At 39.3% G+C, this 72,089-nt stretch overlaps 1 protein-coding gene across 1 annotated transcript; it reads right to left on the bottom strand.

Moving 5' to 3' along the window:
• Positions 1 to 30,199: 30,199 nt before the first annotated feature.
• On the bottom strand, positions 30,200 to 49,237 carry LOC119739872. Its single transcript, XM_038214986.1, has 5 exons — positions 49,215 to 49,237; positions 44,846 to 45,488; positions 44,292 to 44,407; positions 31,382 to 31,479; positions 30,200 to 30,546 (listed from the first exon to the last, which is right to left on the bottom strand). Exons 2-5 carry the CDS (start codon positions 45,483 to 45,485, stop codon positions 30,525 to 30,527), a joined length of 876 nt encoding a protein of 291 aa, XP_038070914.1. The 5' UTR covers positions 45,486 to 45,488; positions 49,215 to 49,237; the 3' UTR covers positions 30,200 to 30,524.
• Positions 49,238 to 72,089: the final 22,852 nt, after the last annotated feature.

The raw sequence follows: 72,089 nt of genomic DNA on the forward strand, positions 1-72,089 counted from the left end.
CATTCTACCTTTTAAAGCATGATCAAACCAGTACATTGGAGCAACGCTATTTACTGCAACTTTTTTATTGCCACTTTTTTCATTCTAATGAGCTTCGTGTTGGTATGCGTGATTGGATTTCTATCATTTTCTCACAAGATGGGCAGAAGAGTGTCCTCTGTCATTTGCATTTGGGATATTGTTGAAATCGTGCATTTCTATTTCATTAATTAAGAATAATGTTGGGGGGAACTTAGGACTTGTGATACCTGTATTAACTAATGCACCCTTGTCACGGCTATTTCTTCTTTAGGGGGAGACTGTTCGCATGTACATCACAATCCTTCTTTTTGCTAATGCATTTTTTTTTACTGAATTTATTTTTTGGGGGCTAGACCAAAAAAAAAATGGGGGGGGGGGGGGCTACAGCCCCCCCCCCCAGCCCACCCGTAGAACCGCGCCTGCGTTGAAGGAATACGGCGTGCCCCGGTACTACTGACACTGCAGCCAAAGCAGTGGGACCGTACGCCAGTGCCCTAGATCCTGCAGATATTTAGGTTTGTTTGTGATCCGACTTAAATATAATGATTAGGAAAAACGATATATTCATAGTCTGTTGGGGAAAAGTGCTGTGGAATAAGTGTTTAATTGTTTTTATATCTGCTGAAATATACTCCCTCCCGGATCTGTAAAGTGTAATTCATGTTATGTAGGGACTAGCGGGACCGGTAGATCTGCGCGATCGGTCGATCGCGTCCAGTCCACAGTAGTAAGATGAGAAAGAAAATTGTTGTATTCGGCTTGAGCCAGTGGGTTCGACTGATACATCATGATCAATCGACAGCCGGTGATGGATCCACTGATAATATCGCGTCTATCGACTGATCGCGCAGAACCGCAGACTCGCGCAATGGGAAAGACTGCTGCAACCTGCAGTGACGCTACTTCAGCAGTTATTATGTACAAAGTGTTTGGAGAGTCAAGAATTTGTTTTAATTATTTCCTAACAAAATTGGAAGTATTTCTCAGTCCCAGACTCATGTCATATCATATTTTTTTTTGCAATGAGTGACCTTCATTGAGATGATATATGAATAAAAGAAAGCAGCGTCAGGTTGCAACATTATTTCCTTTTGTTCAAGGCGTGGCTGGGGGGGGGGGGGGTAAACAAACTCCACATCTCTGTCCATTTCTAGCCCCACTTGTGTGGCCTCGGTATTGCTGCGATGTACGTTAGGCCACACGTCTGGTTTCCCAGCCTACTGAGGAGTTTAGTCCAAACTGGCGCATATGGACTCCAGAAAGATGCCCATATTTCCAGAAAAATTGGCACAAAGATTACCTAATCTACCCGGAGGGCAAAAGCTGAGAAATCATAGTATACAACTATATAGCCTAAAGTGGTATGCAAAAAAAAAAAAAAAAGGGTTCGCCAGTGTTTGGACTAAACTCCTCAGTACTGTTGGAAAACCAGACGTTTGGCCTAAACGTACAGCTCAGCAATACGGAGGCCACACAAGTGGGGCTATATGTCCATTTCCAAAGAAATGCCTGAAAAAAAATAAATCTTAAAATTAATGTGGCCTGACGTTGCGAACTTAGCAAGTTCTTCTTCAGAGGCTAAAACAGAAATGACAGAGGTACATACATTAACATGGGGGTGCACACAAACATGCAGGGCTGAAAGAAGAAACACAAAAGGAGGATTAGGTGTGAAAGGTGTGGAAAGATGCAGGGGAGGGTGGATGAGAGACCAAAGAAACAAAGGGAGATGGCAAACCACAAGGGGTCTAGTGTAAACAGGGGAGGGACCAGAAAGGGGAAGGATCAAAGGTCACAGGGAGTGGGAACGGACAAAAGAGTGTGAGAGTGAAGGGATGATGTGGGGGGGGGGGGAGGGAACAGTATTGAGATGGAAAGGGATGAAAGATGGGGGAAGATGGGTAAACACAAACAAGGAAGACCAGATGGATTATCTGTAACAGAAGACAATGGAGGAAAAAAAAATAACGCTAACTCCGCCCCCCCCCTACTCTGACACCCAAAAACAATTATTAATACGCCTGTGCCCACAGACAGAGCCTGCTTTAGAAGAGTTAGAGGTTGGAATGATCATGAAAGCAGCTGTAACCACTTGCAAAATGTGTAACTCAGGTGCGGGGGGGGGGGGGGAATTCAAAATTCTAAGGCTCTCGTAATTGAAAAGGGGGGTGGGGGCATCAACAAAAAGGGACACTTTTTTTTGGGGGGGGGGGCTACATTTTCTGCTGATGTTGGCACTTTTTTTCACCGAACACCTGGCCTCCGTAAAATCAAATAGTGGGGGGGGGGGGGGGGGGAGGCTGGTACCATCTTTCAAAATAGGGGCACTATTCAAACCAGCCACTATGCAAACTATTTATGTACCTGCCCCTGTGTACAATCACTTTCCATTAGAATACTGCAACATTTAGCTCAGCATGCTATTTTCTGTAAAGCAACAATTACAGTAATATTTTTTGAAAGCTTCAGTATTATTTTGTCTACTTTCATTAGTTTTGTTGAAGTAAGATGAGCCGAGCTGAAACAGTTGCTTGTTACATTTTTCTTCAGGCGACGCCAAAAGAAACCAATGCGCCGCCCCCCCAAAAAATGCGCAGCCAAAAATAAAATGCGCCGCCAAAAAAAAAATGCGCCGCCAAAAAAAAAATGCGCCGCCAAAAAAAAAATGCGCCGCCAAAAAAAAAAATGCGACCAAAAAAAAAAAATGCGACCAAAAAAAAAAAATGCGACCCAAAAAAAAAAATGCGACCAAAAAAAAAAAATGCGACCAAAAAAAAAAAGGGACCCCAAAAAAAAAATGCGACCAAAAAAAAATTGCAACCAAAAAAAAAACATGCGACCAAAAAAAAAACATGCGACCAAAAAAAAAACATGCGAGGCCGTTGGCACATATGGAACACCATAGATTGCATTATGCGACGCTCAAAATTTTGTCCACATGGTCCGCAATGAAACAGAAATCACATCCGGTAAGGAATATGAGCAGTTCTATGAGAATTTTCGGATAGCATTTTCGCACATTGTCTAACTGCGGTCTTGAACAGCTGCAGCCAGATGCTTTATACATAGGTCATAGGCCACTTCCTTCACAAGATTCTGTGAAGCTCATCAGAGTATCCCAGCGTCCTGTTTGCGAGCGAACGACGGTGCCGCATCGACCGTGGAGGCTCATTAAAGAATTTTGTTATTAAATAAAACAATCAATTATGCATTTTTTCTGACTTTCTCTATATTAAATATTTGTGTCTTTTGAATGATTTTGATAGAAAAAAGATCCTTTGAATGAATTTGATAGAAAGGAAGCAATCAATTGGTTTGTTGTTTTGGGTTTTTTTTTGGGGGGGGGGGGCGGTCACTTCAAAGGAGATTGTGGCTATATCATTTTTTTTGGGAGGTCACTACCAAGGGGCATCGACGCTGCCGCATCGACCGTGGAGGCCTACGTACGTAAACATATACGGAATGTCAGACAAGTCGACCGTTGAGACAACTCGACTCGGGACAAGTCGACCGTTGAGACAGGTCGACCGTTGAGACAACTCGACCGTTGAGACTGCTCGACTTAATGGAAATGAATACACGTGGAGCAGAAATAGTTGCACAAATCTGTGGCAAGACCGATCACGGGTGCGGCGCGGGCATACTAGATGTACAGAGGGCGTCGCGTCGGGCCGGTGCGCCCCGCCCGCCCGCGAGGACCGGGCCGGGCCCGGCACGCGGGCACGCCGACCGGCGCGGCAAATGGGCGCACAGGGCTGGCAAAAACGATGTCACCGTGCACGGTACGGACAAGTTGACCGGCAAATGGGCGCACAGGCCCGGCAAAAACGATGCCACCGTGCACGGTACGGCCACGTTGACCGGGGATGCGCGCACGTGGCCTTGAAAAAAAACGAACGATGTGCACGGACAATCACGCTGCGCTATATCGGCTGTTATATGCAAAAATAAAAACTCATGTGTCATCACTCCCAAACAGCGATCAGCCGCCGTCAAAATCCCCGGTACTATCCCCGAAACTAGGCCCAAAACATGCGAGGCGACTTGTCTCAACGGTCGACTTGTCTTTCCATTTATCGCACATACGGTCGAGTTGTCTCAAAAATATTTGCCTTTACTACAAACGGTTCGAACACACAAATCAAGACATTTTCGTGACACACTTTCATATACGCAGATTTTTTTTTCTTCTTTCTTTTGAAACTGTTGTGACAAACCACCGTCACGGTTAACAAATGAACAGTGCAACCCTGATAATAGCCGGAAGTGGCTTACAGCCAATTTTTGACAAGTTCGTAAAAATAAAAAAAAATTTTGTTGCTATCTACGTTATTTTGCAAGTAAACTCAATACCTAGTTCTGGCTGCACGTTAACATTACTGTGTTTAATTGGTTGCACTTTATTACACTGTGTTGAGAAAGGTTTTAAGGTTGTTATCTTTCTCAAATCAAATGCGTTTCATTGGGGTTATATACCTTGCCAACGTCATTAACGAACGCCATAAAAATGTCACTGTCTTTGTGCTGATACCCTAAAGAAACTCGGCCAGGTAGCTTGAGCAGTGGTGTTTACGCCGTCCGTGTGTTGGTAGGTGTGACTTCATTTGTCGCCAATGTCCTTCTATTTTGTTGGTGTGGCTGCCGTCTTCGTTCACAAACTCCTTAGAGTGATTCACAGTCTCATGTGTGTAGCCGTACTTTGGCAAGTTGGTATATGCTTTCCAGCAGTCTGAAATAATGGTTGTTCCCTGGAGCAATCCATTCCTGGATGAGAGGAAGCAATGTTGCTTTGTCTCTATGTTCGACAGTGACGATGAAACACTCCCTGGAATCTTCTTCGATGCCGCCAAACACCCACTGTCCCTCAACGTGATGTCCCCGGTAGTATTTTCGCTTCCCGATTTTGCTTTTGTCAATCTGTACTCGTTTTCTCTCTCCTCCGATCTTCTTCTTCTCAGACTGCATCATCACCACTTCGCATGTCTCTCGGCAGTACATGTCCCAGTCTACTGCTGTGTGTTTGCCCAGTTGTAGTTGTTGTCGAATTTGCTCTTGCTTAAGATTACAACACCACCAGTAGGTAAACTTAAGAGTTTCTTCCAGTGATAGATTGCTTTGAGCAAACCAACTTCCGCTTCTAATTGATTTCTTGCAGCGATGTCTCTTGCGGCTGACTTGCCTCCGGCATTCCCACTTCAGATGGTCTGCTCTATCACTTGTCTCTACAATGGCCATACATTCTCCGCACGAAGGACAAGGCATCTCCTTGGCAATGAGTCCAATGTTCTGACGCCATGAGATGATGGCATCTTGGCCCCACATGACTTCTCGGCAAAGTCTATCATATGTCATGAAGGGATTACTATTCCAATCACTTTTTCTTTGATATGAGGAGGATGCCTTCTCAACTTGGGTGCTTTGGGATTTATAGATCGGAGAACACCCGTGCTGCACTCCAACATTACACTTTCTTACGAACTTACTCATTATATATTAGCTTTGCAACTGAAGTACCTCACACTCTGCGTATTCTCTCTGATAACTAACGTTCATTTCTGAAACAAGCTCACATCCATCAGCATGACTATACACCTTGCTTTCACACCCATTACTTAGCAACGTAACCTTCACCCTAACTCACATCCTACTCAAACAATTCATTTCCCCAAGCGTTGGTACACGCTTTCAATTTATCTCACCTATTATCTCAATGTCTTAGAAACATTACAGAAGCAAGCAATCATCAATGACCGCCCATAAACAAGACGAGGCGTGTTCTTTCTGTTCAATTTCAATACCTCTCGCTTAATCAGCACCCAGACTCTAAGTGGTCTTAAACAGAGTGATAAAAACCTCCGGAGCACACATTTATTCCCTTATTAAATAATCCGTAATAACGAATTAATAATCCGTAATAACGAATTAGTAATCCGCAATAACGAATTAATTATCCGTAATAACGAATTAATAATCCGTAATAACGAATTAATAATCCGTATTAATAAATACCTTGGAGAGTTGATGGTTTCTGAGTGGTCGAGACTCGATCACGTGGCCGGGCATTAACGGTGATAATGGACCGGCTTCAAAGATCAAGCGAATAAATGGCCCCTGAACCAGCATTGATCCAGCCCCGTTCAGCCCCATGCAAGCCAATGATTGGTCAAAATATAGTAACAGTCCTGCGGTAGCTTTTAACAATTGAGCACTGCACATGCGCTCAACCCCCATCGCGTGAGACTGACGCGCGCATACGCAACACAGTTGCTAGGCATGCGTGCGTGCGCGCGCGTAAGGAAGTTTTGAAACGACATCGTACAGCAGTGCAGTACATACTGAGGATGTTTACGACGAAAGCGTAGATCTACGATTTATTTTTTTTGAACACTTCACCCACCGACATATTTACCTTTCCTAAACCAAGCATCTTTGTAATTCCGGACACAAGGAATGTGTAAACGAGATTTCAGCTTCCTCCATCAGGTAAAGATATGAAAACATTGTTGTAATTTGTTTCGCTACGGCAGCAGTTTCTGTTGAGTTTACGTCGTTATAGCTGTTAAGCTAAAATATGGCCCATGAACATGAACACAAAAAAGTCTGGAAATATCGCCGAAAGAAAGTCACAAAATTGGAGCATTTTAACTGTTTATTTCGTTATAAAGGTATTTATTAATGGGAATAACAGTGTGAGGAGCCGGTCTTCACTGCGTGATAATGACCGGGTGTGGGGGTGACCGCTGCTAATGGACCTCGACTTCGTCTCGGTCCATTAACAGCGGTCACCGGCCCCACACCCGGCCATTATCACGCAGTGAAGACCGGCTCCTCACACTGTTATTCCCTTATTATACAACACCTGAATAAATCCCCGTCATCTGATTGGTGAATTGTAGATCACGTGACATATTATTATTCGGTATAATGCACGGTGCGACCATGCGTTATACCCATGCGTTATACCGTTTCACTTTAGGCTTGTTCCATGACGCGGTATTTGCGTGCAAAATGCATGCTGGTGTGCGCGTTCAGCGTAGTGCGTATTGTTCCAAAGAGCCAGCGCTACAGCGTTGGGTTCAAACATTTTCGTGAAGGGGTAGTTCAACATCTTTAAAATCGAAATAAATTGTAGTTTATAATTTACCAATCAAATGACGAGAATTTATTCAGGTGTTGTATAAAACAAATAACGAATGTTTTACGTTCGTGCGATGGAAAGAATAATTTCATTCGGTGACAGATTGAATGTTCTATTCCACTCGGCTTCGCCTCGTGGAATAGAACATTCAATCTGTCACCTCATGAAATTATTCTTACCATCGCACTCACAAACATTCGTTATCTCTACTTTAATTCCGGGAATCTCTGTCTGTCTGTGTGTCTGTCTGTCCGTTCTGACCAGACCACCCTTGTGGGGTGATGTTCCTTTCAGAACACATCACCCCACTTTTTACACAATGGAAAAACATCACCCCAGAAGGGAATCTTTAGAAAAAGGGATAATGGGAACACAATGCTATCACCCCACAAGTCCGTCTGGCTAGAACGTCTGTCTGTCTGTCCGTCGATTATCTCCGGAACCGGGCACCGTATAAAGTTGAAAATCGGCGGGTGTATTGCTCGGGACAACAAAATGTGCAGTGTCAAGTTTGAAGTTGTTTGGACGAGCGGTTCTCGAAAAAGCTGCAAAAAAAGCAGTATTATTTTAGCCTAGCGCGCCAGAATATAGCCTAGAACACGCGCAGTCCTTTTCAATTGTTTACGTCACGTTCGAGCTAAAGCACGCGTGCTTAATATGACGCAACAATGGAAAAAAGGACGGGGACATCATGGGGTTCTTTTCAATTGTTTACGTCATGTTCGAGCTAAAGTGCGCGTGCTCAATATGACGCAAACAGTGCAAAAAGGACGGGCACATTGTAGGGCGATAGCACTGCACACCATGTCTTCGTACGTACATATACGTGAGTGGCATGCACGGGCACATGCATTTTGTAGTCAACTGAGCAACCATCACTAGACTGCACTGTATGTAGGCGGTCGACTGAGCAACTCTAATACAATATGGTGTCGCCCTACAACTACGCCCTACAGTTGTAGGGCGATACCATATTGTCCAGTAGGGGTAAATATCAGTGCCAGGGGGGTGACAACATTTTGTACGTTTAACTTCACTTGCGAGTGTGCGTTCAATTCACACCATTGAATAATGTGCGTTGTTTGCACGAGCTGCAGTTCTCAACTGCCCCTTCCGAACACGCACATTTTCGACTGGCCCTGCACTAGTCCTTATTATAACACCTCACCCACAGATTCTGTGTCTTGATTGGCCGAGAGCGAGTCACATGTTACTTTCTAATTTTGCTATCTTTCTGTGCACGGCCAAAAGTACTATACCCGTAGCAACCAAAGTACTATACCATCAGCAACCAAAGTACTTTTTGCACGGCGCGGTATTTGTGTGCAAATGCATGCTGGTGTGCGCGTTGCGCGTTGCGCGTAGCACGTAAGTGTTCCAAAGAGAGCGCGCCGCAGACTTGGGTTCAAACATTTCGTGAAGGGGTAGTTTGGAAGAGAGAAATACATTTTTCACAAATTTTGTATTGAAATTGAAGTTTATTTCAACTGTGTTCAGATTTAAATGATTTAAAATATTAAAATCAAGCAGAATCTGTGGGTGAAGTGTTATAAAACAAATATTGAATGCTTTATCTCGTGGTGAAGTAAAACTAGCCTCCCTCGGTGATCCATGGACCATTCTATATTCCCTCGGCTTCGCCTCGGGAAAATAAAATGTCCATGGATCACCTCGGGAGGCTAGTTTTACTACACCACTCAAAGCATTCAATATCTATACTACAATTCAAGGAATCTCTGTCTGTCTGTCTGTCTGTCCGTCTGTCTGTCTGTCTGTCCGCCGATTATCTCCAGAACCGGGCACCGTATGGAGTTGAAAATCGGCGGGTGTATTGCTCCGGATAGCAGAATGTGCAGTGCCGAGTTTGAGGTGGTTTGGACCAGCGGTTCTCGAAAAAGCTGCAAAAAAGCAGTATTTTCTGAGGCCTAGCGCGCCAGAATATAGCCTAGAACCCGGCGCGCACTGATGTATTTTTCAATTGTTTACGTCATGTTTGAACAAGAGCGCGCGTGCTTAATATGACGCAACAATGCAAAAAGGAGACGCGGGCACGCGCCATAACTCTATGGCACGCGCACGGGCATTGTAGGGCGATACTATTGTCCAGTACGGGTGAATATATAGCATTGCGTACCATGTTACCGTATGTACACCTACGTGGTGGCTGCACGGGCACATTATTTTTGCAGTCGACTGAGCGACCTTACTGCAGGACAATACCATTGTTCATTAGGGGTGAGTAATATCTGCGCTCTTTTTGCAGCCTTTTTTTTTGAGAAACACTCGCCCAAACAATTTCAAACTTGGCACAAACTTTGACGCGAGTGTGCGTTCAACCTGTGAAAACAACACCATTGAATCGCCGTGCGTTGTTTGCACGAGCAGTTCTCAAAAACTCTGCAAGCATGCAACCAATACCTGCGGCAAAGCAATTTGCGCTTCCCAAACAAGCACATTTTAGACGCCACAGCACGGTTGTACGCGTACGAGGACGTGAGAGGCTGCACGGGTATACGCATTTTGTCGTCGACTGAGCAACAATTACTGTAGGCGACTGACTGAGCAAGCTTTACTGTAGGACGATACCATAGTCCAGTATGGGTAAATATCAGTGCAAGGGGATGGCGACGTGTACAAGTGCACGTTTAACCTATAATGTGCGTTCAGCCTGTGAAAGCTAGCAACATGTCGGGTGCGTTGTTTGAATGAGCAGTTCTCTGCCCCCTCCAAAACAGACACATTTTCGACTGGCCCTGCACTAGTTTGTATACTATAATTCCAGGAATCTCTGTCTGTCTGTCTGTCTGTCTGTCCGCCTATTATCTCCAGAACTGGGCACCGTATGAAGTTGAAAATCGGCGGGTGTATTGCTTGGCACCACCGAATGTGCAGTGTCAAGTTTGAAGTGGTTTGGATGAGCGGTTCTCGAAAAAGCTGTTAAAAAGCAGCATTTTTGAGCCTCAGCGTGGCAGATTATTAACTTAGAACACGCACAGTCCTTTTCGATTGTTTACGTCATGTTTGAGCTAAAGCGCGCGTCCTCGCATAGAATAATAAGCCGCGTGTAGAACAATATGCCGCCTCAATCATAGATATAGTTCTATATCTATGGCGTCAATATGCCGCGTCTGCGCATAGAATAGAGGGTAAATAAACAATGATATTCTTTTCTTCCTCATAATCTTGTGCGTTGTTTGCACGAAAAGTTCTCAAAAACGCAGCGGTCAAGCAATTTGCCCCTCCCGCACAGGCACATTTTCAACTGGCCCTGCACTAGTTTGTATAATAACGAATTAATAATAAGGGAATAACAGTGTGAGGAGCCGGTGTAGCATGAATTTAGGTTTTATGAAATACGGACTCATTGGTGGTATTGCGCATGCTCATGCATAGATAATTAGGAGAGGGACCGGTCACGTGAGAGGGTTTAACCAATAAAAGGGGAAAAGAGTCCGATTTTCATACGAGTCTGATTTTCATATGACACCGGTCTTCACTGCGTGATAATGACCGGGTGTGGGGGTGACCGCTGTTAATGGACCGAGACGATAATGACCGGGTGTGGGGGTGACCGCTGTTAATGGACCGAGACGAAGTCGAGGTCCATTAACAGCGGTCACCCCCACACCCGGTCATTATCACGCAGTGAAGACCGGATCGTCACACTGTTATTCCCATTAATAAATACCTTGTTAACGAAACAAACAGTTAAAATGCTCCAATTTTGTGACTTTCTTTCGGCGATATTTCCAGACTTTTTTGTGTTCATGTTCATGGGCCATATTTTAGCTTAACACTACAGCTAAAACGACGTAAACTCAACAGAAACTGCTGCCGTAGCGAAACAAATTACAACAATGTTTTCATATCTTTACCTGATGGAGGAAGCTGAAATCTCGTTTACACATTCCTTGTGTCCGGAATTACAAAGATGCTTGGTTTAGGAAAGGTAAATATGTCGGTGGGTGAAGTGTTCAAAGAAAATAAATCGTAGATCTACGCTATCGTCGTAAACATCCTCAGTATATACTGCACTGCTGTACGATGTCGTTTCAAAACTTCCTTACACGCGCGCACGCACGCATCCCTAGCAACTGTGTTGCGTACGCGCGCGTCAGTCTCACGCGATGGGGGTTGAGCGCATGTGCAGTGCTCAATTGGTACAAGCAAACCGCAGGACTGTTACTATATTTTGACCAATCATTGGCTTGCATGGGGCTGAACGGGGCTGGATCAATGCTGGTTCAGGGGCCATTTGTTCGCTTGATCTTTGAAGCCGGTCCATTATCACCGTTAATGACCGGCCACGTGATCGAGTCTCGACCAATCAGAAACCATAAACTCTCCAAGGTATTTATTAATCCGTAATAACGAATTCATAAAAACCTCAGACAGTTTAGCTATTCCTATTGGTCGAGAGCCCGTCACGTGGCCGGTCTTAAACGGATGATGAAGACATGGCTAGCTGGTCTTAAACACTTTTCCAGTGTCACATACAATGTGGACTCCTAAAAATCCAGTGCCTCTTACCGTTTCATTGGTTGAACGTAAACAATCCTCACGTAGGCATGCGCAACACTATCAGCGAGTCAGAATTTTATAGTTCTAAATTCAAAACGCAACGCCCCAGGTGCGTTGTGCGCGACATCGCGCAGAACATGCTACGCGCGCGTCAATCTCCTTAAAAGGGTTGTTTACATCTTACTCGCCAGCTGAACACTCCATTATTTTGCTAAAGGGATGTTTCAAAAAGCATGAAGTGAACTTGTTGAACAAAATCGGGATTTTTTGAACAAATTATTTGATTTTTTTTCACCGAAAAGGTATTTATGAATGGGAATAAATATGCGCTCGGTCACCACTTAGAGTCTGGGTGCTAATAATTACCCTTGTCTCCGGCTCGGGTAATTACCAGCACCAAGACTCTAAGTGGTCTTAAACAGAGTGATAAAAACCTCCGGAGCACACATTTATTCCCTTATTAAATAATCCGTAATAACGAATTAATAATCCGTAATAACGAATTAGTAATCCGTAATAACGAATTAATAATCCGTAGTAACGAATTAATAATCCATTATAACGAATTAATAATCCGTAATAACGAATTAAATAATCCGTAATAACTAATTAATAATCCGTAATAACGAATTAATAATCCGTAATAACGAATTAAATAATCCGTTATGACGAATTAGTAATCCGTAATAACAAATTAAATAATCCGTAATAACGAATTGATAATCCGTAATAACGATTTAATAATCCGTAATAACGAATTAATAATCCGTAATAACGAATTAATAATCCGTAATAACGAATTAATAATCCGTAATAACGAATTAATATTCCGTAATAACGAATTAAATAATCCGCAACATATATACTTGCAGTGGCGCTAATGGGCTTTCGTAATATTGCACCCCAGATATCGAATGTACATGTACATGTATGTATTGTGTTCTGTTTATTTGCTGCTGAACGGTCCGATACACTATGCACCTCACCACGTGCAATGTACGCATCCGACGTCAAGTTTGCTTGAAGATAAATGCGTTATGGCTCGTGGAACACGGAATAATGTAGTGCGTCGGGTGGCATATGGGTCACAGCAGCATTGCATTGTTTCATATTCCAATATTCCAATATTCCAAGCGCGTTCGTGGGATAACTAATTATCAGTGGCACCGGGGTGGGGGGGGGGGGGGGGGCTCGAGGGGCTTGAACCACCCCCTCCAAAGTTGTCAATTTGTTTGTTTGATTTTTTTTCAATCTCCTACAGAAATTTGACAACAAAAAGCAGCCCCCCAGCCAAATCCTGGGTGCGCCACTGCTGATAATTGAGTGGTCGGGCACAACCCGACCACTCTTTGGATCTGTTACAATTAATTGAGTGGTCGGGCACAACCCGACCACTCTTTGGATCTGTTACGATTAATCTTTCTTTCTTTCTTTCTTTCTTTCTTTCTTTTTTTTTCCGGACAATACTTCTCCGCGGGTTTTCTCTTAAACGGTATATGGTATGAACTTGTAACTTTCAATATATATCGACCCTCATCCGAAGTGGTGCATATTACTCTGACGTCATGATTACGTCATCAGGTGTCAAATCACAAGTGATTTTATCTGAAAAAGTGACCAATTACTTTCACCTATAACTCTTGAACTAAACATTCAATGATGTTTGTATTCTGTAATCAGATAGACCATCAAACGCTTAAAAGTTTATGTCGTGTACGTGAACTCGCTTGACCTTTACTTCCGGGTCTACCGGAAGGTCAAAGTTAGGTGATTTCAAAATGAAGACGTCAGCCTGACATCAAAACAAAGCAACATTTTTTCCGAACGGTTCACGGTATGATCACAAAACCTTGTGTGAACTTGTACCATGTTACGAAGATGCTATAAATATTGTTACGTCATCATGACGTCATCGGGTATCAAATTACAAGTGATTTAAGGGCAAATTTGGACAAAATAGTTTGCGTTATATCTTTTGAACTAAATAGAGTATCGTGTTCGTTTTTCCGTGAGGCTGTAGACTATGCCGTGAGAAACATTTCATGTTACTGGATGCAAAACCGCTTGACCTTTACTTCCGGTGTTACCGGAAGTGCAATAAAAACTGAATATAACTCAAAAGTGGAAGCATTTTACTACAGACACATATATTATGTAAGTGTTTAGTGAGGAATGCAAGACGCAAAAAAACAGTGTGATGACGTCAACATCCGAAAGGGCGCCCCCTATCGGCACATATAATAGAGTTTCCCTTCTTTAATTTTAAAACCATCCGTCCAAATTTTACCAAATCACCCCTTGATATTCTCTGATTAACCACAGATAACTTGGCAAGGTTTCAAATTCATGACATCATCAAACCGGAAGTTACTTTAAGGAGAATTTGAAAAGGATCATAGTTTTAATTTAATTCTATCATTTGATCCCGAAGTCCAAATAATGATATCCATTACAATGTTCACCTTTGGATCTCTAATGCTGCGACGTCATCAAACCGGAAGTTATGTGTTATTAATACGTCATCAAACCGGAAGTTAGGTATTATTTATACAAACAATTATATTTCCCATATTTTCATACGTTATTTTAACTTTACAATGAAAAATGATCCTCTCCGAACTTTATCAGTATTCACTAACCGTTTTTGACTGATGACGTAATCAAACCAGAAATAACTTTTTTTTTGTGCACATAGAATGTTTACTGAATTTATCACACCGTTAAAGATATCTTTTTGAAACATTGATTGTACTTGAAGGGATTTAATTTCGTGATCCTTCTTTCGTGATCCTTTTTTAACTGGGCAGTGTATAATGAAAAGGCTGTCCGCCCGACCACTCTGCGTTTGTAACTCAACAAACGCGAAACTCTAGTTGAGTGGTCGGGCACAACCCGACCACTCTTTGGATCTGTTACGATTAATCTTTCTTTCTTTCTTTCTTTCTTTCTTTCTTTCTTTTTTTTTTTCCGGACAATACTTCTCCGCGGGTTTTCTCTTAAACGGTATATGGTATGAACTTGTAACTTTCAATATATATCGACCCTCATCCGAAGTGGTGCATATTACTCTGACGTCATGATTACGTCATCGGGTGTCAAATTACAAGTGATTTTATCTGAAAAAGTGACCAATTACTTTTACCTATAACTCTTGAACTAAACAATCAATGATGTTTGTATTCTGTAATCAGATAGACCATTAATCGCTTAACAGTTTTTGTAGTGTACGTGAACTCGCTTGACCTTTACTTCCGGGTCTACCGGAAGGTCAAAGTTAGGTGAATTCAAAATGAAGACGTTAGCCTGACATCAAAACAAAGCAGCATTTCTTCCGAACGGTTCACGGTACGATCACAAAACCTTGTGTGAACTTGTACCATGTTACGAAGATGTTGTACATTTTGTTACGTCATCATGACGTAATCAGGTATCAAATTACAAGCGATTTAAGGGCAAACTTTGACAAAATAGTTTGCGTTATATCTTTTGAACTAAATAGAGTATCGTGTTCGTTTTTTCGTGAGGTTGTAGACTATGCCGTGAGAAACATTTCATGTTCCCAGACGCAAAACCGCTTGACCTTTACTTCCGGTGTTACCGGAAGTGCAATAAAAACTGAATATAACTCAAAAGCGGAAGCATTTCACTACAGACATATATATTATGAAAGTGTATAGTGAGGAATGCAAGACGCAAAAAACAGTGTGATGACGTCATCATCCGAAAATGCGCCCCCTATCGGCACATAAAATATAGTTTCCCTTCTGTAATTGTAAAACTATCAGTCCAAATTTTACCAAATCGCCCCTTGTCATTCTCTGATTAATCACAGATAAGGTGGCAATGTTTCAAATTCATGACGTCACCAGACCGGAAGTTACTTTAAGGAGAATTCGAAAATGATCAAAGTTTAAACTTATTTCTATCATTTGATCCCTGTCATATCTTCGAAGTCCAAATAATGATATCCATTACAATGTTCACCTTTGGATCTCTAATGCTGTGACGTCATCAAACCGGAAGTTAGGTGTTATAAATACGTCGTCAAACCGGAAGTTATGTGATATTAATACAAACAATTATATTTCCCATATTTTCATACGTTATTTAATTTTAAAATGACAAATTATCCTCTCCGAACTTTATCAGTATTCACTAACCATTTTTGACTGATGACGTCATCAAACTAGAAATAACTTTTTGTGCACATAGAATGTTTACTGAAGTTTATCACACCGTTAAAGATACCTTTTTGAAACATTGATTGTACTTAAAGGGATTTAATTTCGTGATCCTTTTTTCTACATATATTCCTAACTTAGCTGGGCAGTGTATAATGAGAAGGCTGTCCGCCCGACCACTCTGCGTTTGTAACTCAACAAACGCGAAACTCTAGTCTATCTTTCTTTCTTTCTTTCTTTCTTTTTTTTTTTTTCCGGACAATACTTCTCCATGGGTTTTCTCTTAAACGGTATATAGTATGAACTTGTAACTTTCAATATATTTCGACCCTCCTCCGAAGTGGTGCATATTACTCTGACGTCATGATTACGTCATCAGGTGTCAAATTACAAGTCATTTTATCTGAAAAAGTGACCAACTACTTTCGCCTATAACTCTTGAACTAAACAATCAATGATGTTTGTATTCTGTAATCAGATAGACCATTAATCGCTTAACAGTTTTTGTCGTGTACGTGAACTCGCTTGACCTTTACTTCCGGGTCTACCGGAAGGTCAAAGTTAGGTCAATTCAAAATGAAGACGTTAGCCTGACATCAAAACAAAGCAGCATTTCTTCCGAACGGTTCACGGTATGATCACAAAACCTTGTGTGAACTTGTACCATGTTACGAAGATGTTATAAATTTTGTTTCGTCATCATGACGTCATCAGGTATCAAATTACAAGCGATTTAAGGGCAAATTTTGACAAAATAGTTTGCGTTATATCTTTTGAACTAAATAGAGTATCGTGTTCGTTTTTTGTGAGGTTGTAGACTATGCCGTGGGAAACATTTCGTGTTCCCGGACGCAAAACCGCTTGACCTTTACTTCCGGTGTTACCGGAAGTGAAATAAAAACTGAATATAACTCAAAAGCGGAAGGATTTTACTACAGACATATATATTATGAAAGTGTTAGGTAAGGAATGCAAGACGTAAAAAACAGTGTGATGACGTCATCATCCGAAAGGGCACCCCCTATCGGCACATAAAATAGAGTTTCCCTTCTTTAATTGTAAAACCATCCGTCCAAATTTTACCAAATCGCCCCTTGACATTCTCTGATTAACCACAGATAACTTGGCAAGGTTTCACATTCATGACGTCATCAGACCCGAAGTTACTTTAAGGAGAATTTGAAAAAGATCATATTTTTAATTTAATTCTATCATTTGATCCCTGTCATATCTTCGAAGTCCAAATAATAATATCCATTACAATGTTCACCTTTGGATCTCTAATGCTGTGACGTCATCAAACCGGAAGTTAGGTGATATCGATACGTCATCAAACCGGAAGTTAGGTGTTATTAATACAAACAATTATATTTCCCATGTTTTCATACGTTATTTTAACTTCGCAATGAAAAATTATCCTCTCCGAACTTTATCAGTATTCACTAACCATTTTTGACTGAAATAACTTTTTGTGCACATAGAATATGTTTACTAAAATGTATCACACCGTTAAAGATATCTTTTTGAAACATTGATTGTACTTGAAGGGATTTAATTTCGTGATCCTTTTTTCTATATAAACATATATTCCTAACTTAACTGGGCAGTGTATAATGAAAAGGCTGTCCGCCCGACCACTCTGCGTTTGTAACTCAACAAACGCGAAACTCTAGTTCTTTCTTTGAGTGGTCGGGCACAACCCGACCACTATTTGGATCTGTTACAATTAATCTTTCTTTCTTTCTTTCTTTCTTTTTTTTTTTTCCGGACAATACTTCTCCATGGGTTTTCTCTTAAACGGTATATGGTATGAACTTGTAACTTTCAATATATTTCGACCCTCATCCGAAGTGGTGCATATTACTCTGACGTCATGATTACGTCATCAGGTGTCAAATTACAAGTCATTTTATCTGAAAAAGTGACCAAATACTTTCGCCTATAACTCTTGAACTAAACAATCAATGATGTTTGTATTCTGTAATCAGATAGACCATTAATCGCTTAACAGTTTTTGTCGTGTACGTGAACTCGCTTGACCTTTACTTCCGGGTCTACCGGAAGGTCAAAGTTAGGTGAATTCAAAATGAAGACGTTAGCCTGACATCAAAACAAAGCAGCATTTCTTCCGAACGGTTCACGGTATGATCACAAAACCTTGTGTGAACTTTTACCATGTTACGAAGATGTTATAAATTTTGTTACGTCATCATGACGTCATCAGGTATCAAATTACAAGCGATTTCAGGGCAAATTTTGACAAAATAGTTTGCGTTATATCTTTTAGGAGAATTTTGAAGGAGAATTCGAAAAAGATCAAAGTTTTAATTTAATTCTATCATTTGATCCCTGTCATATCTTCGAAGTCCAAATAATGATATCCATTACAATGTTCACCTTTGGATCTCTAATGCTGTGACGTCATCAAACCGGAAGTTAGGTGTTATAAATACGTCGTCAAACCGGAAGTTAGGTGATATTAATACAAACAATTATATTTCCCATATTTTCATACGTTATTTATTTTTAAAATGACAAATTATCCTCTCCGAACTTTAACAGTATTCACTAACCATTTTTGACTGATGACGTCATCAAACCAGAAATAACTTTTTGTGCACATAGAATGTTAACTGAAGTTTATCACACCGTTAAAGATACCTTTTTGAAACATTGATTGTACTTGAAGGGATTTAATTTCGTGATCCTTTTTTCTACATATATTCCTAACTTAACTGGGCAGTGTATAATGAGAAGGCTGTCCGCCCGACCACTCTGCGTTTGTAACTCAACAAACGCGAAACTCTAGTTGAGTGGTCGGGCACAACCCGACCACTCTTTGGATCTGTTACGATTAATCTTTCTTTCTTTCTTTCTTTTTTTTTTTTTTTCCGGACAATACTTCTCCGCGGGTTTTCTCTTAAACGGTATATGGTATGAACTTGTAACTTTCAATATATATCGACCCTCATCCGAAGTGGTGCATATTACTCTGACGTCATGATTACGTCCTAGGGTGTCAAATTACAAGTGATTTTATCTGAAAAAGTGACCAATTACTTTCACCTATAACTCTTGAACTAAACAATCAATGATGTTTGTTTTCTGTACTCAGATAGACCATTAATCGCTTAACAATTTTTGTAGTTTACGTGAACTCGCTTGACCTTTACTTCCGGGTCTACCGGAAGGTCAAAGTTAGGTGAATTCAAAATGAAGACGTTAGCCTGACATCAAAACAAAGCAGCATTTCTTCCGAACGGTTCACGTTATGATCACAAAACCTTGTGTGAACTTGTACCGTGTTACGAAGATGTTGTACATTTTGTTACGTCATCATGACGTAATCAGGCATCAAATTACAAGCAATTTAAGGGCAAACTTTGACAAAATAGTTTGCGTTATATCTTTTGAACTAAATAGAGTATCGTGTTCGTTTTTTCGTGAATTTGTAGACTATGCCGTAAGAAACATTTCATGTTCCTGGACGCAAAACCGCTTGACCTTTACTTCCGGTGTTACCGGAAGTGCAATAAAAACTGAATATTACTCAAAAGCGGAAGCATTTCACTACAGACATATATATTATGAAAGTGTATAGTGAGGAATGCAAGACGCAAAAAACAGTGTGATGACGTCATCATCCGAAAGGGCGCCCCCTATCGGCACACAAAATATAGTTTCCCGTCTGTAATTGTAAAACTATCCGTCCAAATTTTACCAAATCGCCCCTTGTCATTCTCTGATTAACCACAGATAAGGTGGCAAGGTTTCAAATTCATGACGTCACCAGACCGGAAGTTACTTTAAGGAGAATTCGAAAATGATCAAAGTTTAAATTTATTTCTATCATTTGATCCCTGTCATATCTTCGAAGTCCAAATAATGATATCCATTACAATGTTCACCTTTGGATCTCTAATGCTGTGACGTCATCAAACCGGAAGTTAGGTGTTATAAATACGTCGTCAAACTGGAAATTAGGTGATATTAATACAAACAATTATATTTCCCATATTTTCATACGTTATTTAATTTTAAAATGACAAATTATCCTCTCCGAACTTTATCAGTATTCACTAACCATTTTTGAATGATGACGTCATCAAACTAGAAATAACTTTTTGTGCACATAGAATGTTTACTGAAGTTTATCACACCGTTAAAGATACCTTTTTGAAACATTGATTGTACTTGAAGAGATTTAATTTCGTGATCCTTTTTTTCTACATATATTCCTAACTTAACTGGGCAGTGTATAATGAGAAGGCTGTCCGCCCGACCACTCTGCGTTTGTAACTCAACAAACGCGAAACTCTAGTTGAGTGGTCGGGCACAACCCGACCACTCTTTGGATCTGTTACGATTAATCTTTCTTTCTTTCTTTCTTTTTTTTTCCGGACAATACTTCTCCGCGGGTTTTCTCTTAAACGGTATATGGTATGAACTTGTAACTTTCAATATATATCGACCCTCATCCGAAGTGGTGCATATTACTCTGACGTCACGATTACGTCATCGGGTGTCAAATTACACGCGATTTTAGAGGAAAAAAGGGCCAAATACTTTCATCTATAACTCTTAAACAAAATGATCAAATATGTTCCAACTTTGTAATCAGATAGACCATTAGGTGATCAACACTTTTTGTCGTGTACGTGAACTCGCTTGACCTTTACTTCCGGGTCCACCGGAAGGTCAAAGTTACGTGAATTGAAAATGAAGACTTTAGCCTGAAATCAAAACAAAGCACAATTTCTTCCACACGGTTTACGGTATGATCATAAAACCTACTGTGAACTTGTACCATGTTACGAAGATAGTATAACTGTTGTTACGTCATCATGACGTCATCAGGTATCAAATTACAAGCGATTTGATTGCACGATTTGACAAAATACTTTGACCTATATCTCTTGAACTAAATAGGGTATCGTGTTCGTTTTTTCGTGAGGTTGTAGACGGTGCCTTGAGCAACATTTATTATTCCCGGGCACAAAACTGCTTGACCTTTACTTCCGGTGTTACCGGAAGTGCAATAGAAACTGAATCTAACTCTAAAACGGAAGCATTTCCGTACAGACAAATACATTATGGAAGTGTTAAGTGAGGAATGCCAATCACAAAAACATTATTTTGACGTCATCCACGAAAGGGCGCCCTCCAGCGGTACATGGAAAACAGTTTAATCTTTTAAAATGTTAAAACCCTCAATCAAATTTTTATGATATAATTGCCCCTATATATCCCGTGAGCAACCACAAATAAATTTGCAAGATTTCATAATCATGACGTCATCAGACCGGAAGTTACTGTAGGGAGAATTCAACAATGACCATTTTATGTGTTAAGTTAAATCCATCATTTGATCCCTGTCTCATGACTTTGTTTTTTGCCCCCCCCCCCCCCCAAAAAAAATGACATCTGTTACACTTTATATTGACCTTTTGCTTCCAAATACTGTGACGTCATCAAACTGGAAGTTAGCTGTTATTATTACATACACTTAATTTCCATATTTCCATGCGTTATTTTTACTTAATGATTAACAAGTGTCCTCCCTTCCCTGTTTTGACTGATGACGCCATCAAACCGGAAATAACTTGTACTCAAACTGTTTACTGAAATTTATCACACCTTAAAAGACGCATTATTTTTGTAAAAAATAATTGGTACTGGAAATGTTGAAGTTCTTGGTCCTTTTTTTCTGACATAAACATATTCATAACTTAATTGGACAATATCTAATGAAATGGTTGTCTACCCGACCACTCTGCGTTTGTAACAACAAACGCGAACCTCTAGTTCTTTCTTTCTTTCTTTTTTTTTTTTCCCGACAATACTTCTCCGCGGGTTTTCTCTTAAACGGTATATGGTATGAACTTGTAACTTTCAATATATATTGACCTTCATCCGAAGTGGTGCATATTACTCTGACGTCATGATTACGTCATCAGGTGTCAAATTACAAGTGATTTTATCTGAAAAAGTGACCAATTACTTTCACCTATAACTCTCGAACTAAACATTCAATGATGTTTGTATTCTGTAATCAGGTAGACCATTATTCGCATAACAGTTTTTGTCGTGTACGTGAACTCGCTTGACCTTTACTTCCGGGTTTACCGGAAAGTCAAAGTTAGGTGAATTCCAAATGAAGACGTTAGCCTGACATCAAAACAAAGCAACATTTCTTCCGAACGGTTCACGGTATGATCACAAAACCTTGTGTGAACATGTACCATGTTACGAAGATGTTATAAATTTTGTTACGTCTTCATGACGTCATCAGGTATCAAATTACAAGCGATTTAAGGGCAAATTTTGACAAAATAGTTTGCGTTATATCTTTTGAACTAAATAGAGTATCGTGTTCGTTTTTTTCGTGAGTTTGTAGACTATGCCGTGAGAAACATTTCGTGTTCCCGGACGCAAAACTGCTTGACCTTTACTTCCGGTGTTACCGGAAGTGCAATAAAAACTGAATATAACTCAAAAGCGGAAGCATTTTACTACAGACATGTATATTATGAAAGTGTTTAGTGAGGAATGCAAGACGCTAAAAACAGTGTGATGACGTCAACATTCGAAAGGGCGCCCCCTATTGGCACATAAAATAGAGGTTTCCTTCTTTAATTGTAAAACCATCCGTCAAAATTTTACCAAATGGCCCCTTGATATTCTCTGATTAACCACAGATAACTTGGCAAGGTTTCAAATTGATGACGTCATCAGACCGGAAGTTACTTTAAGGAGAATTTGAAAAGGATCATAGTTTTAATTTAATTCTATCATTTGATCCCTGTCATATCTTCGAAGTCCAAATAATAATATCCATTACAATGTTCACCTTTGGATCTCTAATGCTGTGACGTCATCAAACCGTAAGTTAGGTGTTATCAAAACGTCATCAAACCGGAAGTAAGGTGTTATTCATACAAACAATTATATATCCCATATTTGTATACGTTATGTTAACTTTACAATGAAAAATTATCCTCTCCGAACTTTATCAGAATTAACTAACCGTTTTTGACTGATGACGTCATCAAACCAGAAATAACTTTTTTGTGCACATAGAATGTTTACTGAAATTTATCACACCGTTAAAGATACCTTTTTGAAACATTGATTGTACTTTAAGGGATTTAATTTCGTGATCCTTTTTTCTACATAAACATTTATTCCTGGGTAGTGTATAATGAAAAGGCTGTCCGTCCGACCACTCTGCGTTTGTAACTCAACAAACGCGAAACTCTAGTTGAGTGGTCGGGCACAACCCGACCACTCTTTGGATTTGTTGCGATTAATTGAGTGGTCGGGCACAACCCGACCACTCTTTGGATCTGTTACAATTAATCTTTCTTTTTTTTTCCGGACAATACTTCTCCATGGGTTTTCTCTTAAACGGTATATGGTATGAACTTGTAACTTTCAATATATTTCGACCCTCATCCGAAGTGGTGCATATTACTCTGACGTCATGATTACGTCATCAGGTGTCAAATTACAAGTCATTTTATCTGAAAAAGTGACCAATTACTTTCGCCTATAACTCTTGAACTAAACAATCAATGATGTTTGTATTCTGTAATCAGATAGACCATTAATCGCTTAACAGTTTTGGTCGTGTACGTGAACTCGCTTGACCTTTACTTCCGGGTCTACCGGAAGGTCAAAGTTAGGTCAATTCAAAATGAAGACGTTAGCCTGACATCAAAACAAAGCAGCATTTCTTCCGAACGGTTCACGGTATGATCACAAAACCTTGTGTGAACTTTTACCATGTTACGAAGATGTTATAAATTTTGTTTCGTCATCATGACGTCATCAGGTATCAAATTACAAGCGATTTAAGGGCAAATTTTGACAAAATAGTTTGCGTTATATCTTTTGAACTAAATAGAGTATCGTGTTCGTTTTTTTGTGAGGTTGTATGTAGACTATGCCGTGGGAAACATTTCGTGTTCCCGGACGCAAAACCGCTTGACCTTTACTTCCGGTGTTACCGGAAGTGAAATAAAAACTGAATATAACTCAAAAGCGGAAGGATTTTACTACAGACATATATATTATGAAAGTGTTAAGTGAGGAATGCAAGACGTAAAAAACAGTGTGATGACGTCATCATCCGAAAGGGCACCCCCTATTGGCACATAAAATAGAGTTTCCCTTCTTTAATTGTAAAACCATCCGTCCAAATTTTACCAAATCGCCCCTTGACATTCTCTGATTAACCACAGATAACTTGGCAAGGTTTCAAATTCATGACGTCATCAGACCCGAAGTTACTTTAAGGATAATTTGAAAAAGATCATAGTTTTAATTTAATTCTATCATTTGATCCCTGTCATATCTTCGAAGTCCAAATAATGATATCCATTACAATGTTCACCTTTGGATCTCTAATGCTGTGACGTCATCAAACCGGAAGTTAGGTGTTATCAATACGTCATCAAACCGGAAGTTAGATGTCATTAATACAAACAATTATATTTCCCATAGTTTCATACGTTATTTTAACTTTACAATGAAAAATTATCCCCTCCGAACTTTATCAGTACTCACTAACCTTTTTTGACTGATAACGTCATCAAGCCAGAAATAACTTTTTGTGCACATGGAATGTTTACTGAAATTTATTACACCGTTAAAGATACCTTTTTGAAACATTGATTGTACTTGAAGGGATTTAATTTCGTGATCCTTTTTTCTACATAAACATATATTCCTAACTTAACTGGGCAGTGAATAATGAAAAGGCTGTCCGCCCGACCACTCTGCGTTTGTAACTCAACAAACGCGAAACTCTAGTCTTTCTTTCTTTCTTTCTTTCTTTTTTTTCCGGACAATACTTCTCCGCGGGTTTTCTCTTAAACGGTATATGGTATGAACTTGTAACTTTCAATATATATCGACCCTAATCCAAAGTGGTGCATATTACTCTGACGTCATGATTACGTCATCAGGTGTCAAATTACTAGTGATTTTATCTGAAAAAGTGACCAATTACTTTCACCTATAACTCTTGAACTAAACAATCAATGATGTTTGTATTCTGTAATCAGGTAGACCATTAATCGCTTAACATTTTTTGTCGTGTACGTGAACTCGCTTGACCTTTACTTCCGGGTCTACCGGAAGGTCAAAGTTAGGTGAATTCAAAATGAAGACGTTAGCCTGACATCAAAACAAAGCAACATTTCTTCCAAACGGTTCACGGCATGATCACAAAACCTTGTGTGAACTTGTATCATGTTACAAAGATGTTATAAATTTTGTTACGTCATCATGACGTCATCAGGTATCAAATTACAAGCGATTTAAGGACAAATTTTGACCAAATAGTTTGCGTTATATCTTTTGAACTAAATAGAGTATCGTGTTCGTTTTTACGTGAGGTTGTAGACTATGCCGTGAGAAACATTTCTTGTTCCCGGACACAAAACCGCTTGACCTTTACTTCCGGTGTTACCGGAAGTGCAATAAAAACTGAATATAACTCAAAAGCGGAAACATTTTACCACAGACATATATATTATGCAAGTGTTTAGTGAGAAATGCAAGTCATAAAAAACAGTGTGATGACGTCATTCATCCGAAAGGGCGCCACTAGCGGCACATAAAATAGTGTTTATTTTCTTTAATCTTAAGACCATCGGTTCCAATTTTACCAAATCGCCCCTTCATATTCTTTGATTAACCACAGATAACTTGGCAAGGTTTCAAATTCATGACGTCTTCAGACCGGAAGTTACGTCTATGAGAATTTGAAAACGATGATATTATAAATTGAGTGCTATCATTTGATCCATGTCGTATATCTTCGTAGCCCAAATAGCGATATCCATAAAAATGTGAATCTTTTGCTTCCAAATACTAGTGACGTCATCAAACCGGAAGTTAGGCGTTATAAATACATACAATTATATTTTTCATATTTCCGTACGTTAATTATCTTCACAATAAACATTTATCCACTCCGAACTAAATCAGTTTTCACTTCCCGTTTTTTTTTTTTAATAATGACGTCATCAACCCAGACATAACTCGTATGTGTACATAAAATGTTTACGGAAATTTATCACACCGTTTAAAGATGCATTTTTTAAAGCAAAATAATTCATTGTGATGAAAAGGATTTAATTTCGTGATCCTTTGTTATTGCATAAACATATTCATAACTTAACTCGGCAGTTTTTTATGAAAAAAATTGCCTGCCCGACCACTCTGCGTTTGTAACAACAAACGCGAACCTCTAGTTGGCTTTTTCGCAATTTTGCGAAAAAGGCATTCTTTTTGTCTTGATTTTTTTTTTTTGGCTTTTCCGCAAAGTTGCGGAAAAGCCTTTGTTTCTCTACGAATTTTTTTTCTTTTTTATTAGCTGTTTCGGTGACACACCGAAACAGCTCTTGTTTTCGTTAAGATTTTTTTTTTTCTTTTTTTTTTTTTTTTTTTTTCTTCTCCTTTTTCAGACTTTTTCTCCATAGGTTTAACACACGTTTCTTCTGGCAGTCCACTTTGCCACTTTTTTAAATCCGATTGATTTCAGACTTGGTACATACTTAGACCACCACCCACAGATGGTCCTAGAAGAAATTTGTAATCGTGACGTCATCAGGTGTCAGGTTACGTTACATTAAAGATGTATTTTCCCCCATATGTTTTGTACACGTTTTAAAACACTCCAGTTTGGCATCTTCGTAAATCCGATCGACTTTAAACTTAATTCATACTTAGACCACCACCCACAGATGGTCCTAAAAGAAATTCGTGATCGTGACGTCATCAAGTGTCAGGTTACGTCACATTAAAGATGCATTTTTCCCCATAGGGTTTGTACAAGTTTTAAAACGCTCCATTTCGGCACTTTCGTAAATCCGATCAACGGTACACTTGGTACACACTTAGACCATCACCCACGGATGGCCCTTGAAGAAATTGGTGATCGTGAGGTCATCAGGTGTCACGTTACTTCACGTTAAAGATGCACATTTTCCCAATAGGTTTTGTACACGTTTGAAAACGCTCCACTTAGGCACTTAATTTGATTGAGTATATACTTAATACACACTTGGACCACTACCCATAGATGGTCCTAGAAGAAATTCTTCATCGTGGCGTCATGAGGTGTCAGGTTACATCATATTAAAGATGTATTGTTTCCCTATTGGTTTTGTACACGTTTTTTTTCAAACTGAACTTCGGAAGTACAAGTCTGATTGGGTTAAAACTTGGCATGCATATTCAGATGGATGTGTTATAGATGGAAATTGAAGTGACATCATCATCAAATGTCATGTGAAGATCTTTTGATCGAAGCACAAGATCGATTTGGTTGAAAATGGCGAGTACATATAGACTGGGACGTATACATGAAAATTGAAGTTACGTCATGATGACATCATTTCATCACTCACAAGTCATGTGAAGTCACATTAAAGGGGCACTTTTCTAAGGTCAATATGAGGTCCGATTTGGTCTTTACTTGATATGTAGCTAATATGTTTAGTATAGATGGAAATTGGAATTGCGTTATGATGACGTCATCACATTCCACGTGACTTCATATTAAAGGTGCATTAAATGTGTATTAAAGATGTGTCTATTGGCTAAACCGTGTCACACGAGAAAATTGATTTTGATTAAAAAAAATGTGTTTTTTTACACGCCCTGTACATAATGCCCTTTGTTATTTGTATGTTTCATTTTGAACCACTATAATTGTGGACAGAGATAGTGTTTTGTTTATGTTGAGATTTGAAAAGATTTCAAATATATTCCAATATTCTTGGAAGTCTTGACATAAATCCTGCTACTAAAGTTGTTTGCTGCCTTCTAGTGTTGCAAGTGATTCACCAGTCACGAAAACCCGACCCAATAAAGTGTTCGTGAAATATTGGTCTGGTCAAGGGCGTTGCCAGGATTATCCGAGGGGCCACATTCACAGGCAGATGAATTCAGAGGCAGGCAGGCATAATCACGCGTCGTAGTAAAAAATTTCATGACTAGGCCATAGTCCGTGCTGCGTAATTTTTTTTCCTAGGAGGGTTAGGGGCAATGTCATGAATAATTCAGTTTTTCCTTTGAATCATTGCAAGACTTAGGTTCTCGTTCTATTTTCCCCTTAATTTAAAATTATCTCAGTGATAAATTTGGAGAAGAAATATAGCTGATGAAAACAGCGACGACGTGGATTCGAACCAGGGATCTTTGTATCCATAGCTCATCTCGCTATCCACTAGGCTACTGTGTGGTAGCTCGACGACAACCGTTCTTTAAAATGCTTTAATGTATTGTAACTAGTTGAGTAACTAACAACAATGCTGTTGATGTCATTGTCCGTTCTCATGGATAAACATGAATTATTCATGACATTGCCCCTAACCCTCCTAGGAATAAAAATTACGCGTCCGTGCTGGAGGTTAAATCCTGCTGCTAAAGTTGTTTGCTGCCCTCTATTGTTGCAAGTGGTTCACCACTCACGAAAACCCGGCCCAATAAAGTGTTCGTGAAACATTGGTCTGGTCAAGGGCGTTGCCAGGGTTATCTAGAGGGGCTACATTCACAGGCAGATGAATTCAGAGGCAGGCAGGCATAATCACACGTCGTGGTAGAAATTTCACGAAAGGCCATAGTCAGTGCTATAGGTTAACCATGCAAGAATAACGCATTTGAAATTAATGTTGAATAAAATCTGGAATGCTGAATACTTAATCCATTGCAGTGCTTTGCACGTTTTAATCCTTTTGGTTTTTTTAGCTCCATGTTTAACTTCCCCATTCTCCTGACCAAAGAAACCGTTACTATATCACGTGATTCGGGGCAAGCCTTATATGCTAGCATGTGATCCCCAGCTCCGAAATGGTCTGGCGTCTTTGTGCCATTCTCACTCATTGTGAACAATGCATTGATGCCAAGCGTCTCTACGTTATATGCAAGAGCTAGCCCGAGTCATGTGATTAGCAACTGCATCTTTCATGTGGAGAATTTAAAATGTGCCAAGTATATATACATTTTGTATTGTGAGCAAGTCAGAGTACCAGATTTTACATTCCAAAGGGTATAGGTCACTCGCAAATGGCTTATTATTGGATATCAACTGAGGATTAAAAGGGTGCAGCTAACACTGAGTGGATGCCCTACACAACGGGCGAGGAAGAAAGATTGGATATGACAATTTAGGGGCGAAGATATGAAGAGAAAGGCAAAGTTAGATACCAATTAAGCATTTGGGCTGTCGTAATAGTAATGTACATGTACACGTATATGCATAGACACTGGAAGTGCAACTCACTTCAATTGATTAATATTTATTTCCCCTTCGCTTTCACAGAAAAAATACAAACGAAATGTATATACTAAATAGATATACATTAACAAATAAAACAATATTCCAATGTTGGATGTACACAAATTTCTGACAGTGAAGGAAGCAAAATGGATTGTAACATGACACTTTGATCTATATTTGTTTGTACAATGTACTTTAAGGTGTACAACATTACAACTGTTATCAATTAAATAACATTAACTTATACCTTTTTTTTATGAAAAGTTTTGATTAAACTCAATTGCATTTAGAAAACATGAATACAAGGTATAAGCTGCTTCTTTTCCCGAATGCTTCCCTCAAAGGAAATGTACTGCTTAGTTTACAAATTAACGTCCTTATTCAAAGAGACTTTCAATTTGTATTAACCTAGAAGCTTTCATCCAACAGTATCTGTATGATGATGAATGAACACAGCACAAATATGTCACTTTGCAGTGTAACCGACAGATTCCACGGATACTGTGAACATTAAGCCTCACAGTCTTAAACTCTACAAGTGTGAAATGATTTTCAACACATACATAATTTGGACTAAATGTAAGGGCGTACTCCAAACTGGATTACAAATTAATAGCCTTTAACATGTTTAACATCACGCTGATACAAGAGCTGGCAGACAGAAATTAGGCCTGTTAGACAAATGATAAAAGCCTTTATCATCACATGTTTATACAAGAGTTTGACGACAGGACAAAGGCTCACACATATAGTCTTGAGATCACAGAACTAACACTTGTTTGAGATATCAGAAACATTTGAGGCTTTGTCATTTCCCAGGTGACATACAGCAGTCTGGCTTGTATGACAGGTGATAAGTAGCCTTTGACATCACGGTGATGAACAAAGTGACTCACAGCAGTTGGACTTGGATGGGGGGTAATAACAGCCTTTGACATCATAGTGATGCACAAGGTAACTCATAGAACTCTGCCTTTAATGGCGGGTGATGCAAGAGATGGCTCACAATATTCATGATGGGATGAACGGTGATAAGCAGTGGCTGACAGAACTCGGGCATGGTGGACAGATGATTAGTAGCCTCGGACATAGTGGTACAAGAGATGACTCACGTACAGTACTTGGGCTTGGATGACAGACTGTGATTAGTAGCCTGTGACATCACAGTGATGCAAGAGGTGGCTGACAGAACTCAGGCATGGTTGACAGGTGATTAGTAGCCTTAGACATAGTGGTACAAGAGATGACTCACGTACAGTACTTGGGCTTGGATGACAGACTGTGATTAGTAGCCTGTGACATCACAGTGATGCGAGAGGTGGCTGACAGAACTCGGGCTTGGTTGAGAGGTGATTAGCTGTCCTTCACATCATAGTAATGCTATAGGTGGGCTGAAAAACAAAATAAATTGAACTAAACATATTTAACTTGTTGAATGAAAACCTCCATAGATATTAATTTCCTACTCACATAATGCCTAAGACAGTCTATGCATTCATATTGGTGGAAAGGCAATTACCAGTCCACGGGTGATCTGAACTGGCAAATTAAGCATCAGTCGTTTTTGATAAAGAGTTGTCTTTAAACTGCACTCTGTGGCACATGCGGACAATCCAACCACATGAACCATGTGCAATACTATGTTTGAGAACAACTGAAGTAATCTTATATGAGGTAGAATGCTGAACACACCGAGGACATAATGCACACGTGGTCTGATATGAAGATGCAGTAAACACATCACTGATAGTGCTGTGTGCAAAATGCACAGAGGTGTGTGTTGCGCGTTGCGCGTATTGTTTCCACCACCTATCTTTTGGGGTTTGCAAGAATGATGTACATGTACCCGTGTCAAGAACAAGACCTTCCGGAAATCGGCCAGTGAGTGCTTGCCAGATGATACTTCTTTCATAAACTTTTATGTGGATAATACTGTGACAAATTTGCAGTTATAAATTTGGTGTTTGCTTTGAGTAAGCACCCGGTTGCTGTTAGAGGCTCTCCCTTCTGATCAGGTCATTATCAACAACCATGCTCTAACTAATTTCAACCATATTATTTAGAATTGCTTTATCACACTTTCACCAATTTGACACAGAAGATCAAATTGCTGAAAAAAACCCGGAGAATATCAGTTGCTGCAAGTTGCATCTGCTGTTTACTACATGGTCAATAAAAATATGTAGAAAGATTTAATTTACACAGCTACAGCTAATTATATCTTACCTTGAAAAATATAAACTGTGCAAATAGTTTGAATAGTCAGTTTCCAACAAAGGGGTAGTCTTCTCTTCAATGACGTCCACGTCACACATGCACAAATTCTACACACAGAACACACGAAACAAAAACTGAAATCAGTTTTGAGACTTCATATTTTCCATACAAAATTGTTGTCAGTAAAATAAAACAATGAAGTGAACAAACATACCAGTTGATTCTTCTGGAAGTAAGGACTCTGTTTACAAAGAGTGACAAAGACAGAGCTGCACAAGTTTATAACAAGGTCCTTCGGTCTATATGAATTATCTTGTTATACATGTAACAGGTACCTCGTATTAACAGTAATGGAAAACACAGGAACACAAAGAACAACAAAGATTGGGACCTAAAGTTTTGCTTGTTATAAGCAGGATCTTGTACTATTAAAACAGAGCTCATCTTGTTGGAGTTTGACTGCACAGCATACACTTACAATGTACACGTAATGATCTCAGCACATGAATGGAAATCCAAAGTGTCTTATGTTTTTCTTTTAGCGGTCTCCCAAAATGATCCTTTTCTTACCACTATAAAGGCGAACCTTCCGCCCAGGGCCCATAGTTGAAGAATGATAGTCACCATCAACTCATGTTCAATAAACGAGTGCCAACCTGCAAGGCAGGAGTTGTAAGTGTGGCATCAGTGCGCCACAGTAATTGTCATCATCCATAAACAGAAGGATTGGTAAAATGGCACACTGAGCTGTGAATGTGACAACGATGCTCCACAGTCACGAGATATTGTCAACAACCACCGATGAACAGAAGGACTGGTGAAATGCCACACTCAGCTGTGGATGTGACAACAATGCTCTACAGTAATAGTGAGTAATCCTCAACATCCATCGATGAACAGAAGGATTGGTGAAATGCCACACTCAGCTGTGAATGTGACGAGGATGATCCTCTGTCATAGTGAGTAATCGTCAACAACTAACAATGAACAGAAGGACTGGTAAAATGCCACAATCAGCTGTGAATGTGACGACAATGCTCCACAGTCATAGTGAGTAATCCTCATCACCTCCGATGAACAGATGGACTCCGTCAGATGCCACACTCAGCTGTGAATGTGACAACGATGCTCCACAGTCATAGTGAGTAATCCTCATCATCCACTGATGAGCAAGCAGATGGACTCCATCAGATGCCACACTCAGCTGTGAATGTGACAACGATGCTCCACAGTCATAGTGAGTAATCCTCATCACCTCCGATGAACAGATGGACTCCGTCAGATGCCACACTCAGCTGTGAATGTGACAACGATGCTCCACTGTCAAAGTGAGTAATCCTCATCATCCACTGATGAGCAGATGGACTCCATGAGAAGCCACACTCAACTGTGAATGTGACAACGATGCTCCACAGTCATAGTGAGTAATCCTCATCACCTCCGATGAACAGATGGACTCCGTCAGATGCCACACTCAGCTGTGAATGTGACAACGATGCTCCACAGTCATAGTGAGTAATCCTCATCATCCACTGATGAGCAAGCAGATGGACTCCATCAGATGCCACTCTCAGCTGTGAATGTGACAACGATGCTCCACAGTCATACTGAGTAATCCTCATCACCTCCGATGAACAGATGGACTGCGTCAGATGCCACACTCAGCTGTGAATGTGACAACGATGCTCCATAGTCATAGTGAGTAAACCTCATCCTCCACTGATGAGCAAGCAGATGGACTCCATCAGATGCCACTCTCAGCTGTGAATGTGACAACGATGCTCCACAGTCATAGTGAGTAATCCTCATCATCCACTGATGAGCAGATGGACTCCGTCAGATGCCACACGCAGCTGTGAATGTGACAACGATGCTCCACAGTCATGGTGAGTAATCCTCATCATCCACTGATGAGCAGATGGACTCCATCAGATGCCACACTCAGCTGTGAATGTGACAACAATGCTCCACAGTCATAGTGAGTAATCCTCATCATCCACTGATGAGCAGACGGACTCGGTGAGATGCCACACTCAGCTGTGAATGTGACAACGATGCTCCACAGTCATAGTGAGTAATCCTCATCACCTCCGATGAACAGATGGACTCCGTCAGATGCCACACTCAGCTGTGAATGTGACAACGATGCTCCACAGTCATAGTGAGTAATCCTCATCATCCACTGATGAGCAGATGGACTCCATCAGATGCCACACTCAGCTGTGAATGTGACAACGATGCTCCACAGTCATAGTGAGTAATCCTCATCATCCACTCATGAGCAGACTCCGTGAGATGCCACACTCAGCTGTGATAACGATGAATAACAAAGTCATAGTCAGTAATCCTCATCATCCACCGATAAACAAAATGATTGGTGAAATGCCACACTCAGCTGTGAATTTGACAACGATGCTCTACAGTTATAGCGAGTAATCATCATCATGCACCGATGAACAACATGATTGGTGAAATGCCACACTCAGCTGTGAATGTGACAACGATGCTCCACAATTATTGCGAGTGATTGTCATCATCCATTGATCAACAGAACGACTGGTTTACACTACATTTTATTTACCTGGTTTACACGACAATTGATTTGTCTGCTTTGCACGACTATCTGACTGGTTTACACAACTATTGATCTAACTGGTTTACACGACTATTGATCTAACTGGTTTACACGATTATTGATCTAACTGGTTTACAATGTACACGACTATTGATCTAACTGGTTTACACGACTATTGATCTAACTGGTTTACACGATTATTGATCTAACTGGTTTACACGACTATTGATCTAACTGGTTTACACAACTATTGATCTAACTGGTTTACACGACTATTGATCTAACTGGTTTACACGACTATTGATCTAACTGGTTTACACGATTATTGATCTAACTGGTTTACACGACTATTGATCTAACTGGTTTACACGATTATTGATCTAACTGGTTTACACAACTATTGATCTAACTGGTTTACACGACTATTGATCTAACTGGTTTACACAATTATTGATCTAACTGGTTTACAATGTACACGACTATTGATCTAACTGGTTTACACGACTATTGATCTAACTGGTTTACACGATTATTGATCTAACTGGTTTACACGACTATTGATCTAACTGGTTTACATGACTATTGATCTGTCTGGTTTACACGACTATTGATCCGTCTGGTTCACACGACTATTGATCCGTCTGGTCTACACAACTCTTGATCTCTCTCCTTTACACAACAATTGATCTGTCTGCTTTACATGACTATTGATCTGTCTTGATTACACGACTATTGATCTCTCTGGTCTACACGACTATTGATCCGTCTGGTTTACACGACTATTGATCCGTATGGTTTACACAACTCTTGATCCCTCTCCTTTACACATCAATTGACCCGTCTGCTTTACATGACTATTGATCTGTCTTGATTACACGACTATTGATCTCTCTGGTTTACACGACTAATGATCCGTCTGGTTTACACGACTATTGATCCGTCTGGTTTACACGACTATTTATCCGTCTGGTCTACACAACTCTTGATCCCTCTCCTTTACACAACAATTGACCCATCTGGTTTACATGACTATTGATCTGTCTCGTTTACACGACTACTGATCCATGTGCTTTACACGACTATTGATCCATCTGCTTTACACGACTATTGATCTGTGTGGATTACACAACAATTGATCCGTCTGCTTTACACGACTATTGATCCATCTGCTTTACACGACTATTGACCCGTCTGTTTTACACGACTATTGATCCATCTGCTTTACACGACTATTGATTCGTCTGGTTTACACGACTATTGACCCGTCTGTTTTACACGACTATTGATCCATCTGCTTTACACGACTATTGATTCGTCTGGTTTACACGACTATTGATCCGTCTGCTTTACACGACTATTGATTTGTCTGGTTTACACGACTATTGATCCGTCTGCTTTACACGACTATTGATCCGTCTGGTTTACACGACTATTGATCCGTCTGCTTTACACGACTATTGATTTGTCTGGTTTACACGACTATTGATCCGTCTGCTTTACACGACTATTGATCCGTCTGGTTTACACGACTATTGATCCGTCTGCTTTACACGACTATTGATCCGTCTGCTTTACACGACTATTGATTCGTCTGGTGTACACGACTTTTGATCTGTCTGCTTACACGACTATTGATCTGTATGGATTACACAACAATTGATCCGTCTGCTTTACACGACTATTGATCCGTCTGCTTTACACAACTATTGACCCGTCTGCCTTACAATGACTATTGATCTGTCTGGATTACACAACTATTGATCTGTCTGGTTTACACGACTATTGGCATGATCCATCTGGTTTACAGGACTATTCATCTGTCTGGTTTATACGACTATTGACATGATCCATCTGGTTTACAGGACTATTGATCTGTCTGGTTTACACAACTATTTGCAAATTGTTTTTCCTCTTACAATTTCATTTTAATTCACAGCTGAAAATATTTATTTTCTTGTCTGTTTGCAAATTCACAATGTGCAATATTACTGAAAACACTCAAAATATAAACAAACCATGTTTGAAACTTGAGCAATACAAACTAATTCATTTATGAAGTCACAACCGAATAATGACTGCTTCGTGGTAGCTGTAGTAAGTTGAACTAATTTGAACATCAATACAATCTATGTTTCTCACATAAACATGGTCAAGTAAAGTGCCTTTTTCAGTTGTTGCATCACTTACACACTGATTATATCCATGATCTTGCATCAATTTCTTTACACAAGATTCTTTGTTCATGATATCTTCATTAAAATCGCCCATCACAATGCACTCGTTTGAAATCTTGTGTATCTCATTCAACAACATATCCAGCACCTCTACAAATTCCTTTAATGTATATGACGGTGGTCGGTAAAGTATAACAACAAGTATTGGTAATGACTCGTTTGGAATTACATGCAACTCAAATGCGATGTATTCAAGATTATTGATTGCCAAATGTATCCTACTGAACAGTCTGTCCTTTTTGCCACACACAGCTACACCGCCATGACACTGTTCTTTCAACATACATGCCACATGACTGGAGTTATCATAAGACATACTTCTTGGCTGATGATACCATTTACAATTACTCATATCCATATCACAATCAAAGTTTCTGTCAGTCCATGTTTCTGTCAGGCAAATGAAATCACACGACAACATTTCATTGTTAGTTTTTAAATCCATTACGTGTGCCTGAAGTCCTTGAATATTATGCATAGCAATGCTTGTGCTAAAACATACATCACCCTTGATTTCATTTTCATCACCTACATTAGTGCTTCCCTTTTCATCAGACTCCTCAATGTACGATGCCATTTTAGTCATTGCTTCAGCTACTGCCTCATTACAATAAATGTATTTCTCATCAAACCCTTCTATCACAAGACCATTCAGTGAAACAACTCTACTCAAACTAACATAAGCTTGTCCTGCTGAAAACGTACGGTTCAAACTTACAACTGCCTTTTCCAAACTCATACCTTGAACCTTATGAGCTGTACATGCCCAAGCTAACTTCAGTGGAAACTGATGTCGGACACACTGTTTATTCAAGCTTTCTTCTACCATTTCAATACCGACAACATCTCTATCATTACTACAGGAAGTTTGTTTCAATTTTGATCCAATATTTTCATTGTCAAATTCTACTTTAATCAACTTAGGTGACTGCTCACGATCATTAGCTAATATAACAATTTCATTTACAATTCCAAATACTCCATTAACAAGTCCATCAGATACATCAAGGTTCCTTGTAAGCATGACTCTAGCACCAACACCAAGCCACAAAGAATCAGGTAAATTAGTCATTGACGATTTCTTGAGTGATTTCACTACTGATATCATTTTCCCACTTTTTGCATCTTTCTGGAAATCTTTAGCAAGAACACATACACAATCTGAACATTTAGCAAAGAGGGTCTGTGTATTGTACTCATCCACTTGTTTATTGCAAGGATAGATATGCACAGCATCAGTCCAATCTTCTCCAGTCTCACGTGATTGTAACAGTCTCTTATCACCAGCTCCTAAGCTTTCCTTTCTCTTTCTGATTCGTAACCTATTCAATACTTCAGCAAACTGTGCATCATCCTTCTGTCTCATTATCTCATTCAGTTCTACTTTGACAAAATTACCATTCCACAAGTCAGTTGTAACATCAGTCTGGTACAAAGATTTTGCTTTTACTGGGGGTAACTGATAAAAATCACCAACAGCTAATACACTGACATTTCCAAAAGGACTATGATTCCTTGACTGTTTTATCTGTCGCAGACGACCATGAACATAGCATAAGAGTTTATGACCCACCATAGAAATCTCATCAACAATCAGAATTTGTAGTTGCCTCAATTTGTGTCGTAGTGTACTGATCTTTTCTTCACTCAGTGGTTGATATGGCAATCTGACATTTGTTGTTATTGACAAAGCACTGTGAATTGTAGCACCATGTATATTATATGCAGCAACACCTGTAGGCGCTGTAAGCAAAACTGAGATGTCGTCTGGATTTTCTACCATTCTTCCAAAAAGTCTTGTTGCCTCGTAATAAATACATTTAATCAAATGGCTTTTCCCTGTGCCTGCTCCACCAGTGACAAATACATGAAACGGTTCAGGATTTTTACCATTCACTTTGTTCAAACACCATTGTCTGACTTTGTAAAACACCTGTTTTTGTTTAGCATTGAGACACCTCAACAAATTCATTGCTTCTTGTTTGGATACATTTAATCTGTGTGGTTCAATAGTATATTTCATATCATCATCTTTCTTGGATTTCAAATCAGGAATATCTGACTCATTGTCACTCTCTTCCACTTGGGCTTGTTGCTGTCCTTCACATTCAAGTCTGTCCTTTTCAGTTTCTGGAGCTATCAATGCCCAAGCATCTTCTTGTGGACCAAACTTCGCCAGCATTTCCTCAGCTTCATCTACTGCCTTAGCATTAGCTTCATACAATGACTGGTTACTTTCAACAATATTTCTCACAGGTTTCAACATTCCACCAAACTTAATAATGCCATTTCTATAAAATTCCTCATATGTTTCAAACTGTTGCGGTTTCAGCTGGGCATCAACACGATATGGAAGGTACAACTGCAGTATGCTCTGGTAGTACTTTTCAGGACATTTTGCTGATGAAAATCTAGGAAATCGTATAACAGCTGGATCAGTTCGACTTCGTTTCTGTATGTGGCCTAAACCATTCTTCAATTCATATACTGGTGAACGAGTTGTTTTAGCCATGTTTGTATATATAACTCTATAATCTGAGCAAAATGTTGCCAAGCACATTGTTTCACATTTGTCAGTATTTGGTCTTGCTAGGTACCTATCAATTCTACTAGTCATCCAAATATTATCATCTTCATCACATGTATTTTGAATAACACTCAGAGGCTTACTCATTCTAATTGGATTTTCACCGACAGGTATGAATTCCACTTTCCTTGATCCTTCTTTCAATCTGAGATTACAAACACGGTAAACTGCTTCTTGTGCTGATACTTCACGATTATGCAAATACACACAGCCAATTTCCCGCATGCTCTGTCTTGCATCCAAATTTCCTTTCTGTGCCTCTGCCTGAGCATGTGACAACAACATACCCATTTCACGTTCAGCTTTTGACATATACGATACCACGTAAGCAACACAAGCATAAGCATCACAAATGTACTGAATATCCATGTTAGCATTCCAACATCTTATCAAATCTGGATTGTACAAATTAACCCATACATCTTGTGGCTGTCTCTTATGAACTAAACTCGTTTTGTGACTTAATACATCATTCGCTTTTTCAAAATCACTTTGTGTCATATTTATACTTGCAAACAATTCATTGGTTGTCATGTGTTCGTTCTCACTTTTTTGTATTGCAGTCCATATTGATTGCAGTAATTCCTTAGCCTTATTTCTTTCACTGCTTTCACCATTAGTTTGATCCTCATCATCTGTTGGCATGGGCTCTGTAATGAATGTTCGTTCAGATGGAGGTCTTGGGAAATTAAACCTACACTCAGTACCCTTCTTTTTACATGACTTGGAATGCTTTCTGCTGTGCAACTGTACATGACTAATAATTTCATGTAATTCTTCATCCTTGTCCTTTGATGGTAATTTACAACTTATATATTTGTCAACAAACTGTACAACCTCTCTTTCACTGTCATCTCCCAACTTGGGTGCATTTTCAATCCAGAAAAGACAATGTGTATGTGGCGACCCTCTTTGTTGAAATTCTACTCTGTAAAAATAGTCTATGACTTTTCCTATTGGTTCAGCTCTGGACAATATAACATCTCTCAGAAACGTATGAAATCGCTGATCAAACATTCTCGCAGCAGTAACAGGATTACTTCGCAATATGGTACATTTCTCATTCCAGTCCAAACCTTCTACATTTCTAGAATCACCTTGCTGTCTTAAAATTGTATTGATTACCTCAGGCCACCGCATATCAGCTGCAGAAAATGAACAAAACCATGTTGGTATTCCTAACTGTCTGATCATAGCCAAAACATCCTTCTGTGCTGCTTGCCAGTATGGGGGTGTACCACGAATGGGCTTGAGAAATTTGTATCCACTATCTGACTTCAACATATCTTGTAATTGGTCCCTGTCATTGATCATGGAGGCATTCACACTGTCACCATTGTACTTTTTATCAGATCCTTTTCGCAGTGCAATTGAAACACTGGACATAACTCTCTGAATCTCTGACAAATACTGAGCATAAAAGATATATTGAGTACACATTGCAAATCTATTATCAACATTCATCAATCGGTTATGGAAATATCGGCAAAGTGTCAATTTCATTTCACGATCATCATCAAAAATAGGTTGACCTGATGGAAATAATACTGGAAAGCATTTTGCTTCGTTACCCTTTTCCATTAGCACTCTAATTGGACTATTGCCTTCACATGGAGCCACACACAGCACTTCCTCAAAATACTGATCAAGTATTTCCTGTCCTACATTAGTTGGCTGAAGACAAGTGTCTAATGCAATGCCTCGTAAACGATCATCATCAGTTTCCTCATCACTGTTACCGCTTTCATCGTTGGTTTCTTCTTTCACATCAGGTACAGACTGATCCATTTCATGATCATCTTCACACAATGGATTATCCCAATCAGCATTTATTTCAATGTCACTGAACCATTTATTATTATGTTGAAGATATCGTAATGCATTCTCCACATTTTCTTTACTCACAAACTGATATTGATAATATCCTTTATAAGTCAATTTTCTCTTCAGCTTGACTCGGATCATCTGATCATCACTTTCAGGCCTTGGTAGTGCTTTGACTGTGTCTGTTATATTTGATGGTACACACACAACTGGGCCTCGTACACCATGTTGTCCTCCTTTAGGCAATGCAATCATTTTCATGAACGGTACATTTATTGCAATTAGATGCTCTTCTAACGTATTCAAACAAGCTAATTCCTCAGGGATGTCCATCAGGTTTAAATTATTCACATTAGCTTCAGCAGGGACTTTATTAACAAGTAATTTTCTGTGACAGGTATAACATATCCATAAACATGATCTGCTTGATTCTGCAATTATACACTTGGATTCACAATGATCACTACAAGTATGAAGATATTTGTCACTAATTGACTTCTGATCTTTGTATTTGTACAGGTTACACTGTATAACTTGCTTTTGAAACAGCAGTTTATGACAGCAAGCACACACATACTCAGGTCCTTTAGCTATGCTTTCTTTGAATGTCTTTGTAACAAAACAAATTTTACGTCTTTTCTCTTTGTTAATCGCAGCACGTTTGTAATTCATCTCTGCCATACTTTTACGATATTCACTATTTATTTCATACTTCCTTTTTCCATACTTTATTAACTTTGCCCTGTAAGATGTCACACATCGGTATTTCTTTTTGATACTTGCAATGAGCTTTCTTCTATATGAAACATTGCCATGATATTTACATTTAGCTCTATTTATTTTCTTCTGTCTATAAGCAAGATCTTTATGGTACTTTGCTTTACACTTGCTTTTTTCATAATTTATTAGCTTATCTCTATATCCTGCATCATCACGGTACTTTCTTTTCCCCTTATTGATTTTATTTTCTCTGTATTCAGGATTATTGTAATACTTTGTTTTTCCCTCATTGATTACCTTGATTCTGTATTCAGCATCATCACAATATTTGCTTTTCAACATGGCGATCAAATTCTCTCTGTACTGAGGATTCTGGCTATACTTTGTTTTCCCCTTAGTGATCAACTTCTCTCTGTACTCAGGATTCTGGCTATACTTTGTTTTCCCCTTAGTGATCAGCTTCTCTCTGTACTCAGGATTCTGGCAATACTTGGCTTTCCCTTTGTTGATTTTCTTCTCTCTATATTCAGGATTATCACGGTAATTTCTTTTCCCACTGTTTCTTTTCTTTTCTTTGTATTCTTGATTGTGACAATATTTCTCTTTTTTATGCTTCAGAATAACTTTTTTATGCGTTTCATTGTTATAGTTTCTCTTTTGAGCCTTTAATCGCTCTGTTTTAAAGTCCATGTCACTACTGTACTTTATTTTTAGCAATTCCTTCTTCTTGTCTGCATTCTTTTGGTAGTTCTTCTGGTTTTTCATCTTTTTACTTTGCTTTTGCTCTAAAATCCTATTCTTTTCACGCACCTTGTCTGCATACCTTTCCTTAGCTTTCTCTCTTTTCTTTCTTTGTTGTAATTTTGTATTTGATCGCTTACGCCTTTTACACTTCGAATTCTTTTCCGACTTACTGGAGGTACCATTTTTCACACATTCTGCTCCTTTATGACTTGTTACTTTCTGTTGTCCATTATCACATTGCCTTCTTGATTGAGTTGATGCATGAACTGACAACACAACATCATAGTGAATTCTACGCCTATGGTACAAGTAAATTGCCTCATCTAATATTACAGCCTCTCTCTCAAAGGTGCTTGCAGAGAAAACATACCACTTATTTACATCTTCAAATGTATATATGTCTGTATGCAGCATGTGTGCCATTGCCATGATTTCAACCTCTGTAGCCCACACTCTAGAGTCAAACATTCGTTGCCTTGTGATATAATCTTCCACATTAACAAACCCTTGTCGCAGAAAACCATTGAATTTATCTCCATTTTTTAACAAGTGATTGACAGTAGCCATTCTTAACTGCAAATGATTATCTTCAGATCCCGACACAGCAAATGATATAGCCCTGAAAAAGCAGTTCCCATCTCCTTTAATTTTCTTCACTGAATCAGGTCGTCCCATCTCTTCACATGTATCTGAAACCTCATTACAGTCCAGAGATACGTGGCCTATTCTATGTTCTCTACATACTGCCTGCTTCCTATTATAAGTCAGGGGAACAAATTTAAACTTTTGCATCTGGACCACTTCCATAATTTCAACATCACTGTTGTCATCGACTTTAGTACTGCGACTCATTTCACTGCAACTATGTTTGTTGCCTTCCTTCAAATTATTTGGTAGATCCGTACATGTCCTTGACAAACCTCTACCAGAACCAACAACATCTACTATAGACCCAGAGTTTCCTTCATCCACTTTTGCTTTATTGCAATCACTCCTTGCCAGTACTGAATCATTATTGTCTTCCGTACATATACTTGCATCAGCATCGTGTCTTTCCTCATCATCTAACCACACAGATACACCTGTAACTTCAAACTGCTCATTATCAGACAAGCACATAGACTTTGCCAAATCACTACAATACCTGTGTACATCTTGCCAAGTAGCAACACGTTTCAACAGACTTGTTCCTTCACTGACTTGGCAACCTTGCTGGTTTCTAGAGTGAGAATCAAAGATATAATACATGCCATCTTGAGTAATTGCAACAAATGTATTTCCATGGAAACATATGAAACTTGCATAGTGTTGTTGAAGACTCTGTTCTAATGTACGATTCAGCGGCATCATATGAAATTCTGGCAAATTACACTCTTCTCCTAATGTACCACATACAGGATCATGAAACCTCATACTGAAATGATGATTGAGCAAATCCAATTCATTTGGCAGTTCATTTATCAACAAGTATTGAGTATTCACTGTAGAACTTCTGGATAAATGTCTGTATAACTCATTTCCAGTATTTAGTGTAGTATCAATATCACTACAAGACCAGTCTTTCAACTCTTTGACTTTACTGTATAAAACACAGCACAAACTGTTCGGTACACATTGTTTTCCTGAACTCCATCCAAATCTATGATCACCTTGATGAAAACTTCCCTGCACAATCATTGTGTGGGATCCAATGTAATTCTTTCCTCTACTACATTTTCTTTTACTCTCCTGATTGTGTTTGCCTCCCACAGATTTACATGTTTCATGTTGCAAAATTTTGCATTTTTTGACATTACCTTTGGCTTTGACATCATGCTCACTATCTAAAACTTCATGTGCATTTTGTACATGTACCTCCTTTTGTTTATGTTTTGTTTCACCACTTTTATTGTCACTTGATAGCTGCCGTTTCCTACTAACTGGATATGCTGTTTCACGTCTTGTTTCACAATTGCATTCACCTTGCAAATTCTTTGATTGACAACTTTGTTCACCACTTTTACTGCCCTTATCAACACTGTCTTCAACCTTTCCATTTCTTGCACCTCTTCTACCCCTCCTTCCAACAGGTTCGGACATGCTAGTTTGATTTTCATCTGTATCATCTACTTCTGGGGGTTGGCTTTTCTTGCTCCGCAGTGAGTAACCACCTGTCTGCCTACGTACCACCACTTCTTTGGTTTCAGTCATTAATTTCATGCAACCTGTTCTTTGTTTTCTGTTTGCATCACTTACATTTTTTCTCTGATTGTCTTTGTTGCTGTCCTTCCTGCACATTCCATTCACGGACCTCTCTCTGACCACATCATCGGTGCATGTCTCCTGAACTGTCAACTCATACATGTTATCATCTGTTGGAATACCAAGATTACATAACAGAGACTCAGAATAAGTACTCCTCCCACATTTTCTGCACAACCATGTCACAGCTTTGTTGCTCAACAGCTGTTTCATCTTTGAGAAATTCATACAATGGACATGATACCAAATGTCACAGCCATCACACTGCACGTTGTTTTCAGATGACTTAATACTCCTATCGCACAACCAGCACTGCTTGTCTTGAATTTCATTTACATTCGATCTCTTTGCAAATTTACTCTTCTTTTGTGATCTCCATGGTTTACACTGATATCTGCTGTGTTTCTGCACTATGCATTTGTCTCCCTTATCTGGCATGTTGTTCAAGACATTACTCAAACTTCTTCTAGTGTGACTTTGTAAATTCTTCTGGGCATTCTTCTGGTTTCTTCTGTCCTCCTTACTCATGCGCAATTCGATCATCTTACCATTCCTCATTCTGTGGTAGGCCTGTCTACGTTGGCTTCTTCTCATTTTCTTTCTATTTGGTTTAGAAACCTTCTTTGCCTCTTGACAGTACTCTACATAACTTTCCAATACCTGACTTCTGCTACAGCATGTTTGTCTGCTTACCTTCAAGCTTCTCAATGCTTTCTGATTACTTACTCTCTGCTTTGTCATTTTGTTGATTCTCCGCATCTTCAGTTCACTCACCCTTCTTCTCTGCACAAGATAGTCACTGCATCTAGGCTCAGTATCATCGATGTGGCTTCTCAGGTTAAACTCGTATGCTCTGTGATTATACTCATATGCTCTCAGTTTCAAGTCATATTTCCTGTTTAGTTTCTGTTCATATTCTCTCTGTTTAATCTCATGTTTTCTCATGTTATCTGTGCATCTTTTCTCAAGATTAATCCAGCTGAAGGGCACGCTGGCCCCAGTACCCTCCCAGTGAGAACAAGGAACACGCTGGAACCTTTGTTCTCCGAGTACGAGTACACAGTCTGCGTGTACCAGCTGGTTTGCGCACTGCCTGTGAAACACAGGCAGGCGTCTTCCCTGAGGAGGTGCCAACCTCAGGGAAGTTGAAGGAACGTCACAGCTCGTCTTCTTCAGCGTCTTCACCATTTTCTGCAAAACAGAGAAAAGAGAGAAAAACGATAAATAACACATATTATAAATACGGAAGAGTTCCATACACGGACAACGCTTATTTTTCCCTATAGTGGCCTACAAGCCATGAACAGCAATGACATGCCCTTATCCGTCAAATTATAGTAGTGAAAAGGCATTTACTTAGCAAAAAAATACAATTCTTCAGAACAGTCGCATAGGATTTGTGCACAGGGGGTCAAGTGTTGTTTGTGTATAGAACTCTTTCCCATGAATATAGTTATTGTGAATGGTTCTTGACTACAGCATCGGTCCTTAAGTATATCCCAACTATAAATAACATTTTCCAACTAGACGGCCACTCTCCATTGGAATGAATATAACAGCGTATTGGGAGGCAATCACCCAAAATGCCCCCCCCCCCCAAGGAAAAACAAACAGAGAAAAGCAAATGAACACTTAAAAATTGCCAAATTCTAACAAAATGACAGGCTATGCCCCCCCCCCCCTTCATTATACAAAGTTTGGTCATTTACAATTGTCAAGTACTTAAGCCCCCTCCTCAATATCTAAAGTACAATTGGGAAAGTATACAAATAATAAATGTTTACGAGTGCAATGGTGAGAATATTTCCATGAGTTGAAAGATGGAACATTTTTTCTTTCAACGAATGGAAATATTCTCTCCATTGCACGAATGAAAAACATTCATTATTTGTTTTATATAACGACATACACATCTTTGTCATTTGATTGTAGGATATAAAAACTGACTTTAAGTCACTAATGCCACCATGTTTTTAACATTAAATTAGAAAATGATTTCACTTAATACTCTGTGAGAATTTTAAACTCATAATTTCACACAGCTGACAAAACAACGTGACCATGACATATCTTGAGAATTATTCATGTTTGTAAAAAGAGAACAGTGCAATTTTATTTTATTCGCAAACTATATACATGTACATGTATGCAGGAAATTCCCACACAAACAGCGAGCCTTATCTAACATGTCTAAGTAAATCCCTGATAACTTTGCATCAGACTGAATTATTCCATTTAAATAATTCAATAATAAAATCGACATTCTTTCCTTATTTTATATTTACATCTTATATAAACCCCAACTCTAGCATTGTCTAGGATTAAGGCTCATTACTATTATTAGTTGGCAAATACAGTCATAACATGACATAACATGTGCACTTCTATATGCCCACCCCCCCCCCCCCCACCTTTCATTATTTTTCAGTGATCACCAAGGTGGTATCAAACTATTGTACAACTAGACTACATGTACATGCATCATTTTTCCCACGACAAAATAATGTTAGTATTACTGAGTTAGGCATAGCGGGCATAGCAATTACGTACAGACTATCCCCATTAATGTGGCCTATTTACTGGACTGCCTCCGAAAACATAGGCCACACATCCACATGTACAAAAACGTGTCGCACTTTGCCAAGTTTTGATTTTCACATTTAGGCTTAGTTTGTAAGTTTTTTTGCTTTAGAAGCATACTCACCCTCTGAATAGGCTTATCAGAAAGTGCTGCCTTTTCCAGATGTCTATTTTTCGTGAAATTTCCAGATCCATTTGCACACGTTTGCGTATCAACTAGCTGGAGTTACCCAGCCCTGAGTTTTATCATTGGGTTGTCTCTAGGGCTGGAGCGTATTTTTCTCGTAACTAGTAGTAAATTCAAAAATTTTGGAAAATGTTCAATTTTGTCCCCGTTACACACTAATTGCAACTGCAACTCACCCCAAACTTGCCTGGAATAACCATTACACAGGTCCTTGAAGTAAAAAACGATCCACGATGAAGATTCAGCCTACAATTGCAGTGAAAACAGGAGGAATGACCGCTAACTTGACAACCTTGCTGGATTGGCCAGGACTGCTTTTGGTTTGTGCACTAAAAAAAAATTGTGTACAATGAATGGGGGGGGTCGATTACCATCCACGTACAGCTCAATGGTACTACGCGTTTTTGCGGTCGGTGCATGACGTGACGCGGAAGCGTAATACCCGATGACTGTTTCATGCATTAAGAAGAGGTTCACTCGCATCACAGTGCGGTACTGGAACGGCAACCGTCGAGTTGGCCGGCTATCGTGCATTCATAGTGCAGTGTTAATGCATGAAATAGTCATCGGGTATTACGCTTCCGCGTCACGTCATGGACCGACCGCAAAAACGCGTAGTACCAGCGAGCTGTACGTGGATGGTAATCGACCGCCGCCATTCATTGTACACAATTTTTTTTTAGTGCACAAACCAATAGCAGTCCTGGCCAATCCAGCAAGGTTGTCAAGTTAGCGGTTATTCCTCCTGTTTTCACTGCAATTGTGGGCTGAATCTTCATCGTGGATCGTTTTTTACTTCAAGGACCTGTGTAATGGTTATTCCAGGCAAGTTTGGGGTGAGTTGCAGTTGCAATTAGTGTGTAACGGCGACAAAATTGAACATTTTCCAAAATTGTTTGAATATACTACTAATTACGAGAAAAATACGCTCCAGCCCTAATAGACAACCCAATGATAAAACTCAGGGCTGGGTAACTCCAGCTACGTATCAACATGAAATTTAGCAAAAATTAGCCATCTGAAAAAAGGCAGCACTTCCTGATTAGCCTATTCAGAGGGTGAGTTTGCTTCTAAAGCAAAAAAACCCTACAAACTAAGTCTAAATGTGAAATCAAAATTTGGCAAAGTGCGACACATTTTTGTACATGTGGATGTACGTGTGGCCTATGTTTACGAAGGCAGTCATGGCAGTCCAGTAAATAGGGGTCGCACTAAACAGCGTCAACACAGCGTCAACACAGCGTCAACACATGACAGAAGCGTCAACACACCGTCAACACATCCAAAACACATTCTGAATTGACAAAAAGGGCATATAATTGTGAAACATTCAATAAAAGAGAATTTCCATTGGATTGAGTTTCCATTTCGTTGTTAAAAATATCGTATTTTCACGCGAAAAAAATGACCTTTCACTCGCACGGCCGTTGTCCGCCATCTTGACTTCGCACAAAGCTTGGACTACACCATTTCAAGTAGGGGTGTGTAGGTAATGACATTATCTTGTCATAAACAACAGAGGGATACCAGATCTTTGAGGACTGAGGATCGGATTTGATCATTATTTTGTGAGTTGTGTTTATGTTTCATTTACTTTATTGAAATGGACATCTTTTGGTATTGGCCGGCCGCGCCCTCTCTTTTGGTTTATTGTACAACGCTATCACCCTTTAGCATAATGGTATGGTCCGCACTGCCACTGAGGCAACATGGCAGCCGATTTCGGAGCGGCACGGAGAGCCAATTTTCTTGAACTGAAAATCGCAATTTTCAGACGTTTAACCTATTAATTTTAAGCCAAAATCTTGTTTCTGCCCATACTGTATGGGTTACATACTACTTTTGTCAATTTTAGTGCATTTTGGATGTGTTGACGCTGTGTTGACGCTGTGTTGACGCTTTGGAGTGTGTTGACGCTGTGTTGACGCTGTTTAGTATGACCGGTAAATAGGCCACATTTATGGGCATGATGGGGCTACGCACAGACATGAAGCACTTCACGGTAATATGCGCCATTTCACACCCGATATATCGATATAATACAACCACACCTATTGTTCCCCAATTATTGTAACACACACATACAAAGAAATGTAAATAATCCCATAAAAACACCGAAAAAATCCCCTAAACTAAACCAACAATAGTACCACGCCGTATCTCACCGTCTCCACAATAGTCTGGTACACCGTGTACAGCTTAGCATGGCCCAACACTTTCTGTAGCCAGGCTACCGGACGTTACCATGCCCATGCATTACATCCAACGCGTCATTTTCACAGCTGGAGGTCAATGCACCTTCTACCTCAAAAAGAGGGCGCCCTTTCTTTCGCGACAAGAAAGTCAACTTTCCCAAAGCCTATACTTTGCGCGCGTCTAGCGGGGCCTATAACGCGATGACACTTCCGCCGAAGCCGCGCCGCGGGCACCGCCGAGTCATTTTATTCCTTCAATACGGATTGTATTTCTCAATTCCAAACCCAAATACTTGTTTACCATCCACACAAATAATCTTTATATCATAATACCACCTTTTTAGAACTCAAAACATAACCTCAATGTACCCACATTCACGGGTTTTATGATTAATTAAAAAACAATTAAACAAAAAGCCGTTTCCAAAAGAAACTTCATATGCATTACTTCATAGTGAATAGACAATGATTCAACATCTTTGTACATCTTTTAAAATGAGTTTTAGATCATGCACCGATTTTGCATAAAAAATATAACACATTAATGTTGACGTCCTTGCAAACGTCATCCTGCGTTCTTTAGTGACACCCTATCAGAATGTCACCACCATCGTATACCTCTTACAATTGCAACAACACCCGAATAACACATTGATCACCGCATATCTTTTTAAGTAACGTCTAATCGCCACACTTCTTACAATTAATTTACCAACACAAGGCTCTTCCATTTTAAAAATCTGTTTTCCAATTCAAAGACGCATCACACAATCGTATAGGACGTAACATTAAAAGGGATATTTCTAAGGCCTAACTAGCTCTTAGTACAGAACTATTATGTCAGATGTGGTTGTAACGTATTTAGCTATGATATTATGTCTTATAGACGAACATTCAACTGGGGCAGCAGGTCCGGTCCATGGACCACAGTTTTTGTACTTTTGCTGATCCATGCCATTCTTTTTATTTTTAGAGAGTGGCTAAAAAAAAACAATAAAAAACATTGAGCGTCGACATTATGACGTCATAAATATATAGCAAAATGAAAAGTCGCAACTTCTTTTGGATGTTAAACTAATCTTAATTAAAGTATATAGGGGATATAGGATATGGCGCTAATTATGTACCTTCACAAATGTTGACGCATCAGTATAATCGTCCGTATCAATAATAATAATAACAAAATATATAAGGCGCATGGTATCTGCAGGACCATTCAAAGGCGCTGGTCTCTACAAAATCACTGTGGTTCAAAACATTGAAAAGATGAGTCTTATGGCATTTGAATGATGACACATCAGTTAACTGCAGTTGTTTCCCTTAACTCGTCTGGTAATTAACGAATTCCCGAGACGTGGTGCACAACTGGAATTGCGCCCGGTCCCCGCAGTAGCCACGCGAGTTTTAGGAACAGATAATATCTGTGATAAACAAGGCCTGCTCGCAGGTTTCTGAAACATCAATCTTGCAAAATGCAGTTAAAAGATCCACGCTTTTGAAAAATCTGAATGTAAAGTCTGAACGCGCATTTTGATGCTGAGGTAAAGATGTCGAGTATCCTCATTGAAAATCGTAATACATGTACACAGTACATGTATTATACTTTATTACGTATTCGTACGTATGAAATCATTATTTTGTAAGTTTACACCACAAAACCTGCATTGTCCACAACATACATGTCCCCCGGCCTCCGAAAAATGAGAAGCCCGCGCACCCGCCACAAACGCCGGTCAAACTATTGTTGCGTCACGACTTCAACCAAATTTTGCTTGTGAAGTTAGCAAGCTCTTCGCAGTGCTTACTGCTAATTGCGCCCTCCGTGAAATAGACTCCGTTAACAGAAAATCGTGTGCTTAGCAGCGCCATCAAATTGGGCCCAGGTCCCCACGTACTCTACGCGGTACCGTCATGATGCCACAAATTTATGCGGCTTACGTAAATGTGACACAAACTTGTAGTTCGGTATGTGAGTTGGAATAATCATGATTTATCAGAACTAAACAAATTTACAGAATTTCTAATTTTGCATACACCTATGCTTTTTGTGTTAGCTGGTTGGTTCACATACAACACTGCTTAAGACAGAAACACGGATTTGATTGTTGTTGTGAACGACGACGACGATATTTACCCATACACTTATTGCATACAGGGATACTCAGAATTGATGTCTTTTGTAAGTTGGCAAGTACGCGCAAACTAAAGCGTTTGAGGGAAACAGAGATTTCATATGTTTTGTTAGCTGCTTGGTTCACATACAACACCGGTTAAGACAGAAACACAGATTTGATTGTTTTTGTGGACGACGACGACGATATATACCTATACACTTGTTGTATACACGGATACTCAGAATTGATGTATTTTGTAAGTTGGTTGTTAAGTACGTAGTCCTACAAACTAAAAGCGTTGGAGGGAAACTCAGATTCGGTGTATTTAACCGCCATTATTTTTCTGAGGCCTATAACTACACATCTGTTGGTCCGATGTGGTTGAAACTTGGTAGTAACCTATATTGGGATTTGTTATACATGCAGAAGAAAATTGTAGTCATGATGACGTCATCACAAGTCATGTTACAACACATGAAACGGGCATGTTTCTAAAAGCTTATAACTACAGAACTATAGGTCATATTTAGCTGTAACTTTCTATGAACTTATATTGGAATGTGCTACAGATAAAAGTTAATTGCCGTCATCATACCGTCATCACAAGTTATGTGATGTCATATTAAACCAATTTTTGTCGGATTGGGTTGTAACTTAATACATGTACATGTAAATATATGTACGTTTACAGGGATGTGATGAAAAATAGTGTGATATTATCGTGGCGTCATTGCATGTTATGTAGTTTCATGTCATGTTAACTAAAGGGACATTGTTTCTGTGGTCTATATGAATATCTAAAGAACTATACGTTGTAACTCAATTTGGTTGTAACTAAGGTCCGATTCGCTTGTAATTGTGTTATGTGCATAGGTCGTCAAGCATGAAACCAAAAGGGCCTTTCAAAATGTGCAGCGGTCAAAACAATTAATGTTGTCAATTTCTCTCAATTTTTGAAATATTTGTCCCATTTTTCTTTCGAAAAGTACCTTAAATCGTCACGTGTCATACCTAACACTTTCTGTCATCGTCTCATCATATCGGTTGTTTCGTTTCAGCTAAATAACTGATTGAGTTGTAACTTCTTGTTATAGTGTCATACGTGAATTTAATAGTGACATCATGACGATGTCGTCACAAGTCGACGTCTCTCCAAACAGCCGAAACAGCTGTGTTTGTACACAAACACCTCTAGTTTTTTTTTTTCCTCTTGGGACTTCCAACCAAAATGCCATAGACTTTGTGCACGTTTTTTCTAGCAAACACTTTTGGCATAAAACAAAGTCATATGACATCAAAACTTAACATAGTCACAGAACATATAGCAAAGGTCGTTCGCGAAGATAGACGTCATGATGACGTCATCATGGGTCATGTGACGTCATCATTCATGTGCATATTACAAAGTCCTATATCTACAGAACTGTTAGTCCGATTGAGTTGAAACTCGGTATGTAGGTAGATCGGGCTGTGTTATAGACGAAAATTGAGGTGACGTCATCATGACGTCATCGTGTGATTTTATATAGATTTTTGAAGATTTGGACCTTTAAGCCATATCTCACTAACGCAATATGATAAATTCAAAATTCTTTTTGTATTAGGTTCGCTGGGCAATAGATAAATGCACAAAATTTGGAAAAATGTGTGATGTCATAATGACGTCAGCAAAAATGCGATTTTTTGAAAAACATATAAGGGAATGTCCGATCGTCTTGAAACTTGGTGGGTGGGTAGATAATAACACTAGTACACACAATCTTGAATGACGTCACGATGACGTCATCGGTCGATTTTTAAAGATTTTTTTAATATTGCCAATTTTATTCTGCTTAGAAAATTTAACACTTTTATCAATCCGATTTTTTTCAAACTTGGTACGGACTAAAACCACCATAAAATAATGAGCACTGCCAAGTATTGTTACGATGACGTCATCATTAGACATGTGACGTCATCGTTAACTTGTATACTTTAAGCCCCTATATCTCATGAACAGTACGTCAGGTTGGGTTGAAACTTGGTATGGGGGTAGGCCGGGATGTGTTACAAATAAATATTGAGGTGATGTCATCATGACGTCATCGTGTGATTTTATATAGATTTTTGAAGTTTTGGACCTTTAAACCATATATCACGAACCCAATATGTTAAATTTAAAATTCTTTTTGTATTAGGTTTGTAAGGCAATAGGTATATGTACAAAATTTTGAAAAATGTGTGACGTCATGATGATGTCATCAAATATGCGCTTTTTTGAAACACATATAAGATAATGTCCGATCGTCATGAAACTTGGTGGGTGGGTAGATAATAACACTAGTACACAACATCTGAAATACGTCACGATGACGTCATCAGTAGATTTTTTTACGATTTTTTTAATATTGCCAATTTTATTCTGCTTACAAAATTTAACACTTTCATTAATCCGATTGTTTTCAAACTTGGTACAGACTAAAACCGCAATAAAATAATGAGCACTGCCAAGTATTGTTACAATGACGTCATCATTAGACATGTGACGTCATCGTTTGTATATTTTAAGCCCCTATCTCATCAACAGTAATTTAGATTGGGTTAAAACTTGGTATGGGGGCATGCCGGGATGTGTTACCAATAAATATTGAGGTGACGTCATAATGACGTCATCTTGTGATTATATATATATTTTATATATGACAAATGCAATATGCCAAAATCAAATTTCCATTTGAATGAGGTTTGTTAAACAAAACGTAAATGCACACAGTTTTGCACAAAACAGAAAAACATGACCTTAATTTTAAAAAAAACATAATGCGGAAAAGCCCTATGTTCTGTTGCAAACAGACATAGACCTCTAGTTTCTTCCTCTTCCTCTTCTTCTTCTCCAAAAAGCCCATTCAATTTGTACACGTTTTTTCTCTACACGACTTTAGTGCTTTTGCAACTTCGGATTTTCATCAAACTTATACCAATGAAGGACCCTTATGCAAGGATGATCCTAGAACAATGACGTCATGATGACGTCATCGACTAATTTATTGTATATTTTTGAATATTTAATTTTTCCCATAGACTTTGTACACAGATTTTTTTTTTTAAATGTCGATATACGAAGGGCATTTTCGACTCTTTGCGAGTAAATCATTTGCACCATTCTTTGTCCAAGCAAAGACCCTAATTCAAACAACATTGTGTAATGATGACGTCATGATGACGTCATCCTGTGTTTATTTATAGGCAATTAAATTATGACACTTTTTAATATTTAAAAATGCATAAGAAATCAACCTTACGCGTCCGCAGGATTCTGATGCCGGCAAGTGGTAGAATAGGTTGAGTTCTTTATTTCATTCAGTGTGCGTGAAATCACGTGACCCTTGCTTCCGGTCGAAAAAGACCAAAACCGGAAGTGGCTTATTATTTAAAAGTGGTAATAGATATGAATTTGCTTTTAACGGTGTTAGTCTCTTGGCTGATAGTATTCTTCAAATCATCTACCGATGACGTCATGCAATCTTCGAGCGCCCTCTAGCGACGGGTTGAATATTTTCAAAAATGTATTTTGAATAGATGTCTGTGGCGAATGTTGTCGGAATCGCCTAAATATTGGTGTATATGATGACCTTGACCCACTTTAGACGTGTGCGAAGTTTTAGGCGTATGACGTCATCAGACCGGAAGTTCCGTTGAAAAGACCTTTCCTTTTTCAAAAATTGCTAACAAATCAATCCATACAGATATAATATTGATTTGCCCATTAAATGATAGCTTAAACATTTGCCTCAACAGTGCCAAGTTCCGAGCTTGTGAAATTGTTCACACAGTTGACGCGGCGTCGGCAAATTATACCCTTGCGCAAGTTGCTGCAGAGAGAGTCTCATCCACATGTAAAGCAAGCATATACCGCAAGTGTGTGCGTGTATACATTGACCAGATTCGGCATCGCATGCTTCCCATACACCACACACGCACGTGGTCGTGAGGGCGCGGACCAAGCGCCACAATGTCAACTCATGAATATTAATGTCCCTTGTTGAACAACTCTAGCCCCTACAGCAAAGGTGTGTCCTGAAGATTGACGTCATGGCGAGGTCATCAAGTGATTTACTATGGATTTATGAATAATTACTTTTTTCCCATAGACTTTGTAAGCAGCTTTCTCCACAAGTCTTTTCTTATACAACACTGATTACTGAGTGGTTCTGAACTTCGGACGAAAATTACTTTGAGAAGGAAAGAGAAATCGTATTTTTACGCTTTGTCATTTGATTAAAAACATTCCCAAGAGTCAGAATATCAAGTAATATTTTATAAAAATGTTTCAGTTTAAAGGCAAATCACGTATTTAAAGGTGCAGTTTTTCTGCAGTGGGATTTTTAGCCCATTGACTTTGTACACGTTTTCAAACCACCATTTTGGTAACTTGGCAATCTTCAATCGTCATCAAAGTTAAAGCCAAGGAAGACCTTCCTACAAAAATAATGCCAAGAGTATGACGTCATGAAATCACGTATTTAAAGTTGCAGTTTTTCTGCAGTGGGATTTTAAGCCCATTGACTTTGTACACGTTTAACTTCGTACAATTTTTGATGATGATTTCTATTTTTAAAATTTAGGTAGGTAAGGTATACTATATTTCCTACGCCTAATAAAACCACCTACAGCGAAAAAGCCATTTGCTCCGTGCATAAGACGGACAAAACTCTAGTTGAGTGGTCGGGCACAACCCGACCACTCTTTGGATCTGTTACAATTAATCTTTCTTTCTTTCTTTCTTTTTTTTTCCGGACAATACTTCTCCATGGGTTTTCTCTTAAACGGTATATGGTATGAACTTGTAACTTTCAATATATTTCGACCCTCATCCGAAGTGGTGCATATTACTCTGACGTCATGATTACGTCATCAGGTGTCAAATTACAAGTCATTTTATCTGAAAAAGTGACCAATTACTTTCGCCTATAACTCTTGAACTAAACAATCAATGATGTTTGTATTCTGTAATCAGATAGACCATTAATCGCTTAACAGTTTTGGTCGTGTACGTGAACTCGCTTGACCTTTACTTCCGGGTCTACCGGAAGGTCAAAGTTAGGTGAATTCAAAATGAAGACGTTAGCCTGACATCAAAACAAAGCAGCATTTCTTCCGAACGGTTCACGGTATGATCACAAAACCTTGTGTGAACTTTTACCATGTTACGAAGATGTTATAAATTTTGTTTCGTCATCATGACGTCATCAGGTATCAAATTACAAGCGATTTAAGGGCAAATTTTGACAAAATAGTTTGCGTTATATCTTTTGAACTAAATAGAGTATCGTGTTCGTTTTTTTGTGAGGTTGTATGTAGACTATGCCGTGGGAAACATTTCGTGTTCCCGGACGCAAAACCGCTTGACCTTTACTTCCGGTGTTACCGGAAGTGAAATAAAAACTGAATATAACTCAAAAGCGGAAGGATTTTACTACAGACATATATATTATGAAAGTGTTAAGTGAGGAATGCAAGACGTAAAAAACAGTGTGATGACGTCATCATCCGAAAGGGCACCCCCTATCGGCACATAAAATAGAGTTTCCCTTCTTTAATTGTAAAACCATCCGTCCAAATTTTACCAAATCGCCCCTTGACATTCTCTGATTAACCACAGATAACTTGGCAAGGTTTCAAATTCATGACGTCATCAGACCCGAAGTTACTTTAAGGATAATTTGAAAAAGATCATAGTTTTAATTTAATTCTATCATTTGATCCCTGTCATATCTTCGAAGTCCAAATAATGATATCCATTACAATGTTCACCTTTGGATCTCTAATGCTGTGACGTCATCAAACCGGAAGTTAGGTGTTATCAATACGTCATCAAACCGGAAGTTAGATGTCATTAATACAAACAATTATATTTCCCATAGTTTCATACGTTATTTTAACTTTACAATGAAAAATTATCCCCTCCGAACTTTATCAGTACTCACTAACCTTTTTTGACTGATAACGTCATCAAGCCAGAAATAACTTTTTGTGCACATGGAATGTTTACTGAAATTTATTACACCGTTAAAGATACCTTTTTGAAACATTGATTGTACTTGAAGGGATTTAATTTCGTGATCCTTTTTTCTACATAAACATATATTCCTAACTTAACTGGGCAGTGAATAATGAAAAGGCTGTCCGCCCGACCACTCTGCGTTTGTAACTCAACAAACGCGAAACTCTAGTCTTTCTTTCTTTCTTTCTTTCTTTTTTTTCCGGACAATACTTCTCCGCGGGTTTTCTCTTAAACGGTATATGGTATGAACTTGTAACTTTCAATATATATCGACCCTAATCCAAAGTGGTGCATATTACTCTGACGTCATGATTACGTCATCAGGTGTCAAATTACTAGTGATTTTATCTGAAAAAGTGACCAATTACTTTCACCTATAACTCTTGAACTAAACAATCAATGATGTTTGTATTCTGTAATCAGGTAGACCATTAATCGCTTAACATTTTTTGTCGTGTACGTGAACTCGCTTGACCTTTACTTCCGGGTCTACCGGAAGGTCAAAGTTAGGTGAATTCAAAATGAAGACGTTAGCCTGACATCAAAACAAAGCAACATTTCTTCCAAACGGTTCACGGCATGATCACAAAACCTTGTGTGAACTTGTATCATGTTACAAAGATGTTATAAATTTTGTTACGTCATCATGACGTCATCAGGTATCAAATTACAAGCGATTTAAGGACAAATTTTGACCAAATAGTTTGCGTTATATCTTTTGAACTAAATAGAGTATCGTGTTCGTTTTTACGTGAGGTTGTAGACTATGCCGTGAGAAACATTTCTTGTTCCCGGACACAAAACCGCTTGACCTTTACTTCCGGTGTTACCGGAAGTGCAATAAAAACTGAATATAACTCAAAAGCGGAAACATTTTACCACAGACATATATATTATGCAAGTGTTTAGTGAGAAATGCAAGTCATAAAAAACAGTGTGATGACGTCATTCATCCGAAAGGGCGCCACTAGCGGCACATAAAATAGTGTTTATTTTCTTTAATCTTAAGACCATCGGTTCCAATTTTACCAAATCGCCCCTTCATATTCTTTGATTAACCACAGATAACTTGGCAAGGTTTCAAATTCATGACGTCTTCAGACCGGAAGTTACGTCTATGAGAATTTGAAAACGATGATATTATAAATTGAGTGCTATCATTTGATCCATGTCGTATATCTTCGTAGCCCAAATAGCGATATCCATAAAAATGTGAATCTTTTGCTTCCAAATACTAGTGACGTCATCAAACCGGAAGTTAGGCGTTATAAATACATACAATTATATTTTTCATATTTCCGTACGTTAATTATCTTCACAATAAACATTTATCCACTCCGAACTAAATCAGTTTTCACTTCCCGTTTTTTTTTTTTAATAATGACGTCATCAACCCAGACATAACTCGTATGTGTACATAAAATGTTTACGGAAATTTATCACACCGTTTAAAGATGCATTTTTTAAAGCAAAATAATTCATTGTGATGAAAAGGATTTAATTTCGTGATCCTTTGTTATTGCATAAACATATTCATAACTTAACTCGGCAGTTTTTTATGAAAAAAATTGCCTGCCCGACCACTCTGCGTTTGTAACAACAAACGCGAACCTCTAGTTGGCTTTTTCGCAATTTTGCGAAAAAGGCATTCTTTTTGTCTTGATTTTTTTTTTTTTTCTTCCTCTTCCTCTTCTTCTTCTCCAAAAAGCCCATTCAATTTGTACACGTTTTTTCTCTACACGACTTTAGTGCTTTTGCAACTTCGGATTTTCATCAAACTTATACCAATGAAGGACCCTTATGCAAGGATGATCCTAGAACAATGACGTCATGATGACGTCATCGACTAATTTATTGTATATTTTTGAATATTTAATTTTTCCCATAGACTTTGTACACAGATTTTTTTTTTTAAATGTCGATATACGAAGGGCATTTTCGACTCTTTGCGAGTAAATCATTTGCACCATTCTTTGTCCAAGCAAAGACCCTAATTCAAACAACATTGTGTAATGATGACGTCATGATGACGTCATCCTGTGTTTATTTATAGGCAATTAAATTATGACACTTTTTAATATTTAAAAATGCATAAGAAATCAACCTTACGCGTCCGCAGGATTCTGATGCCGGCAAGTGGTAGAATAGGTTGAGTTCTTTATTTCATTCAGTGTGCGTGAAATCACGTGACCCTTGCTTCCGGTCGAAAAAGACCAAAACCGGAAGTGGCTTATTATTTAAAAGTGGTAATAGATATGAATTTGCTTTTAACGGTGTTAGTCTCTTGGCTGATAGTATTCTTCAAATCATCTACCGATGACGTCATGCAATCTTCGAGCGCCCTCTAGCGACGGGTTGAATATTTTCAAAAATGTATTTTGAATAGATGTCTGTGGCGAATGTTGTCGGAATCGCCTAAATATTGGTGTATATGATGACCTTGACCCACTTTAGACGTGTGCGAAGTTTTAGGCGTATGACGTCATCAGACCGGAAGTTCCGTTGAAAAGACCTTTCCTTTTTCAAAAATTGCTAACAAATCAATCCATACAGATATAATATTGATTTGCCCATTAAATGATAGCTTAAACATTTGCCTCAACAGTGCCAAGTTCCGAGCTTGTGAAATTGTTCACACAGTTGACGCGGCGTCGGCAAATTATACCCTTGCGCAAGTTGCTGCAGAGAGAGTCTCATCCACATGTAAAGCAAGCATATACCGCAAGTGTGTGCGTGTATACATTGACCAGATTCGGCATCGCATGCTTCCCATACACCACACACGCACGTGGTCGTGAGGGCGCGGACCAAGCGCCACATTGTCAACTCATGAATATTAATGTCCCTTGTTGAACAACTCTAGCCCCTACAGCAAAGGTGTGTCCTGAAGATTGACGTCATGGCGAGGTCATCAAGTGATTTACTATGGATTTATGAATAATTACTTTTTTCCCATAGACTTTGTAAGCAGCTTTCTCCACAAGTCTTTTCTTATACAACACTGATTACTGAGTGGTTCTGAACTTCGGACGAAAATTACTTTGAGAAGGAAAGAGAAATCGTATTTTTACGCTTTGTCATTTGATTAAAAACATTCCCAAGAGTCAGAATATCAAGTAATATTTTATAAAAATGTTTCAGTTTAAAGGCAAATCACGTATTTAAAGGTGCAGTTTTTCTGCAGTGGGATTTTTAGCCCATTGACTTTGTACACGTTTTCAAACCACCATTTTGGTAACTTGGCAATCTTCAATCGTCATCAAAGTTAAAGCCAAGGAAGACCTTCCTACAAAAATAATGCCAAGAGTATGACGTCATGAAATCACGTATTTAAAGTTGCAGTTTTTCTGCAGTGGGATTTTAAGCCCATTGACTTTGTACACGTTTAACTTCGTACAATTTTTGATGATGATTTCTATTTTTAAAATTTAGGTAGGTAAGGTATACTATATTTCCTACGCCTAATAAAACCACCTACAGCGAAAAAGCCATTTGCTCCGTGCATAAGACGGACAAAACTCTAGTTGAGTGGTCGGGCACAACCCGACCACTCTTTGGATCTGTTACAATTAATCTTTCTTTCTTTCTTTTTTTTTTTTTCCGGACAATACTTCTCCATGGGTTTTCTCTTAAACGGTATATGGTATGAACTTGTAACTTTCAATATATTTCGACCCTCATCCGAAGTGGTGCATATTACTCTGACGTCATGATTACGTCATCAGGTGTCAAATTACAAGTCATTTTATCTGAAAAAGTGACCAATTACTTTCGCCTATAACTCTTGAACTAAACAATCAATGATGTTTGTATTCTGTAATCAGATAGACCATTAATCGCTTAACAGTTTTGGTCGTGTACGTGAACTCGCTTGACCTTTACTTCCGGGTCTACCGGAAGGTCAAAGTTAGGTGAATTCAAAATGAAGACGTTAGCCTGACATCAAAACAAAGCAGCATTTCTTCCGAACGGTTCACGGTATGATCACAAAACCTTGTGTGAACTTTTACCATGTTACGAAGATGTTATAAATTTTGTTTCGTCATCATGACGTCATCAGGTATCAAATTACAAGCGATTTAAGGGCAAATTTTGACAAAATAGTTTGCGTTATATCTTTTGAACTAAATAGAGTATCGTGTTCGTTTTTTTGTGAGGTTGTATGTAGACTATGCCGTGGGAAACATTTCGTGTTCCCGGACGCAAAACCGCTTGACCTTTACTTCCGGTGTTACCGGAAGTGAAATAAAAACTGAATATAACTCAAAAGCGGAAGGATTTTACTACAGACATATATATTATGAAAGTGTTAAGTGAGGAATGCAAGACGTAAAAAACAGTGTGATGACGTCATCATCCGAAAGGGCACCCCCTATCGGCACATAAAATAGAGTTTCCCTTCTTTAATTGTAAAACCATCCGTCCAAATTTTACCAAATCGCCCCTTGACATTCTCTGATTAACCACAGATAACTTGGCAAGGTTTCAAATTCATGACGTCATCAGACCCGAAGTTACTTTAAGGATAATTTGAAAAAGATCATAGTTTTAATTTAATTCTATCATTTGATCCCTGTCATATCTTCGAAGTCCAAATAATGATATCCATTACAATGTTCACCTTTGGATCTCTAATGCTGTGACGTCATCAAACCGGAAGTTAGGTGTTATCAATACGTCATCAAACCGGAAGTTAGATGTCATTAATACAAACAATTATATTTCCCATAGTTTCATACGTTATTTTAACTTTACAATGAAAAATTATCCCCTCCGAACTTTATCAGTACTCACTAACCTTTTTTGACTGATAACGTCATCAAGCCAGAAATAACTTTTTGTGCACATGGAATGTTTACTGAAATTTATTACACCGTTAAAGATACCTTTTTGAAACATTGATTGTACTTGAAGGGATTTAATTTCGTGATCCTTTTTTCTACATAAACATATATTCCTAACTTAACTGGGCAGTGAATAATGAAAAGGCTGTCCGCCCGACCACTCTGCGTTTGTAACTCAACAAACGCGAAACTCTAGTTCTTTCTTTCTTTCTTTCTTTCTTTTTTCCGGACAATACTTCTCCGCGGGTTAACTCCTAAACCATTCAAGATATAAACTTCTAACTTCGAACACATATCGACCCTGATTCCGAGTAGTGCATATTGTCCTGACGTCATGATGACGTCATCAGGTATCAAATTACAAGCAATTTAGTGTTTCTATTTCGATATAAAATCAACCGTGAGAGACCGGAACTTGTTTTAAACGGCAGTCAATAGAATAATACTGGGTCTTCAATTTATTTCGTGGGTGTCAAATCATACGACCCTTACTTCCGGTCGAAACCGGTCGAACCCGGAAGTGCCTTGTAATTTAAAAATGGTAAAAGATATGAACGTGCTTTCAACGATGTTAGTCTTCGACAAGAAAGTACTTTTCGAAACTGTAACCGATGACGTCATGAAATATTAGAGCGCCCTCTAGCGGCAGGTTGAAAAATGTCCAAAATGCATTTTGAATAGATGTCTGTGGCGAAGTTTGCTGTAATCTTTTGAAAATTGGTATATATGCCGACCTTCATGCAAACAACACATTTGTGAAGTTTGAAGCCGATGACGTCATCAGACCGGAAGTTACAACGAAAAGACTTTTTATTCTTCAAAAATCGCTAAAAAAATCAATCGTGAGAGATATAATCTTAAATTGTCCATTAAATGATAGATTAAACATTGGCGTCAATTGTGCAGGCCCATGGCTTGTCAAATTGTTCACACACGTGACCCGCCGCCGACAAAAATACCCTAACGGTAGTCCGTCGCTCAAAAATTCAATGAAAGCGTAGAGCTGGGTGTGCGTGAGTACACTGCATGTACAGGACATTGTACATGTACATGCATTTAGTGCAGATCCATTATATCATCATCGTCATGCTTGTTGGAACGGAGCCAAACACGTGGCGCGTAGTCTTGTGCTCAAGACGCTTGGTCTTCTTGGAACGCTAAGATTGTGCCGGAACAATGATGGCATGATGACGTTATCAGGTGTCACGTGACAAGCAATTAAACTTTGATATTGTTTATCTTTAAAAATCTATATAAAATCAATAATGAGATCTGTCGTCTTGCTGTTGACGGCAAGTGATAGAGTAAATTAAGGTGTCATAACCGGGGTTAAACTTGTACACTGCATGCACACTGTGATAGAATGTGTGCACTTACGCTGTTCGAGGAGCGGCCTGGAAAGGCACCTCTTACGAACTCTGAGCGGCGATTTGGCGAATATAAATGTTTGTTTCTGTTTATAAATTTACCTTCGAATAGTAAATATTATTTCGGGTTTTTTTTCTTCAGGCAAATGGTATTGGGAATTCATGCTGAAAACAGCTTACCATTTAAAATGGCTCCAGTTATGATCGGACACATGAATACATGCAAATCAATGATGATGCATCCTCTCCGAATAACATCAGTATTCACTACCAAAATTCACTTTTTCTACGTTAAAAAAAAATAAATACATACTGACATTGATCACTACCTAAAAGAAACATTTTTAAACAAAATGATTAATTTTATCAGACAGTTTAAATTTCGTTATCCTTTGTATTTTTTTCTTACATAAAAAAATATTCATAACTTAACTGGACAGTGTTTCATAAAATAGTTATCTACCCGACCACTCTGCGTTTGTAACAACAAACGCGAACCTCTAGTTCTTCCTTTCTTTCTTTCTTTCTTTTTTTCTTTTTTTTCTGCATAGCACGTTTCCGCGTGTTTTCTCCTAAACGGCATATGATATGAGCTTGTATTTTTTAACATATATTGACCCTCATTCCGAGTGGCCTGAGCCCAACACCTATTGTTTTTGTTAGAATTTACTATTTTTTTTTTTTTATTTTTTTATTTATTCTTCAAGACACATTTCTTCTCCGGAACTGTTTGTCAACATGAAAAGTAATATGAACTTTAATTGTCAATACATGAATGCACAACCCACTGAAGATGTGCTTTTTTGCAATTACGTCATTATGACGTCATCATGGGTCACGTGACGTCACTTCAAAAAATAATAAATTTAATCTTTGAAATTCAATATAAAATCAACCGTGAGAGACCGGAACTTGAATTTTGCGGGAATCGACATGATAATACATGCTCTTCAATTAATCTTGTGTGCGTAAAATCACATGACCCTTCCTTCCGGTCAAAACCAGAAGTGCCTAATAATTCAAAATTGGAAAAAGATTTGAACTTGCTTTCAACGATGTTAGCCTGTGGGTGGGTTGATCTTTCAAAAAAAATGATCGGTGACGCCATCAAGTGTTGGAGCGCCCTCTAGCGGCAGGTTAAAAAAATGTCCAAAACGCATTTTCAGTTGATGTCTGTGGCGAAATTTGCGGTAATCGCTTCAAAAGTAATATACATAATGACCTTGATGCAGACAAGACCTGTGCGCGAAAAAAAAAATGATTACGTCATCAGACCGAAAAGACATCTTTTCCTTTGAAAATTGTTAAAAAATCAACCGTCAGAGATATAATCCAGTTCTGTGCTTTAAATGGCACTTCAATAATAGGTCTAAAACTTCCTAAGGTTTCGTTACAATAAATTTACTAAAAGATGCCCTGCAGCCCCCTTGAAGTTTGAAGTTGAACACGCCTACGCATTGAAACGCTCATTTAATGCCACGTACATTGTGTGTACAGCAAATGGGGATAATTGCGTACAAAGGGAAAATCCCGAAAAACAGTGCGCTGCGATTGCGTAAAAGGGAACTTCCCGTCATATGCTGTTCAAAAATTGGGCTTGCAAAAGCGCCCAACTGGGCGCTTTTTTAAATTGGGCGTTTTTTTCTAAAAACATGCACATTGGGGTAAAGAGGGTAAGAGCAATATCTTGTATTGCGCCAATGGTGTGCGACCTTTACTGTTAGAGATATGATCTATTTAATGGGTTTTTGTAACAATTGTACTAGATAAGTTTACAGTACAGCAGCATACGCGCGTGCAGATCCTCACCTGACTCTTTTAACCTATCCTTTGTATAATTACTCCATGCGCTATTTTTCAACCCTCAATCCTCAACATCAACATCAACAATCAACAATCAACATTAACATTAACATAAACAATCAACATCAACAATCAACATCAACATCAACAATCAACAGCAACATCAACAATCAACATCAACAATCAACAATCAACATTAACATCAACAAACAACATCAACAAACAACATCAACAATCAACAGCAACATCAACAATAAACATCAACAATCAACATTAACATCAACAATCAACATCAACAATCAACATCAACAATCAACATCAACAATCAACAATCAACATTAACATCAACAATCAACATCAAAAATCAACAATCAACATCAACAATCAACATCAACAATCAACATCAACATCTACATCAACAATCAACATCAACAATCAACATCAACATTAACATCAGCAATCAACAATCAACATCAACAATCAACACCAACAATTTACATCAACAATCTGACATTCAACATCAATAACCAACATCAGTAATCAAAATCAACAATCACAATCAACAATTAACATCAACAATCATTAACAAAAACATCAACATCAACAATCAACAATCAACATCAACAATCTACATCAATAATTGTTAATCAATATCAACAATCAATTATCAACAATCGACATCAACATGAACAACAACCATCAACTATAATCAACAATCAACATCAACAATCAACAATCAACAATCAACATCAACATCAACAACCAACATCAACAATCAACAACAATAATCAACAGTGTGAAAAAGCAAAATCTCTAGCCCAACACCGTGTGTTTGTCCTCAAACTCTAGTTTTGAATTTAAATCCATCGTTTGATCCCTGTCTCATGACTTTGTTTTTGCCCCCCTCCCCCAAAAAATGACATCTGTTACACTTAATATGGACCTTTTGCTCCCAAATACTGTGACGTCATCAAACTGGAAGTTAGCTGTTAATATTACATACACTTAATTTCCATGTTTCCATGCGTTATTTTTACTAATTGATAAACAAGTGTCCTCCCTTCCCAGTTTTGACTGATGACGCCATCAAATCGGAAATAACTTGTACGTGTACCCAATTGTTTACTTAAATTTATCATTCCTTAAAAGACGCATTCTTTTTGTACAAAATAAATGGTACTGGAAATGTGGAAGTTCTTGGTCCTTTTTTTCTGACATAAACATGTTCATAACTTAACTGGACAGTGTCTAATGAAATTGTTGTCTACCCGACCACTCTGCGTTTGTAACAACAAACGCGAACCTCTAGTTGACTTTGCTTCTCATTTACCCTGTACACCCCTCACAACAACAGTCATTCCCTATTTTCTTTACATCATGCTACGGAATTGAATAATTTCACTATCCCATAACTCATTCAAAACACCTTATATGTATTACTTTCTATTTATTAACATGACAAAATTTTAGGGCCAACTTTCAGACAAAGCCTGCATTGTCAAGCTGTAATGTTTGACTTGTAAATACTGTAGATAATTTACTCATTAAGAATTAATACCTTCAGCTTTCTAGTATTACGTAGCCCGTTCCCCAATGGCTCCGTTTTGTATATAGATGCAATTACTACTTGCTAACCTTACTTTTGAAAATATATATATTTACTACGTTTATCACATCTTCATCATCGCTTTGTTCCAATATGTACACCACTCAGTAACATACATTTTACTGCTTCATTAATCAAGTTCTTGCATTCTGACTGTGCTCATTGGATACACTTTTACGGCCATTTCCAAAGTGCTCCCACTATAGACCTACGAATATGGAAGCTTAATATTTAAACTCATACTTGTCTACACTTATGTCTACCACAAACTTGCTTCTAATTTAACCTGTATACCCCTTACAACCAAACGCATTCACTATTTTCTTTACATCATGATACGGAAATAAATACTTTAACCATCCCATGGCAACAGTCAGAACACCTTGAATGTACCACTTTGTATTTCTTAACCTGCCACAATTTCGTTTAAACAAAAATATCCTCTACACACCCTCCACCGTATCAACTTGCCCTTCCCGGTACCTACTTTGGACTCAGACATTTTGCCCCTTCTCCTCATTCGATTCACATTGTCCTCGCATGCTGGCCCCATTTCTTAAAACAGGAAGTAGCGCCCTCTTCAGATCTTCCCTTGCTCGAGTCCACCCCGTATCCCCGTATCCCCGTATCCGCGTATCCACTTCCAAACAACTACTTTGGACTTCGAGCGTTTTTCCCCTACTCCCCATTCAATTCACGTTGTGCTAGCTGTGCTGGCCCCATTACTTATCACTTGAAAATAGCGCCCTCTTCAAATCTTCCCTTTCTCGAGTCCACCCCGTATCCCCGTATCCGCATATCCACTTCCCGGTATCTGCTTTGGACTTAGACATTTTTGTCCCCTTTCTTCCCATTCGATTCACGTTGTCCACGCATGCTGGCCCCCTTTCTTAAACCAGGAAAATAGCGCCCTCTTCAGATCTTTACCTTGCTCGCGTCGACCCCGTATCCCCGTATCCGCTAGTCTGGTTCCCAGACCAAAAGATTCTGACTATTCCTGATGAATCTTAGGTCCGGTAGCCTCCGGTAATACATTGTATTACAATTTACGTCATGTGACTAAAACGGGAGGAATTCCTCCTTTTTCCGAAAATTTCCGAAGTTTGCCGAAGTCGTTTCGTCGACAATCGGATAGCGCCCGAGTATTTCCGAGTATATAATATAGGTTTATTTAACTGCTAATTGCTTATTAATTTTATTTTAAATGAGTTGATAATTAATATTCATTGCTTTCATTTAGAAAACTTGAAATTCAACGACGATCTTGTGCATCAAATATACTCGGATCGTATGGGCGAACTTGCTGCGTCATGTACAATTTTGAATTTGACGACCGTTACCGAGATTTTCCAAAACTCGGTCTTCATTCGGCTGTGCCTGCTAACAGTGCTATTTGGGTGCCTAATTTTGAAGATTCCAGATCAACATTAGTCAATGTCATCTTACAGAAACATCCAACTGTATTATCATAACTGTATGATATTACGAACCATGCGATTTATTTAAAAATTTGATCAGAATATTAAAAGCTACAAGCGATAAAGCGAAATCGGAAACGAAGCCAAGCTTTGAAAAAGGGCCATCAATGTCGTCATGTTTATTTTTAGCCACGGAGGCTGCCTGACCTAAGGTAGCAGACCAGTAAATAAACTTCCGTAGACCCCAATGGTAAATGCTCCCACTTCAGAAATTCGGGAAAAATACTCACAACTCTCCAAGGTGTTCGAGACACACATCAAATTAAAGCTTATTTCATCATCGTTCATTTTCTTTTCATTTTTGGGGGGTCAACTGATGACTTTTAGGAGAAATTTCCATCTGAAGATGATCACCCCTGAAAATAAGTCCTGAAGCCCATCGCCATTTTGATAAACGATGCCTACACTCCATTGCAAAATAGAGCGCTTCTAGGGTCCAAATTACATCCAAATTACACAGAACTGCAAGCTCCCAGTCCTGTGCACGGCTTCCATCCATATTTTTTTTACAAACCCTCAAGTTCATGGCCCACAGCATGCTCAAATACTGAAGATTTTGAGGGCATGCAAATCGTGATTGGCCGGCTTAGGCAATTTCGGACAGATTGATTGGTCTGCAACCTATAAAGAAGCGAGGTTTTGTAAAATTCCCCAAACCACTTGCACGGCACGAGGAAGGATGGATGATTCATATTTCATCCAAAAATTGCGAGAGAAAAATATCTGACTGCGAATTCTGGCCTGAAAACAAGCCCTCTGTTTGCGGCTGCCTTGCTGTAGGGCGCCCCCAACGGGAGTTAATTGAGTTTTTGCTCCTTCCAACCCAAAGTACCCCCCCCCCCCCTTGTTCGCTCGAAATTGCTGTGATCAGACGACGGTCCATCGGTCCCATTTAGATTTTGGGCGCATTTGTTGTGGGACCGCCTTAGGTAACCCCTTTTGAAACGCTGCCCCCTCCCCAGGTCTCGCCCCCCCCCCCTGAAAAAAACCACTGTCGTGGAATGTAAAGCGCAGGCGCACACATTTGACAACAAACGATGGAAGGCGCCATTTAGAAATAATAAAGAAGCGAGGTTTTGAAAAAATTCCCCCAAACCAAATGTACGGCACGAGGAAGGATGGATGACTAGTATTTCATCAAAAAATTTTGAGAAAAAAAAATCTCTGACAGCGATTTCTGGCCTGAAAACAAGCCCTCTGTTTGCGGCTGCCTTGCTGTAGGGCGCCCCAACGGGAGTTAATTGAGTTTTTGCTCCTTCCAACCCCAAATTACCCCCCCCCCCTTGCTCGCTCGAAATTACTGTGATCGGACGACGGTCCATCGGCCCCATTCAGATTTTGGGCGCATTTGTTGCGGAACCTCCATTGGTGACCCCTTTTGAATCGCTGCGCCCCCTCCCAGGTCCCGCCCCCTGAAAAAAACCACTGTCGTGGAATGTAAAGCGCAGGCGCACACATTTGACAACAAACGATGGAAGGCGCCTTTTTGAAATTATAAAGAAGCGAGGTTTTGAAAAATTCCCCCAAGTCACTTGTACGGCACAAGGAAAGATGGATGACTCATATTTCAGCCAAAAATTGCGAGAAAAACATCTCTGACTGCAATTTCTGGCCTGAAAACAAGCCCTCTGTTTACGATTGCGGCTAACTTGCTGTAGGGCGCACCCAACGGGAGTTAATTGATTTTTTGCTCCTTCCAATCCCAAATTACCCCCCCCCCCTGTCCGCTCGAAATTGCTGTGATCGGACGACGGTCCATCGGCCCCAATCAGATTTTGGGCGCATTTATTGCGGAACCGCCATTGGTGACCCCTTTTGAAACGCTGCGTCCCCTCCCAGGTTCCGCCCCCCTGAAAAAAACACTGTCGTGGAATGCAAAGCGCAGGCGCACACATTTGACTACAAACGATGGAAGGCGCCATTTTCAAATTATAAAGAAGCGAGGTTTTGAAAAATGCCCCCAAACCACTTGTACGGCACGAGGAAGGATGGATGACTCATTTTTCATCCAAAAATTGCGAGAAAACAAATCTCTGACTGCAATTTCTGGCCTGAAAACAAGCCCTCTGTTTGCGGCTGCCTTGCTGTAGGGCGCCCCCAATGGGAGTTAATTGAGTTTTTGCTCCTTCCAACCCCAAATTACCCCCCCCCCACTCTGATCGCTCGAAATTGCTGTGATCGGACGACGGTCCATCGGCCCCATTCATATTTTGGGCGCATTTGTTGCGGAACCGCCATTGATGACCCTTTTTGAAACGCTGCGCCCCCTCCAAGGTCCCGCCCCCCTGAAAAAAAACACTGTCGTGAAATGTAAAGCGCAGGCGCACACATTAATTTTTGACAACAAACGATAGAAGGCGCCATTTTGAAATAATAAAGAAGCGAGGTTTTGAAAACTTCACCCAAACCACTTGTACTGCACGAGGAAGGATGGATGACTCATAATTATTTCATCCAAAAATTGCGTTAAAAACATCTCTGACTGCAATTTCTGGCCTGAAAACAAGCCCTCTGTTTGCGGCTGCCTTGCTGTAGGGCGCCCCCAACGGGAGTTAATTGAGTTTTTGCTCCTTCCAACCCCAAAGTACCCCCCCATGTTTGCTCAAAATTGCTGTGATCAGACGACGGTCCATCGGCCCTATTCAGATTTTGGGCGCATTTGTTGCGGAACCGCCATTGGTGAACCCCTTTTGAAACGCTGCGCCCCCTCCCAGGTCCCGCCCCCCTGAAAAAAAAACACTGTCGTGGAATGTAAAGCGCAGGCGCACACATTTGACAACAAACGATGGAAGGCGCCATTTTGAAATAATAAAGAAGCGAGGTTTTGAAAAATTCCCCCAAACCACTTGTACGGCACGAGGAAGGATGGATGACTCATATTTCATCCAAAAATTGCGAGAAAAAAAATTTATGACTGCAATTTCTGGCCTGAAAACAAGCCCTCTGTTTGTGGCTGCCTTGCTGTAGGGCGCCTCCAACGGGAGTTAATTGAGTTTTTGCTCCTTCCAACCCCAAATTACCCCCCCCCCTTGTTCGCTCAAAATTGCTGTGATCGGACAACGGTCCATCGACCCCATTCAGATTTTGGGCGCATTTGTTGCGGAACCGCCATTGGTGACCCCTTTTGATTCGCTGCGCCTCCTCCCAGGTCTCGCCCCTGAAAAAAAAACCCACTGTCGTGGAATGTAAAGCGCAGGCGCACACATTTGACAACAAACGATGGAAGGCGCCATTTTGAATTGATAAAGAAGCGAGGTTTTGAAAAATTCCCCCAAACCACTTGTACGGCACGAGGAAGGATGGATGACTCATATTTCATCCAAAATCTGCGAGAAAAAAAAAATTTATGACTGCGATTTCTGGCCTGAAAACAAGCCCTCTGTTTGCGGCTGCCTTGCTGTAGGGCGCCCCCAACGGGAGTTAATTGAGTTTTTGCTCCTTCCAACCCCAAATCACCCCCCCCCCCCCCCCCCGTTCGCTCGAAATTGCTGTGATCGGACGACGGTCCATCGGCCCCATTCAGATTGTGGGCGCATTTGTTGCGGAACCGCCATTGGTGACCCTTTTTGAAACGC

Source organism: Patiria miniata, unplaced genomic scaffold, assembly GCF_015706575.1.
Source record: "Patiria miniata isolate m_02_andy unplaced genomic scaffold, ASM1570657v1 HiC_scaffold_4, whole genome shotgun sequence".
NCBI classification, from domain to species: domain Eukaryota; kingdom Metazoa; phylum Echinodermata; class Asteroidea; order Valvatida; family Asterinidae; genus Patiria; species Patiria miniata.

Coding starts and splice junctions, on each gene's coding strand:
- LOC119739872 (XM_038214986.1), bottom strand. CDS start 45,485: ATGGTGAAGACGCTGAAGAAGACGAGCTGTGACGTTCCTTCAACTTCC. Junction 31,480..44,291: donor AAGACAATCAGAGAAAAAAT/GTAAGTGATGCA, acceptor TTCTGTGTGTAG/AATTTGTGCATGTGTGACGT. Junction 30,547..31,381: donor CACAGTTTATATTTTTCAAG/GTAAGATATAAT, acceptor TTTGTTTTTCAG/CCCACCTATAGCATTACTAT.